Here is a 72,089-nt window from a genome sequence, read left to right as displayed (position 1 = left end):
AATAGTATCACAAATTTCTGTAGCGTGTATTACTTTCCAATAAAAGTAATAATTAAGTAAATATAGGCTACATATAGAATATATATAAAATCTATGAAAATACAATATCTATACATAAGTATGGATATATAAATATATAAAGCATCTAAATATGAAAAATAAAACAAAAGTAATAAAACTAAGGACCTGGATCTTGACTATGCACTTCATGGGCTGTTAAATAAATCAAGCTGATATCCCTTTCCTCCACTGGAAATAAATCCCAAATTCCATATGGCAGTAAAAATACAATCTGAAACAAAATTCTTGATTAGTTCATGCAATTTCAGGCAGGTTTGCAGCCAGACTGTGAGCACAGCAACATTAGTGTAAATCTGGCAATCTCCACTAGAGCTGACAGATTTCTCATTTTCACATCTCTAACAACTTGGTGGTTAATGTTCTTTGGATTTGGATTTGGGTTTGGGTTTTTTTTTTTTTTGCCCACAAAGCAGCAGCAGAGAGAAATGAATCCCCTTGGCTCTTCTTCTTTTGAAAACTACCTTTCAAAACAGTTGCATTATTCTCAGAATGCTGCACTGTTTTTCTGCCATGCCCAGCTCTTGCAGCTGCCTGACCCTGCCCATCCCTGGCTGCTGGTGAAATCCTCTCCCCATCCACTCTCTCTATACATCACCACCAGATTACATATTTACATATATCATGTAAAAAAATCAAACAGTGACACAGACAAACATTTCTGCTTCTAAGATTTGGTGGTTTCACTTAGCTCAATTGAGCAATAATTTGTAGTCTTATGGTTTATATTTTTGTTTCCGTTAACTTGAACTCATTTCAACTCCAAACCAAAGTGTCTGTATTTCCTTCTCTAATGTATCCTTTCTGATGAAGAAGCTTTAAGTCATTTCACAGTGCCTTGGGACAGCCCACTGAGTGTATATGCAATATTTGGCATAATTGGTAGCCACAGAGTGATAAATTTGTAAACAGCAAGTCCAGGAAATTCACAAGTGGGAAATTTATTTTGTCTTTCCCAATTATTGAATCTGCTTGAAAGTTCCTAAAATACATAATTATAAATTATATGGGTTTTGAACACTGCTTTAGGTTTTTCCTCAAAGTTACTTCAGCAACACCTGTAGATTGGGATGGAAGCTCTCACTGAGGCAGCATGAATTACACAGTGGCAAGAATCACCAGGATCTGCTCTCAGGGCAACCTCTTGTGATTTGATACTGGAATCCAATCAATCACAGATACAGTAAGCACAAATTTCTTCTGTTGGGTTGGGGGTTTGGGTTTTGGGGTGTTTTTTTGTGTATCTGTGTAATGTCACCATTTTGCACTGAGCTGCCCAGCTCTTGGCAAACATTTGCTCCAAAAAGCTTCTCCTGAAGGACAGGCTTTCAAATGTGGTTGACACTTTACTGTGGTTTACAAGAAAGTCTGCATAGACAAGTTCAGGACCCACTTAAAAAAAATTCAATGCCAAGTAATTACTGTGCTGCATAATCACTTCCATGCTATGTCCTCACTACAAAGAACTTGTGTTTTTCTATCAAGATATCAGTCCTGTTATAAAACACTACTGCAGACCCAATGTGACCATTTCCAGTGACCAGGTCCAGCTACATCAAGCATCTCTGGTGGCTTCCACCCCAAGACTGATATCTCTGGATGAACATACACCTTGTCTGAAAGACACAGCTGAAGGAAGGGCAGAGGTTGATCTGGTGCTGCTGCCAGGGGAACTCCATGACACAGTGTCATAGCAGAATACTCAGTACTGATCCACATATATCTCAGGTAGAATCCTTTCTATTAATCTCAGAGAACAATGCATTACTTGGTTAAAATAAACATACAAAACCTACAGCAATTTGACATGAAGACAATTTTCTCTTAGAGCAGATGGACACAAATATTTTTCTAAATATTTCTTTCTAAAGGAAACATCACAGACACCTATGGAGTCTTAAAAACAAAACTTCTGCATGAAACTTGCTTTTTACTGCTACTCCCTTGCCAACAAATTTTACAGGGACTTCAGCAAGCACCAGCTGCTCCCTTCAACCATGTTACAAATATACTCTCCAGCGGTGAATTAGCAGCGTCGTCATCCTGCATTCCAGAAACAGACCCATGGAATGACCCTGGTGAACACACCAACAGCAGGAAAAGTGCTTGCAATGCCTCACCAGGCTGAGTCTGCCTGCTGCCTGCTGCTTTGACAGGCCAGCTGCTGCCTGGAGAGCAGCAAAAGACCTCCCTCAGGGTTTAAAAGTACAAGAAATTACTTCTAAATGCCTGTGTAGGCATCGGTGAGACGCTAAAGCAAACTGCTGGTTAGTTTGTTAAATGATCCTCGTGTCTTGATTGAATAAGAGCTGTTTGGGTTTGCCATTAAAATAAAACAAAGTAGATGTAGATCTATCCAAAGAGCTTTCCTGGCCCTAGCAACTGTGATCCCAGGAGCTGTGTCCAAGGAGCCTGGTGGAGCAAGGACAGCTTCACCACCTGTCCATGCTGAGACAGACAGGAGACTCTGTCCCCTCCGTTCTCTGAGCTCGCTGGCTCCAGCCTTCATTCCATGGGGAATTCAGCCAAGCACACACAGGTGAAGTGGAGCATGATGGCTCACTGAGACACATAAGCAGATCAATTATTTAGTGATTCTCTCCTGGAAGGCTTCACTCAGCCTAAAACACCACGTTGCACTGGCAGGAAATCTGCCTCAATCTCTGTAAGGTTTGACTACATGAGCATGATGTGTCCATGCCTTTAATAACCAGCAAGTCAGAGAGAAGAAAATGTCAATGATGTGACACAACATGGAAATACTGATTGTAAATATGTATATTGTCAAATACAAAATAGGAACAGTACTCAAAACACTAGACATCTACTGGAAAACTAAATTAATATATACTTTTAATTACTAATAGTAACATCTTGTGCTACTATTAATGAGACTATTCACTATAATTGTTATTAATGTTAATGCCTTGTTACTACAGCACTAAAAGACAATTTTTAATCTTGAGATACTTAAAGTATGTGTCTAAATTCTTTAGGTTTTGCATTTTATTTTACTTAGCAATTAAAACTGATTTATTTTTGAATTTGGTCCACTCTTATTAAGGCAGTTTTATGATCTGAACTCAGTTGCAGAAACAGCAGCAGTGTCTGAGATGAAAGTTTGAATTTAAAAACACTTTTGCTAAAGCTGCACAAAAAAATGTCAAGGAAACATTCTTACTGTGCAGTCAGTGAATTTATTCTCCAACATAAATGCACCAGAATTATTAGCAAAATATATGGAAGGAAATACAGATTATTAACGCTAACTTACAAGAAGCAACCTAAGAAAACAGCATCACACACAACAGTGTGGAATCAGACTTTCTCCCTCTCAAGCCTGTAATTCCTCATCTTGTATGCACTTGACATTCCCTCCTTCTAACTTGCTATTTTCTGAAAGTTGAAAACTAGAGGGAGAGAGAGAGAATCATTGCTATTTTTGCTACATGCTTTAAGAAGGCAGAAGCATTTAATTTAGTTAGGTAGTTCATTTTAATATGTTTTTCAAAACAATACATGTGTTTCTTACTGCTCTACCATGCTTTAGCCCCTTGCTTGAGCTGTTAGGCCTTTCTTTTGGGCTGCAAGACATACTTTTACTTGCAATATGCATCCTGTATTAATAGATTCTACCTAATGAAGTTCAAAAAACCCCTTTGAAAGGATATTCCACATTTAATGCCAGATTTAATACAGTGATCTTCTGTGCACTATGATTATTATTTCGAATTGTTTCTCTTTGTCTTGGTTTAGCTCAGGTTGAGATGAGGGGGCTCTTGTCCCACAGCAGTCCCAGTGCAGAGATGTGGCTGTGGGGGACAGGGATGGGCAGCCAGGGCAGGGCTGCAAATTTTTATGGAGCTCTTAAGGCAGACAGGGTTGGAGCTGTGTAAATAAGTGCTGGGAGACAGCATTTTAGACAAACAAAATTATCTTCATTAAAGTAAGAAAACCATGAAGGCAGAAAACTTTATAGACAAGGTGAGAGCTGGGGATGCCATAAAGCTCAAGGGAGGGTGAGGAAGAATTAGGGAGGGCTCCCACTACTAGGCACAATGGCTCAAAACCACTACAAGAACTTTTCTTTCTACAGTGAACAAAGTTTCTTCTTTCTAATCCTTCAGGGCTCCCAGTCAGATGTGGTGACAGCTGCTCCTGCTATGATGCAGGGTCAAAAGAATTTTAAATATGACTTTTTTTTAACTCTGAAAAAAGCCCCTGCTCTTGAAGAGCTTTCCTTTCTGGACACCTGAAACGGTTGGTTGCTGCACAGTTTGCACAGCTGTGAAGGTCTCAATTTTAGACACATTTTAGAAAACTACTCACTCTGAGTAGGCAGAAATAGAGGAAGCAAGGAATTTTGAAGGAAACAAATAATGATAAACTTCAGCTTTTACTTTTCATGCCTTCTTACAGCAGTACTTTGGCTTAAATGCCACTAAAGCTGATAGGCATTAATGCTACCCTCATGTCAGAGCATGAGAAATATAAGAAGTAATTAGGCTCATTCTCTAGCAAACATCACATACAATGAGAAAACTCCTATTAACAAGACACTTCTGTTTGTCACATATTGCCTCAAACTGGCAGTTGCATGGAAGAGAAATACAGCCTATTAGGGAAGAAAGACATCCTTGACAGATCTTTCTCCAGAATCCAATCTCAGAGCTTTCAAGCAAACACTCAATCTTTCAGACTTAAAAAAAAAAGGGAAAGAAGCAGAGCACTGAATACAACCACATCTTGCCAGAATCAGAAATGCAAAAGCTACCAGCCTGCCCCGAGAAGGTCTGCAAGAAATACTCTTAGTTCCTCAGCCATCAGACTTTTCAGCCAGCATGTGATACACATCATGCAGTGTGCCAGAGGTTCTTGGAGAGCATATATGGGTGAAACCTGTCAACCTCTACACACTAAAACAAGCTCACGAGAATTATAATTAAAAAATCTGAGTTATCATTTACTACTGCAAAACAGTAATTCCCTCTTACACCTGAGTCCCAACTCTGAAGGCAGACTTACAAAACATTTAGGTTTAAATACGACTATAATATGAGTTAGAATTAAATAGTACAGAATAAATAGAGACATCAAGTTTATGCTCATTGCAATTCTCTCAGCATCTCATCCTCTGATGCCTTGTTCTGCAAATGCTTTTTCTTCATTTCAGTCTGTCAACTCTCCTGATACTGAAACTCTCTGGTAACACCACTTCTCCCACAAATGGACTAATTCATTAACATAATTACAGATTACTTTTTCTTTTGTTTGGTTACTTCAAAATGACTTGCAGATCTTCACTGGCTTTACAGTACAGTTCCATTCTGAGGGAACAGGCAATGCAGGGATGGGGTGAGGAATGAGTAGCTCTGGAAGGCAGAAAGACTCCTAGATCTGTTTTGCTGCTGTGACAGATATATCAGAAGCCTGGGAAAAATGGTTTCCAGTGTTATCTGCATCAGACTTGCTGAAATGCATGCAAACTGGAAAGCCTGACCACATTTTATATCAGCTGATCTAATCACACATATAGCTTGCCCTTAACAAACCTTCCTTCTTTTACCAGACTGACTATCAGAGTTACAGCACAAGTGGTATAAAAAAGTGAAAAATAAAAAGTACATTGCACAGGCACCAGAAAATAAATAGTAGGCTCCAGCAGTGTGGTGTCAGGGAGAAGAGAACATAAAGTTCCACCAGGCAGCTGCCTGCTGACACTCTATTCCTACCTTGTTCGGGGAAACAAGCTGATGGATGTTCTCAAATATTTGACCCCACACACACTCAATTACCAAGTGGAAGTCATACAAAAGACCCCAGCTGCTATTTAGTGCATACTGCAGAACACTGGGATATCCAAAAGGCAGCCATGGAATTCAGCCAACCTATTGAGGTGACTCAGTTCCTGCCCAGAAGCACCGACAGCCTCAGAGATGAGCCTTACAAATGGAAGCTTCTATATTTCAACTTCTGCTCCTATTTCTGCTGCTGTGCTCCCTCATGAAGGCCAGATCAAAACTGAATTCATCTGAATGCTGCCCATCTTCTCTTCTGTACTGGCACTGCTTCTTTTCAAAATTTTGGGGTCATTTTAAGTTTTCTGGAAACCACCTATGCTTTGATCTCTGACACACACTGAAAAAATGTATTTTATACAACAAGTAATGGAACAAGGCATCAGTGAGAGGTTTCTTTGACAACCACCACCTCTTCTGAAATGAAAAGCTAAAGATACTCTCCAGAGCATCACCAACAAAGGCCACATCGTGAGTAGGGTGACAGCTGGAATTCCTGTGACAGTTCTATTTTGAAAACGTCTGATGGGAATGCCTCTGCTGCTGCCAGCACAGACTGCTGCTGCCTAGGTTAGGCAAAACCCCCAATAAAATACAAGTAATTTTTCAGAAAAGCCGAACTTCAAAAACAGTTTTGATGATTTTCTGTTTTCAAGCACTGGAGACAGATGTCATTTTATTTTACTTCCTTTACTCTTATTTGCTGTTATTAAATATTTCTGCTTGGGTACAAAGATCAGAGTCAGGTCCCTACTGTGTAATAAGCCCCAAAAAATACATGCAATACACAATCCCTGTTGCACAAAATTAACTCTGTAAGATAAAAAGATCTGAAGAGAGTGACTGAGTATTTAAATCAAATAAGCATTATTCTCCTTACCAATCCAAACCATAAACAGTAGCTTCTTTCATTTGTCCTACATTATTGTTATTAATTATTTTCATACAAAGATGCATATTTTGGGGAGAGGGTTTTCATCTTGCTGATGAGCTGGGGAAGGGATCTTTGTGTATGTAGGCAAATACAAAACAAATGTGTATATATATAAATATATATATATACACGCCTCTATATCTCAATTTAAATGAAAAAAAGCAAGTGGGTGGGAAATGAAAGTATTATTGGTAAAATGAAGGTTATGGGTTAGGACAGGAGAAACTAACAGAGAGGAGCAGAACTCTGAAGGCATACAAGGTGACGACAAGAGGCTTAAACTTTTATGCTGAAATGAGAAAGAAACATAAAGAAGAAATGTGCCCAAAGTGACAAGCAAGGAGACAAGCTTAGAAACTATGCACCATGAGGACTGTGCAAGGGCTCCATCAGTCAGTGGAGGCTGAAGGTAAAGTTCAACAGCAGAGCTCTAGCTGAGCTCATAATCCTCAGTGCTGACAACACTCTTCCCGTTTTTCACATTCTCATTCGTTGCTGCTGCCCCTTGCTTTGCCTTGGCTCTGATGCTTTTTGGACCCCACAGTCAGAATATCCAACTCACTAAACAGGCAGAAAAACTAACCCAGCAGCTAGCAATAGAGAGCTTTCTGTCAGGCTGAGCCCAGGGTCTGGCAGGTGGCAGAATGGGTCAAGGGAAGGGAAGGAATCTGGCTGGGAGCAGGCAGGAGAAAAACTTTCTCATTTTGGTGCTGAAGAGACTTAAGTCTAGCTTAGCAGTCAGATGTAACTCCATCCTGTGGGGAGGGAGGCTACAGGATTTAAGACGGGGTGATCAGATAAAGATTTTGGTAGTTAGGGCACAAAGAAAATAAGGGAATCTGTACATATCCACCAAATTAATTGATACATGATTGGTGTACACCTTCAAGAGAGACAAGACAAAGATCACACCCAGTTTTAGACTCCTGAAACAAAGCTGATAGCAGCAGCTTAGTTTCTCAAATTTCAGTAATAAGAGATTATGAAAAGAAGCCAGAGGGAGAACTCGGGGTAACTGATAAAAAGATGATTAGTCAAAGTCATGATCAGCATAGGGAAAATGAAGACAATCATGAGACAGTCAGGAACAGGGTTTTCTAACTGCTTTTACATTGTCTGTCATTTCAGTACCTCAGCTGGAAATCAGAGGACTGGGTCATGAAACCACAATGAGCAAGATTCCTACAATACATCCGTGGGATGGAGCACCACACAGAAGTGGGTGGGTTTTAAAAACATGAACCTTGTATATATCAACTGAAGAAAATAAATTCCTATAATTGCAGAAAATCTGGAGCAAAGGAGGTGTGCACCTGGATATTTGTTATCTACTTGTTCTGAAGTGTGAGTGCACCAGTGTATCAGTGTATTTCCAAATTATTAACTATGTTACTGTTGATCAATCAGCCCAGGCTGGGATGAACTCAAACCCATATCCAGCTGCCACCTGCAACACCTTGCTGGCATTTTATCTCTTACTTCCAGCAGCACCAAGAACACAACACTGTGCGGCTCTTGGATTTAAAAAGAAGCCTCCAGCTACCAAATGTAGCTTCAAGACTCTCCCCCACAGCACTCCAGTTCCAAAAATCAGCTTCTCTTGACTTATACCCTGCATACAGCAACTGGTGCAGCACAGCTCTCAGTTACCCACACAGAGCAGATGTGGAAAAATATCAGACATGGAAAACATTACAGTCTAGAGATAGAATGATACAAATTATGTGAAAATAAATGATCTGGCTGACAACTGTGCTTACCTTCAAACTAATCACAGATCTTTACATTTGAGTATTTGGAGTAAGTCTTTGCAGGGTATCAAGATCATCAGGTGAGCTGAACTGCAGCTTCAGGGTCTCTGCTGAGGAATTCCGAATTATTTCGTGGAGCATGACTGCAGGGGTAGTGGGTGAATTACAGTACCCTCTGCTTTCCATTTATTTGATATAAGATCTTTTTGTGACTTCTGAGACTTCAGTGTTGCATAAGCAGGATGACATCAGCAGAGACAATTAAAAAACTAAATATTTTTGAGTAATCACTGAACCTGTACTGCCCAACTGCAGACAGGTTTCATGGTTTATTTGTTTGTTTGTGTGACTTTATCCAAAAGGTCTCATCTCCCAAGGGAGGGCTGCCCTATTACACTTTATCTACTGTAAGTTTTTCTTGTTTGCTTACTGTAGTGTTTTCAGGTGCTGGTTTTGTGTTCTTTTGTTTTTCAAACACAGAGAACATCTTGGTTTGCCTTTGAATACAGCTCACTTTCCTCTGCACAAAGTCAGACAACATGCATCACCTTTCCCAAAGAATGGAATATCAGACTCTGCTGATCTGAATTGCCTCTGAAGGGTCAGTCCCAAATGCTCCTGGTGCCACACTTGTGCTGGTGAGAAGTGTGTGCTTCCCTGTCAGTGAGCAGGATGCACTCTGGATAGAAATACATCTGGCAGCAAGATATGGATCGGGAAAACCCGAAGTCCCTCCACCAGATTGCATCACTTCAGCCTAGAGTAAAACCCCATAGCTCAGTGATAACCCTACTGAGATTTTAGGGGCCTGTTTAAGCAGGTTTGGGAGGTTTCTTAGGAATGTCCAACTCATGTTTTTTGGTTTCTTGGGTTTTTTAAAATTATTTGGACTAAGCATGAACCTCAGCCTGTGGCTGTGCAGCAAAACAAGAAAATAAGGCAAAAAGTAGCAGGTGGGTGGTGAGGAAGAATTAAAGCAATGGTTCAGTGGACCGAGCAATCTCCTTTCTTGGCCTTAAATCTGTTTTTGTTATGTCAACTTGTCTGATATAATTGTATGAAGAATAAAAAAGTCTGTGAGAAAGTAAGAGCTCTGCAGGGTAGGCACAGTTCTCACGAGGTGATTGATCCTGGCATCTGTTAAATCTCTGGGTAGCAAGTCCATGCTCTTTCCATGAGCCCCACAGTGGGGAAAAGAGTATGAGGTGAAGTCTATACTATACATGGCATCTACAACAGTCTCACTGATTGCTGCTTCAAAATCAGGAAAAACATCAGTCCAAAAACCATGAAGATTAATAGAAACTTTTTACCATATTGATTCAAACTGCTGTTGCAGGAGAATCCATTTGAAAAAAAAAGGGTAATTTTCTCACTCGTCTTCAAAATTTTGGAACAATTCTAATCCTTTCAGTAATACATTCAGCTGATTCTAAAACTATGCCTCATGTCTATTATTGACAGCCAAAAAGACAAGCCAGATCTTCTCAAAAGCTATTTTTAGGAATTTAGAATTAATTGGCCCAGTACTCACAAACTAAGTAATGTGCAAGAGCAAATAACACAAATGGGAGTTTTACACATAAAGATTTGAAGTTCAATCTGCATGAATGTCTCACCCTTCATCACCTGGGAGTTTGCATTCCTGCAGGGAGGACACTGGAGAAGCAGCAGGACTGGGAGCAGGCTCTTGCAACACACACCAGCACAGCACTGCAGGGACTAACCTCAATTTTCATCTTGGCTTTCTGCTGTCACACCAAAGGCATTTCACCCTGAAGATTAATCAGCTCACCCTACACATTCACTGCTAATTTTGGCATCTACTTCTGACCAGGCAGAAATTGTTCTCCACCAGGAAAAGGAGAAATAAACATTTGCTTTCCAGGATAGTAGGTTGGTCTTTACTTCTCCTTGCCTGACTTCCAGTCTGAGCAACAATGTAACACGACCTGTGGGGTGAGTGCTGAGGAGTGCCAGCAGGTTGTGACAACAGTTCAGTGCACACACTCTGCTGAAACCTTCCTTACACAGGAGGTGATTTTTCCAGGTATCGGGTACCACTGATATGTTATTACCTGCTGCACCAAGGACAGAAGCTCATTGCAACCTTTGAGGATAGCTTTTAACTCGACAAGTACAGGTTTGGTTTGGCTTCCTGTGGTTTATTGCTTTCTGACTCGGGTGTACTTGCACTGCCTATGCATTTATACAGCTCCCCTTACTGCTAAAATCAATACATTTCCCTTGCAACAGTATGAGCACCATCACTCCCACGAAAGAGGTGTTTTAAATCCCTGAAGATTTCACTGAGCAAAGCCCTCTGTGCATCCATGCCCATGGGAAGGGCTTCAAATCTGGACATTCAGAAACAGTTTCATTTTGAGATAATTGCCTGGGATTTTTCAATTGTATTTGCATAGCAACAATTACACACCATATTCCAAACTTTAAAAACAGGTCTTCCAACTCAGTTCTTCCCATTGTGACAACAGATTAATGATACTGATTTGACAGATTTTTCCTTCATCCTGGGCAGTGTGTTGTAGCCATGCTGCCAGCCCTCACTTTCCATGAATCTATGTCCATCTCTAAACTCTGCCACCCTGTTTTCCTCATGGAGATAGCAATAGGAGTCCCAGTAGGCAGGACAGAAAGCTGAAGGCTGTCAATGCACACATTGCTTTGTAACAATAGCGTAAACAGCTCTTTGTAGCTTATTTTGGAAAGCAAGATGAAAGTCTGACCTCAGCAAGTTAAATTTGCTTTTGCATCTTCCAAAGTACAAAAGCAGATCTCCCAGAAGTGTTTTGGCATGAATAAGTTGTTTTTTGTTTTTTTTAATGAGTTTTGTTCCCCTGAGATGAGTATCTCATTTTAAAAATAAATATAAGTAAAGCCAGCAAAACAAATCACTATTATAACATGACAGAAAAAGAAAACATGGTTCTATGCTATGAAGAACATGCAAAGTTTCTCTGTAAAAAGACTACTGACTTAAGGAAGATTAAATAATTTTCTGGAGGTGAGAGAACATTTAAGAGTGGTTGCACAAATCAGCACTAAAGTGCCTCTAACCCAGTATCTTCATTTCTTAAGCACTAGACCAGATCAGAGTTGTACTTCTGCCAATATTCTCCCTGTCTCCAGCCTTTTTCAGGGATTTCTTGGGCTAGATGTGGCTTCTTTGGTATTAGTAGCCCTTCACAGAGTTCCATGAACTTGTCTGGTCTCCTGCTGAGCCACAAGAACTTTCAGCAGTCACAACATCCTTTAGGCAAAGTGTCTAACCACTCAATTACCCATCTTATGAAAATCCACTTTACTATTTATTGCTTTTAGCCTGGATCCTGCTAGCTCCATTTGGTGTTCCACAGTTGTTTTTTTTTAAAGACACTGTGAACTTAAATCCTGTTAATCATTTCCACTCCATTCACAGCTAAGACTTTCATGAAATTCTCTGCCCCCACTTCTTCCCTGATTCCTGTCTACAGAGCTGTCCTTCCCACTCCAGAGCCATGGGCAGGTAGAACATGGTGTCTCTCCAACCCAGCAAGCCTTGGTCAGGCAGGTTCTGTACCTGGCACAGCAGGTGTCTCTTTTTCATTATCAACCAGTCCTTTAAAGGATAAGAGTTTAGGAGCAGTGCCTTGTCTTAATTGCATTATTCCATTAGCTCCAAGAACAGAGCTTTATCTCCCAGTAATGGAGGCAGCAGCAGCAGCCTGAGCTTCATGAAGGATTAGTGCCTTGAGCCCTGGGAGGAGCAGCCTACGTCTGTCAGCTCAGCATCCTCCTCTACATGTCCAACCCCCACAACCAAAGCCAATCACAATAAGCCCCTTCTTCTCATAGCATCCTGATAATTGATTTCCCACAGCTGCTCCTGGGTCTTGTTCCAACCCTGAACATTCCCAAATGTTCAGAGAAATTGCAAGGTCTTTTCCTGGCAAGTTTTGGGCCCAGCCTTGTTTTTGCCCTCATAGCATTCCTCACGGCCAAGCTTCTGGCACAGCATTCATCTACCTAAATGAAGGTGTCTATGTGAAACCTAACCATTCAATGCTCCTCTCACAGTGCTACAGATCCACTCAGTAGCATCTATGGAGCATTTCTTCTCTGAAAGGAGCCAGAATAGCTCAGAGGAAACCACAAAGTACCTACTTTTTCCTATTGACTGTACAAGAACAGAAGGTGAGTAGCTTAGGTGCAAACCTTTACGCTCTAGACTTCTAAAGTTATACATCTCCTGACATCAAAAAGGATTATACATGCTGCTAAAAGAATGGAATTTTTTTCTAGATAAAAGGATATATTAATTCAACAAAAATGAATTTTAACAATTCCTACTCATTGAGTTTCAAAGTTTGTTATTAAATGCAAACTACTTATGATTATAAACTGTTCACTCAATAAAACAAAACCTAAATAATTAAAGGAGAGGCTTTTGCTTTCAGTAGAGATTTAGAAAATAATTGAGTACTCTAAAACAACTGCAACTACTCTGCAGCCCATTTGGAAAGACACAAACAAGGGTAATTTTACATTTAATTATTCTTGCATTTAATATCTGCAAAGGACAAAGAATAAAGCTTCTCAGAGCTCTGCAGATGTTCTCCCATAGCATCTCAGTCAAAATATATTAGAAATGGTAGAGGTCTATTTCACTGAACTCTGCCAAATGCCTCTCTTGAGTTGTATTCTTACTGTTTATTACATTCTAGTTTAAAGCATCCAAATGTTGGAATGCTATAGCATAGTTAGAAATTATGGTAAAAAAGGTTTTCCTCATATTCAGCTTGAAATTTCTTTAGGTTCACCCAACCATCCCTTATTTAGCTTTTATGTCTCCAGCTTCTTTATATGTTGTTTATCCCCCCCTTGTTTATATTTATCCTTCAAATATTTTTAAATCAAAGCATATCCCTTGAAACCCTGAGATGCTCAAAGAGGCTGTCTACCATCCTACAGCTCTTCTACCAAGTTGGTCAGGGCTCAGGTGCCAACCTCATGTTCTTGCAAGTGGCAGTGATGGCAGCAGAGCCACACTGAGGGTGGAACCCTTCCTGGCACAGCTGCACCAAAGGAGAAATCCTACACATCCTGGCTAAGCCAGGGAGAGAGCTTTGGCTCACGTTCATGGTATGTAACCAGTGGTTCCAAAACCAGCATGGGCTCAGGTACCACCATGGAGTCTTCATGCACAGTAAGGACTAACATACTCATTGCCTGGGGTTTTTTGCATGCTGGCAGCAGATCCAAGAGGCCAAGCCTGACTCAATTCCACCATCCCCAGCTGCCAGGGCAGCCACCACGGCTTCCCTCTGCTCATAGAAACATCCAGAGGAGTAAAGACACTTTGAGGTTGCCACCATGCTCCAAGCCACCAGCAGGCATGTGGCAGAGCAAGGTCATTCATTATTGCAGTACCTGGTAGATGTTTCTTATCAAATCTTTATGATTTGCCTAATAAGTTTCGGATTAAAGCCTGGAGGCCAAATTCTCTCCTCTACTTATGTGTTTCCTTTTGGGAAAGAAAATGCATACAATCCAACCTGGCCTGGCAAATTTAATGGTATTCATTCTGCCATTCAGCTTCATTCTCTCTATTTTCCCTTTAGCTCCTCTCACCCAGGATTTCATATTCTCATGCAATTTTATGCATGTTTATTTCATTATATTTCATCTTCTGAGTATAATCACTGGCCTCAGCCCCATAAACTAGATGCAATTTACACAAAATTAAAGTAATTCCTTACCTGTAAGGTTCTATACAGCACAGTGGAAAGTAGCATTAATGGGAATAGCCTGAAATATAAGCTATGCAGCCCCATCCCACCATGTGTTCTCAGACAGTTTCACACAACTTCAGTCTCCCACTGCATAACCTACTGTTACTAATGTTACCATTTTTGCTGAAAACCAGGTGCCTTTGAACAGCTGCTAAAGAAAGAAGTCAGAAAATAAGGTTGTACTCCTAAAGACTTTTAAATCTATTTCTAAAAGCTTGCAGTAGTGCTAGGTAGACTCTGGTGAAGATGCACATACTGTTGTCTCTTAGTAGTGCTAAAAGTGTGTGTGCACAGAAGGCCAGTGCAAGCAAGCAAGATGCCCGAGAGGGAATGCTGATCCCGTGGAATCCACAGCACAGACATGGGTGCAATTGTGGATGAAAAAGGCTATTTGGGTGGAAAGGCCAAGAAATTTGTCTCATGAGAGTTAGGAAGAAATGAGTATGAGGTTTCCTAATAATCTGAAGGGAGAAAAGAGAGTGCATGTGACTAGAGAGGGGTAGTGACAAGAGCTGTGAGGCAGCTAGGATCAGCCGTGGAAGGAGAAAGGGGCCAATGCACTCATGGCCAGCTCCTGCACAGAGACCTACAAGGAATCCCGAAATAGTTGCTTTTTACAGCTTCCATCTCATATCAAACAAAGCATCCAACTAGAACAGGCTGTTCTCTTGCCAGTTCCCTGTGGCACCCCAGTCTAAGACTGCTGGTTTCATGTGTGCGTGTTTTTGTTTTAATAATCATATAAGAAGATTTCAGATATTTTTCCCTTGGTGCTTTCACTCCATTTAGCATTGTGAAAATCTCCTCTGCTTTGTAGTTTAGCTCAGCCTAGGGTTTGTGTTTTGCACGCTCTGATTGAATGAGGGCACTAATCCAACAATGGGGTGGCCCGTGAAAATTTTTTCAACCTTTGCTGCATATTATAAAAGAAAAAAAATAAATCTCTGCTTCTCACAGAGACGGAGATTGACTTTATTAGGTCAAGGTTTATTCAAAATTAAAATATTGAGCCATATTATCAAGCTAAACCCAATAGTGACAAAAACTATGATCCTGAAATTTCACACACAGAGGCACCTTACTTTTTCTGATTTCCAGACATTCTGGATAGGTGATGTCTCACCTCTGTGCATGCCCAGAACTGCCTCAGTCTCAGCAGGGCTGAACAGCTCAGCATTGCAGCCTGAGCAGGCTCCAGAACCTCATGTCCCCTAAGGGGCTCTGTCTGAAGGGTGTTTTCAGAACACAAGATTAGGCTCCCCATGAAGGCACTGATGGCAGATACTTCCTCTTAAAATAGAGCCAAGGAAGCCAGCAACCTTCTCACCTATCCCTTCTACTTAATAGCCTGGGGATTAGAGTGCACACCCAGGAAGGAGAAGACCCAGGCTCAGTTCCCTACATCAAGCCCAAGGTAATCCAAAGCAGCCTCTTAGGGACACCTTGCTAAAGGTTTGTCTGCCTCTCCAATCCTGCTGCTGAAGCTGCTGAACACAGGGGAATTCAGGACCCCATCAGGCCAGACTGAAAGCACACTCCCATTCCTGGCTACCTGGGGCAAGTCTTGGCTTCTGCTCCGAGTCCCCACATTTCTTCAGATCCACAGCACCACCCATCACAGTGACAAATCTATGAAGACAAATATTCTGTAACATAAACAGTTAAAATATCTAAATCTTCTTACTGTCAGGTTGCCCTATATATTCCAGCCAGATTACTATATCCAGGCATCTAAAAATCCTTTTTTACTATTTGTTTCTGCCACAAAAAATAGGAAAAAAAACCCCAAACCCATAAAGACTTTGGGGGAAAAAAGTGAACAGCTTTTAGACAGAAATCTCAAAACAGTAAGAAGGCATTAAGTGGTGCAGCACCAGCCTTCAAATAACAGGATTTATTATACCCATTTTCTACTGTCACACCTCCCCCCCATCCCAATTAGCTGCAGCCTGTTTCAAATGGTAAGACAAGTATAGATTCTCTGGCTCTATTCCCAATTTGTTTCTCTGCTTCAGGGCTTCTCCCATTCTTTCCTGCTCACTTGGAATTCACAAAACAGCATTGCTAACCCATTTTAAAATGTTGGGAAAAAAAGTTTGGTATCTGCACCTGTAACTCTCATTGCTTTCCCTATTTCCAGCTTCTTCCTCAAGCCAAGTTTAGATCCCCCATTTAAATCACATCCATCCTCAGCTGAAGAGCCCTTTATTTTCAAAAAGGCTTCAAAAACTCACACCATCAGATACTCCACAGCAAACTCAAATAAAGAAGGTTTGGAACCGAGAAAGCAACTAACAGGTACACAAGTAATAAGGATTTTAAGAGAGGAGTAAATTATGGGGGATCAGACATGAAGTTTCTCATTGATTACTACTTGTGCTTGAAAACTGCCCAGCTGATGAATTGTAGGTTAAGCATTTTTCCTGCCTTAGACAAAATTGATGCACCACACATCAAAACACAGGACATATTCCTGCAGTTATCTCTGCATCTGCCTATTCCTCCATTTCATATACCCTTAGACCCCTAAACTCTATCTTTCCCTAGCTTACTAGAGCCCTTCGACTCTAATAGTGATTTGTCTGTGAACAGCTTCACACCCATCTTGTTTCTTAGCCCCTCTCTCTCCCTTTGTCACAGAAAGAGGACGATCAACACCTTTCAAAAACTGCAGTGCTCCCCAAGCCTCCTCTTCCTACAAGTTACTGCTACCCAGGATTCTAATGGAAAAGCAAAGTACATTTTTCTGCTAGATGTGTCGTCCTTGTGTAGAGAAGGCATTTGATTGAGATGCAAAATACTTTCCCCTTTTTCCCCTCCCACCCAAATTTGCTAAAAGGTTGCAGCTGTCTCAGCAGAAACGCATCACAGCAGGGTCCTAATGTTCATTACGAAGATTGAAATCACAGGATATCCTGAGCTGGAAGGGCCCCACAAAGATCATCGAACTCCAGCTCCTGGCCCTGCATAGGACAGTCCCAAGAATACCAACCCCACTCCCCAAAATCTTCAGAGCATGGCAGCAGTCAGACTCTGTCTCCCCAGCATGCGCGCCCAAATTTCATTCTGTTCATGTGCTGAGCTCTCCAAGCTCTGCTCGCTGGGTCCCGGACAGCTCAGCTCGCTGCAGCAACTGCTAAATTCTGACTTGATCAGGGAGAGCATTTCCTCTCCTAGAACACACTGTTGGGAAGAGCTGGCTGCTGCTGGGGAAAGCTGCCTCTGGGACACGGAGAATCGAGCGAGGCTCCCTCTGCCCAGCTCAGCTGCCGCAGCTACCTCTGCTGGCAGGAGGCTGCAGCAGGACCTCTGCTCCACGAACAGCCTCAGGCACCTCGAACCTCTCAATCTGATCAGGTAGAAGCACGACAATTCCATTTCTGCATATTTGTCTTCCTAATATTCGACCTTTTCTGTGGAATGTATGGTCACACTGCTCCCCCCGCCCTAGTCACCAGGGTTGGAAAGTCCCTAAACCAGCAGAGATTCTGCTGTAACACTTTGAAGAAAGCACCCACATTTCCCACAGCCACAACTAATTCTGCTGCTCTGAGCTAGCAGGGGAATCACCTTGCAATAGTGGCTCCAGGGAAGATGAGAACAGCCCCAAGCAGGTTTGATAGCTTTCTGCCACCTTCCCCAAATTTTCCCAATCAGCCAATGCTCTTGTTGAGTAAAGAAATTAACAATCACATTGTGCAAAACCAGAACAGTGGAAGGATCGCTTCCTTCCAAGCTGCAACTTCACCTACAAAAAGTGATTTTAGAGCAGTTGTTACTGAATGCAACTGCTCTAAAATTTCTCAAAGCTGTTGTAGCCTCCGACAGTCTGAATGCGGAGATGTTCTGTCACAGTTGTTTCCTCCATCACTGCAGGTGATGGCTTGAAAAGGATTTATGTTGCATTTATGTTGTCCACAGCTTAACTAGCATGTAATTAAGTGGAAGTTTTCACAAACATATTATACACTCAAGAATGAATATGTCCCTTAAAGGATTTCTAAGGACAACAAAAAGTTAATTGAAAATACTACTCTCTAGCACATGAAGCACTAATTGCTGGTTTTCAGTGCTCTGTAGGAGTGGTATCAAAACCCTAGTATGTATAAACAGGGTTTAAAGGGATTTTTAGTCTCATATTAAATTAGTTTCATATTTCAATTAAAAAAACAGACACAACCATAGCAAACTCCTGAAGAAAACCAGGTTTAAGCATCCAAGAGCTCACATGAGTAGGACAATACTAAAATCACATTCTGAGGCAGGATAGGCCAAACCACTTGCTACAGAAGCAGACAGAGAAGTAGAAACTTGTGACATACCTTTATAAGAACAGATTAAAAAAAAAAAGTGTTAAGGTGCTAAGTACAAGGTGCAGAGACTAGAAGGGTATGGCAAGAAAGGAGCTGGTCACAGTGAGATGGACACAGCAAGAACAGCCCCTGCTAAGAGAAACTACTTTCCTGTGTCTGGAGCTCAGCCAGCCAACCACTGCTGCAGATGTGCAACAGCACGATGGTTGTTTCAGACAGTGTGGAAGGAAACTCTGAAGGATGCAAAGCCCAGAGTGCACGTCAGCAGGAAATGTGAATAAATATTCCACAAAAAATCCCTTCCAAAATAAAACATCTTGAAGGTCTACTTTTCAAAAGCCTGTATTTTGTTTTACAAAAGGATTTATAAACCAACAACAACAAAAAAAAAAAAGGTAAAAAGCAAATCTGAGCATAAAGCAGCCATTTTACCTGTCATATTTTCATCTTTGTCATTGCAAATGACCCACATAACCTACAGTTTCCTGAGCCACCTCAGCTAATACAGGATTAAGAAATTGATCCCACGCTTCCTGGTGTTTTTATGCACAGTTTCTGATCTTTGTCCCTATATTAAAATTAAGTTCATGCAGATCACAGCCTCCTTTGGCACCTGCAAATCCCCCCAGCCGTGTCCCAGCCAGCCCTGCACCTTCCCCCAGCAGAAAAAGGGTGACGGTGCTACCGCTCCCTATGGACTGTTGGCAAAGCAAGGCTTGTCCCAACACGCGGCCTTACGCGCTCGGGAGCTGCACCAAGAAGGGAAGGAGCAGATATTCCAGCTCTGCCTGTCAAGTCTGCATTTCAAAGGTGGTGCCTGGGTGTGGGAAAGAATAAAGAGGGTCTGCCAGTCCACATGCAAAACTCCACATTCTGCTGCCCCAAGTGCCAGGCTGTTGCTCAGGACCATGGCATGGCCCCACCTGCCCTTGGCACTGAGTTAATACAGTTGTGCTCAGCAGCACAAGCTCCATTTCTCTCCCACCTTATCTGTCAAAGTACACACATCCTTTGAAATACACATTTTAAAAAATTGAATGTCCAGCGCTCTGAAAGTGCACCCAAAACTGGCAAGGCTACTGCCTTGAGGAAAGAGGGTTGAGAAGCAGCTAGTGCAGTTTCTCAATTATACCACTCAAAAATCATAGAATCATAGAATGGTTTGGGTTGGAAAGATCACTTAGTTCCAATCCCACTGCCATGGGCAGGTGTGGGGGTGCGGCGGCCCGATGCTGCGGATCCCGAGTCCCCGAGGCCGGCGGTCGGCGTAATCCACGGGGACGCTGCCGAGGATGCCATCGCCTGGGACTCGGAGGAGGCCGGGCCGTAAACCGCTCTCTCCCTCCCCTGGAAAGTTTTCCTAAGCTTATTGGTTTAAGGTTTGCTTCCCCGCCCCTATCACCGCCCCCGCTGCTTGCCCACACTAGAATGTTCTGCTGCCGGGCTTTCCCCATGAGTTGCTTGTAATCCCCTCCCTACTTATATTTCATTTGCTCCCCCGCTTGTCCCTCATGTTGTCCCGGAGCCCCGTTGGCTCCGCCCCTGCTGTTCCTCCCCGGGAAACCCCGCATTTCCCCCTAAAAACCCCTTCCCTTTGTTCTCTCGGTGTGGTGTGGCCGCGACCCCAGCCCCGCCGGGTTCTGCGCCCGGCAGCTGCGTGGACCGCCCCACCCGAGAGCCCCCAGCGTGCCTCCCCCGCGCCGCTTCTCCTGAATAAACTGCACACTGCGGACTCTCCACTCGTAGCACTCTCTTTATCACGGGAAGCGACCAGCGACTCCACGGCGTTCCTGCCCGGCAGGCCCCCGCCTCCGCCGCGTGGTCCCTGCCGCTCCAAAGGAGCGACCCTGGGAACACCGAGGCTGACCGCAGCCGCCTCTGGGACAGAGCTGAACAGCCGGGAGGGCTGAGAGCTTGGGCCAGGTGAGGCCCCCGAGGTCTCCCGAAGCCCCGGAAGCTCGTTGGGGCCAGGCGGCCGGACCCCGCCGGACCCCCTTTACAACTTCAGGCAGGGACACCTTCCACTAGACCAGTTTGCTCAAAGCCCCATCCAGTCTGGCCTTGAACACTTCCAAGATGGATGACAGGTATGCATTTGTGAGGTCTTCTCCATGGATAGAGGTTTTTTAATGCTAGAGCCTACTTTCACACAGATGGAAGGTTTCCTTAGCCCAAAATCAGACAACTGCTGTTTCCAAGAGGAATGTTACAGCTTCCCAAATCTCTTTCACCAGCTGCAATGGGCACATCTCTGATTCACAGCCATGACTCAGATTTTAAGCAGGGAATGTTTTATGGGTGCACATCTATTCTCTTCAATTTGTGGCTACAATAAGGCTTAGATACACCATTACCAGTACACTAAAACATGTGCCAGCAGACACCCACTTGGGGGAAGGGAGAATTTTGCTTGGAATCACCAAGACAAGGTTACATATGAGGTTCACATGACTCCTTTTCACGGCTTCAGATGGCACTCAGGCAGAGCATACAGGCAAACCCATAAGGGTAGTTTTGAAAGCCCAATTTCCAAGTCTTTTTGAGTCACCAGATGGTGAGATGACCCCTAAACTTAAATATTCAAATATTCATTACTGCTATCTAGATTACTAGCTATCACTTAAGTCTATTATGAACATCAACAAGTACAGAGGATGCAGATTGCATACAGAATTCTGGCCACTGCAGCTTTCCTTCTGCACAGAGAAGCAGATGGCTCTTCAGTTACCAACCCACTGATGGTAACATAAGTTACCACCACACCTCCAGCCCCAGCTCCCACAGGAATATCTTAATGACTAAATTACAGGTCCCTTGTCTAAATTATTGTTTTCTAATCCGTTGAATATTGCAATAAAAAATGCACAAAAAGCCTTGGGAAGCAGGTAAGAGCTCCCTCTTTTTGATTTACCTTCAAACCGATTTAAGTTTGTACACATCCAAGAGAGGTGACAGGCCTTGCTTGCCTTATTAAGACTGGAGTGCTCTTCTGGGCAAGGAAAGAATGAAGACAGACCCAAAAAGGTCAGGTCTCAGGTTTCTTGAGTGCCCACTGGCATCACGGCTTGCAGCCTCTCTTTAAAACAGAACAAACCCTGAAGAGAGCATGTGATGTGCTGGATTCTGTGCACTACATCAACTTCCAAAGGGTAGGGATCAGCAGATCGTTCATACCCCTCCACTGACAGCTTTCTCTTGATTCGCGCTATGCAGCACCTCACTCCATGTATCTCACCACTCTGAAGGAGCCAAATGCCTGGCATTGCTTAAAACAAATCCCATAAAACATCCTGAACTGGCTTCAAATATACAGATGAGTACACAGGATCATGAGTTTTGGACATTTTTTTTTTATTCTCTCAAAGTCAGGTTTTGATGATCATGAATTCTATTTAGCTGGTGACTGGAGAGAAGAAAGGAAAATGGACCCATGAGTAGAGTTTTTAAGAAAACAGACCAAGTACATCTCATGAAACTCAACTGAAACTGTTCAACATAATGTGAAAAACTACCAGAGAAGTACTGCACTTTTTACCATATACACCTAGTATGTTATAGATTATATAAGCAGTATTAAAAAAGACAGGCAACAGCAACCTGCCAAGTTTCAAGACTGCCCTCAAACCACTCCTCTTTATTAACTGTTGACAGCTACACTGCTACTGTTCTCAGCTGCTGGAAAAAGCCAGTTTGACACACATCAGAACCACCAGCATCCACCTAAAGGTGATAATTATAGTGTTTGCTATTCAGTGATTATGTCAAGAAAAAGGCCTCTTTCAGACGAGAACATACCTAACTCTCCATATGCATCCATTGCTCCTATAAACACTAACGTATTGAATGTTTGATTGGGTAAGAGACTGAAAGAACTGATGCCTTGGCTACACAGACATTGGCAAGTGTTTTGTCCTTCTGTAGTCCTAAAATACATGATCTTCTGTTCATGGTATACAACTACATCAAAGATTTGGAGAGCAAATTTTACAGAACACTAGTGTGTGATTTTATTTATCTCAGTGGAAGAGTGGAAGGAAGGACACACGAAGCTAGTAGAGTCCTCCTCTCTAAACTACCAGAGATTTCCAGCTAGTCCAGCAGCTCTAGAAAAGGGTTCACATACACCAAGTTCACCAGTGGTTCAAGTGCAGTTTGTACCTGATACTGTAACAGACTACTAATGCACGCATCCAGCACTTTTCCCAGCAGAGGAGGAAGAATTTATGATGGTGTCAATGCCAGCTGCTTGTTACTCCAGCCAAAACAACTAAACAAATGAGTATTTGAGTTTTGTTTAAATCACCCCTCAGTTTTCAGCCACAGGGGTCCTAAAAAGAGTGTAAATATGAATGGTGGAAGTCATTCTCCAAATTACTAAAACTGGTTTAGAAGTGACTAACAATACCTTTTGGCTTGCTTTGTATTTCTTCTGAGACTTAGTCCCTTACTTCCCAGATGCACATGCAAGGCTGGGCTTACTGGGGAGACTAAGGGAGCTTTCATGTCTTGTGCTGTGCTCCTGGGACAGTTGGTGGGAGCAGCACCAACACGACTGCCAGAGGCCAGCCAGCCAGCCTCTCATCTACCTCGCTGCTTCTGCTGCCTGTTATTTTCTTCCCTTACTGATGTAATTGTGAATTCCACAGAACAGAGACAATAAGAAACGCACATCCAAGCTATATGTATTTGGTTACTTTTACCAATGTACTTATTCACCCTCCTTCTTTAAAACTACACAAACACACACAACATGTGTTTATCAAAGTCTGCACTGTTTTAAAATTATGGTACTCAAACACTTTTTTGATTCTTACTCTTGTTTTACATGACAAAATTGAAAAATGCTGTTTTCTTATCAGCTCAGAAGCACAGTACAACTTACCACAAACAAGTAAAGATAAATTCAGATTTTAAGAGAAAATAATCAGCGCAAGAACATTTGCTTCGGGAGAATAAGTTTTCATACATTGTGATATCTTAGATTAACTCTAAGTACTCACCATATTTGTAAAGCATGGACAGTCCTAAAATATTTGTCCTAGGCTACAAAGAATTGATGCTCAATAATCAATTATACGGTGCAATACTTGTTTTTAAAATTAACTTTCTTTAAGGATAAGAAATGTCTTTGTAAGCATAGCTAGATATATCAGTTTATAAAATTTATTTCTCCACTGACCAATTTCTGTACTCTGCTTATTTGGAAAGGTGATGCACTCATTGAAAGTAATGATACTCTCTGCTTTGCAAACAGTTTCTTACGTTATGGTGATTAAATATTTTTCATAGCTCTGGCTGCTCTGTGTGTATGAACATGCTAAAATGCAGGGACACACTTTTCTTTCCTAGAACAAGACAATCAATCTCAAGGCAAAACTTCACAGAAATATCTTTTCAGTTAGTGTAAGAATGATCAGTAGAACTCTACACCAGAGGTAAAATGCATTTTGATATTAGGCATGTATAAGGTGTATGAAACCATTATGTTTCCAGACTCAGCTGTGTGGCTTCCTATATACTAGCAGGTCATACATGCCAGTAGACTTATGACAAACAAAAAAGCAGTAGTTATACCAGTTTCTTCTAGTAAAAAATTAAAACTGTACAGCATTTTCAGCTCTCTTCTCCTTTCACAATTCGCCCCTTCTGTTAATAGCCATTAGCACTTTGTATTTTGAACCTACACTTGCCAGAGGTATTGGTTGCCAGGCTGAAGCTTTACATTTTAAACTGCATCCCTGTGTGCTAGCAATGATTTCAGTGACATAACCCAGCTACAGGGGTCTGAATCTTTGCACTGCTTTTTTCCTGAGGGGGAAGGCTGATTTATAAAGTAGAATTCAAAATGTTTCCCAGCTATAGCCACATTTGCCAAGAGGCACGGAAAAGACTAAGTTTGTGTGCAATTATGAAATACATCATCTGGGGATGCCAACTGCACTGAAACAGATGAATGTTTTTAACTCACCAAACATGTCTCAACTCAGCAGCATGCTTATCTAAAACCCAAAATACTACTTTTGATGGTTTAGGTATGCAAAAATTCAGAGATAAGGTAACGCCAAAACCTTGCACGTTTGGGCTAGAGCAGTGAAGGTCTTGTGTTGTCTATGAAATGATTCTGAAAATAAATTGGTCAGGCCTTCTTCAAACTCAGCCTTAAAATTTTGCTACTGCAATCTATATTTAAAGAAAGCTTTTATTAACCCTTTTATCAACAAGTTTAAAATCTGTTGACTCAAATACAAGTTACAAGATAAAACATATTTGTTTCTAGAAACTTTGATGTCAGTGTTAGTTTGTTTTCTGGATAAAGGATCCAGATAATTCATCATTCAGGTGATATTTTTTTCCTTTTTTATTTTTGTATTATGTAATAGAATATTGGCCTTATTTTATGTCCTAAGATGTAATGAATTAAATTTTGTTATGAAGCACAGAAATGTTTCCCACTGAAATAACTTACAAGTCACTCTAGTCAAAATCTATGCTAATGTGTCTCCTGTTCACTACACCTGGTGACAGTATAAGCACCTGTGCTGCCTCCCAACACACAGAGACAACTCTAAACTAACACGTGAGACAACAACCTACTACATCATATTACAATCACCTAAAAACCCACACTTCTCTAAGACATAAATCCATGTAAAGAATGTAACCTTAGGATAGAACACCATAAATATGGAAGAAATGTTTCCTGCCCTTTATTGTTTATTGCCCTTTATTCATCCTTAGCAAAATCCACATCAGAAAAATATAACACCACTTCTTGATGTGTTTCCTATTTAACCACATAAAGTTTCCTATACCCTCTAGAGAGCATATGAATGCAATGCCACTTAAGAAATAAGAGACATTAAAAATCTGAGAGCTGGAGAGAAACCTTTCATATAGTGAAGAACTAGAAAAAGAAAAAAGGAATAAAAAGCACCCTCCAAAGGTCTTTTTTTTCTTTAAAATTGATTCTTATGTGTGGACTTTTAGTAGGTAATACCACACAATCTAAAAAAATATTGCAAATAGTATATATCTACATATGTATTTTTATATGCACACAAATAAATCTGGCAAAAATAGAACATTTAAACTAAACTTAATATCTATCCTGTCAATCACAATTGCAGGCACAGCCATGAGGAAGCTCTTTTCTGCAGCAGGCATTTAGTGTGTTCAAACTCTCAGAGCTCTTAAACTCCATTCACTTCCAGTGGTAGAGTGAGCAGCTTTTAAAATTATAGTTTGCTTGTGTGAGAGTGAACAGTCACCATGCCAACCCCGATGAACAGCACAGGACATTAAATAGCCTGTGGATTTCTTGTCTCACCCTAACAGCTGGAAATCTAATTGGGGCAGAGGAAAACAAAACATGATAAAAACAACCATAGGAGTCAGGAGGGAAAACAAGAAACAAGCAGTGTGAGTTTATGTGGAAACAAACATAGATACCCATCCATGTAGTGTTTCTAGCCAATACATAAGAGAAAAAACATTTTTAAGTTACCAGTCTGCTATATGCTTTCCCATTAAGAAGGTGGTTTCACAAGCCACTGAACTCTGTGTTTGATGTTCATGATAACTATTCCTAACTGTTGTCAACTGCACCAATTAAATCCCCTCAAACACCAGTTTATTTTCTCTTGTAACGTATTCCTACAGTGTGGGATTAACAGACACAGGGGAGGCCTTCAGGCACTGAGAATGTAAATTAGCCTAATCTCAAGAAAACAAGATGTGCACTTAACCATAAATATTTTTCTATAATCACATCAAACATGACATACCCGGTATTCAGTTTTATATAAATTAGTTGTTATGTCAGACCTACTTCTGAGGTTATCCAAAACCCAAACACGTAAAATTATTTCTTCTCTTCAGGTCTGAATAATATTTACAGACATTAATGCTATATCCAGCTCTACAATCATTCGAGACACATTATATAACTTTATTTTTTTATTTGACAAGCAGCAGTATCATGTTCGTCATTTTTTTTACATTTTAATGTAGATACAATTATTAGGTTATCTGTCATATTACAATATTTAGGTTTTTTGTGTGATTTTCTTTTTTACTTTGTCTTAAGATACATTAAAAAACATCAACTGCAAACGTGAAAGGGGAGGGGAAAAAAAAAAGCATGGTACCCAACCAATTCTCCACATTTCATCAATACTTCACTCATTCTTTTAGTAAAGTTTTAAGAAATGTCATAATGACATGAGCTTGAAATATCTATAGGCATTTTCATTGACGCTCATGACATGGCACTGGTGATGTTGTAAACAGCAGAAAAACAGGGGCTGCCAAGTGACCAATTATGGAGGCACAGGCCTGCCTCTTCCCACAGGAACACACCAAACAGTGACAGCAATGATCTCCTTACAATCATACCTGCAGGATAGCAACATCATGCTACATAACTGTATTCGTCTGCAGAGGCCTGGCTTCGCTCTATGTACTGTTTGTCTATCAGGACTTCAATACACTTCTTAATCATGCTGATACTTGGGTTAAACCTAGCTCTTGATTGGCTAATTACCTGCAAAAGAAAGACACAGATTTTGTGTTATTTTTATTTTTCACAGTTATAAATGTAATCTAAATATTTGCTAAAGGCAAATTTGCTTTAAGGCAAATTCAGAGTATTTCTCTTTTAAAGAAATTATTAAATAACCTTGGAATAGTTAATTTACAACAACCAAGAAAGCATCTCTATGCATTAGTGTCAGGACACTGAAACTGACTGCTCAGCTCACTGGTTACTTTGGCCACACGTTACCCAGATCTCTTCATTCCTCTTGCTTGCTTCATTTGTCACAGTACAAATGAAGACAAATACCCATGCCAAAAATTAATCTAATATTAACACATTTCTTCACTACTATCACAGTGGAGTTCCCCTACCACTAATCTCCTTTCCTATAGAATTGGAGACAATCAGGATGAACCTTTCTTTCTTCTGCCACTGAAGACAGACCTACAATTTAATGAGTTCCATCTGGTTATGGTGGAACTTTTTAATACCTGCAATAAAAAGTATTTATTGTAAAAGCAGACCTATATTTGCATTGTGGAAGAAATTGCCACTGCAGGCAAAACTTTAGATGTCTCTTAGTAGTTCTCAGTTTTGACCCTTTTGACCCCTACAAGAAGGGGAGGAAATTGTGTGAAGTGACGGAACGCGCAAATCTGTAAGATGGAAAATTTTTCAAACAAAAGATCTCACTACTCAAGAGTCACAATATATTTTGCCTGTAGTTTTTCATTTCTTCTGTAAAGAAAATAATTTTTATTTCAGCTGAATTTCCTGTTTTCTTTACAACTTTTCATAGCTGGCTTTGTCCCAGCTCTAGAGTTTGCTGGGCCACTCTGTGAGCCAACAGAACTCACCAGGTGGAACTCACCCAGCAAAGCAAACAAAAAGCTCCAAAGAGTGAGTTTTGTTGGGCTAACAGCCAAGGGTCTGGTATGTTCCACAGCAGTACAAGTAAGGAGAAACTGGGTGCTAACAAGCTAATAGATCTGCTCAGATTTCACCTAACTTAGCCCTCCACTGAAGCTGATTGTCATCACCACACTTCATGTATTTACTTAAGACAGAGAGAACAAAAGACAAAATTTTGTATTGGCAAGCAGTTTTTTGGTTGTTGTTGTTTTCGTTTTATCAAAGATAGTACAAGCAACAAGGATAGATGGAAATACCTGATGGTCAGCATAAAAATTTTCTGGGAATGACTGCTCTGATGTCTCCTGCCACTACTCCCCCAGACTTATTCATATTATGGGAAAAGCTACCTCATCCTGCAGGTGACTGCAACACTGAGCTAGAATTGAAATTATCAGGGCGTATCTAACACAATTAACAATTCCACAAAGACCACATGCTGCCCAAGGGCCTGGAGTATTTTCTTGGACACCTCACCCTGAATGAAATGTGTGGTGTTAAGTGTTAAAATCAGAGCTAGCTACATTAGTGTTAGGAGTCTCTCAAATATCTCTCTAACAGTACAGTCCTGCCATTATAGTTAAGAAAAAAATATTAATGAGGTGAGAAAATATTAACTATTCATAGGAAACAGACTCTTTTCAGAAAGATTCGTTCTTACACAAGAGGCCAGACAACGAGTTTAAATTGATATATTATATATAAACAGCATGATAAAAGTAACAATGGCACCAGAATTAGCAACAATATCACAACTTTACTCTCTACTCAGTTTTTAACTCAGTAACCATCAAAATATCCACCTTTCTTGCAAAGATGAAGAAAAGGTCCTAATGTTACTAATCTGCAAGAGCACTGCAAGAGCAAAACACAGCAGGGGCATATAAGAAAAATGGCCCTTCCATTACAAAAAGCAAGACGAAACCAGAAAGGATTTGTCTGCAAAACATTAAAAAATTTGTCATGTATTTCACTGTTATAAACTGGTGTCAAGCCAAATACATTTCAAGAAACTTTTCTGATAATTTGGTACTAGACAGAAAAAAGTTATTTTCAAGATGAAACAGGGCTTGCCTATCGTTTTCTAGTTTTAATTCCAAATTCTTACATGATTTAATCATAATTGCATGGATGATTTAAATAATGGGAAACCAAATAAACAAAGATTTTGAGAAGAATCAGGATCAATGCTGTCTCACATTTTAGATATTCTAAATCAGAATTCTTAAATTAAGCTTGCTTTCAGAGTATTTGGGTATTAACACTACTTCAATATCCAAAACCTTTAACAGGTCTCACATTGCATGTTCTGGGCTTACAAACTCCCTATTGGTGCTAAATTTTTTTTAAGAAATAAAGATTAAGTGGTGGGTGTGGTAAACTGTTTCCTTCACGACCACAAATTACTCAATCTCTCTCCACCTCTGTGCTCAAAATGCTTGAATAAAGCAGGAATCTTTATTCACCCTCCCATCAGTCTGCTCTGAGGCCATCCAGCAAGGCTCAGAGACACAAGAATGAATTTGACTGAAGAAAGAACACTTTGGAAGGTTGAGAAAACTAAAACTGGGAACTGCTTGGAAGTAGCATATGTTAGGCTGGAATGAGAAATACAATTAGGCAGGCAACCAGCAGATGGGAAAGGGGGAGAAAAACGAAAGAAATAGCACTTTCTTCCCAGCCAGTCTGTGACAGTTCACAGATCATTAATCTGGAATCTAAAAAATCTAGAGAACTGTACCACTTTGTGTAAAAGGGAGATTAAAAAGTGTGTGTCTCCATACTCAGACAACTTTTAAAATTTAAGCCATGAGTTATAATAAAATAATGATTAGAGCACAAAATTGGCTAAGTGCTTCTGTGGAAATTCCATACTAGAATATCCCTGTTCAGGTTTTCAATTGAACCCATAGCTCTGGCAATGATTTTTACAGGATACAACATCTCCTGGCATAGAACCGGCTAACAGGAAAGAGCAAGAACTTAATGCTTTAGTGCTAAGACACATTTAAAAGATTGAGGGATCCCAGCTAGTGCTCCAGTACTGCAGTTCAAAGTAGACCCCAGGGAAATTCTCACTAATTTCACTGGAGTACTGGTTTCAACATGGTTGAGTCTTGTAGTCTGATGTTTTACCCTACTACCCTGAAGATTTTCATGAAATCAAGTTCAAGAGAAGGACTTTCTCTTACCTCCTGAATAAGAGCATTATGTCGCAGCACTTTCCGTGCTTTCATGATACGGACTATAGCAGCTTGAAGATACATTTTTCTGTCTTCATCTACAGCACTTCTGGTCTGCTCCATCTCCTGTGAAACAGGAAGAACAGTAATGCTTAAAATATGGTAAGACCAATAAACACTGCATAAAAGTATCTTGAATCTATACTTTTTTACTCTACTAAAAGTGGTCAACTAATATAAAAATGGAGGTGAAGTTCAATTCCAGGCAAAGTACTTCCATAAATCAAGAACATCGGCTTTCATGGAAGTCAGTGGGAAGGTAGGAGAGAGGCATCTAAACCAACATTTCTGCTAGGGAGAAAAGCAAGCAGAACTGATCATAATGTATTGAGTTTGCCAGCACATACCTATCTTGTACAATGTCCTATGTCTTAGGAGATACACTGAGAACATGGATTAACAACACAGGAGTTGATTTTAGTTGCCAAAGGACACAAAACCACAGGAAAACAGTTGATTGGTTCTGCTGTTCTTGCAATAAGTTGCTTTTATAAACACCAGCAACAAAAAAAAGTCTCATGAGATAAACTAAACATCAACACCATTTGGTACATTTTGTTTATCTTTTCCTTCTACTGTCTTGTTCTGTATTTCTTGTTCCCTATTTCTTGTACATTTTGTTTATCTTTTCCTTCTCCTTCCTTGCTCCCTTCTCTTGCCTGTATTTTAAGCACAAAAAAATTATGTTGCTTGAGCTTTAAACTTACAAAATTTCTTTTGCACATCTTTCTTTTGTAAATCTTAGCAAATTTTATGTCTGCTTACACCAAACTAACACAGTAAATTCTATTTTCGAAAACCAAGCTTTCTAAGCTATACAGGCTAGAAACACCAAAGAATACTTGCCTGTGGCGTGTCTTTCTGCATTGATGTGGTAATTTTAAACTTTGTTCGTTTACTGCTGAAGCTCATATTTAATGAAAACGTAGACTCTGCCTCTATATCTTCCTGCAATAGAGGATTGTTTTAAAAAATCAGGAATGGAACCAGAAAATGGTAACAGTTTACTTTGAAGAGTCACAGTTAGGTTCTTACATACATATAAAAAATTCCAGATTTTGGAAATTCTAAAATGCCACTTGAACCAGGTCAATTTTTAAAGTCAGTTTAACTAACATAGAAATCAAGTTTATTTCAGAAAACACTATGAAGAATTTTGCCATACATGAATTTTGTTAACAATCAATTTCTCTTTTAATACTTCGATAGCTTATCTTAGTTGAAAACACTCTCCATTTAAAGTCACTTTCTCCCTGCAAAGAAAGTAGGATTTGCATTTATTTATGACAGGACCTCAAGGGGGAGCTGCTGCTTTCGCAATTTTTACAAAAGTTGTCTTTCAGAATTTAAGGAAAAACATCTAAGCAGTTTGTTATGTTATAGCAGAAACACCTGTCAAACTTCAACTTCTACAGTACACATCTATCTGTATATTTCTATTTTTTTCCTGTCAGAATCTCAATTCTTTTCCGCATATATATATATATATATATATATTTCCCTGCAGTAAAAACAGCTTTACATTAAACACAGCATGACTGGACTGATCTCTGCCATTTCCAGGCAAGAGTCTGTACAAGTACTACCAATTTCCAGCAGAATAAAGTTACTGGGATTCTGAGAACCTGGAATCTTGCCAAACTGTCTAAAGCACAAGTATTTTAATAAACACAGTAAATATTTATCTAAATATGCACTCAAATCAATACTCATTCTAATTTTATATCCTGCAACAAATAGTCTTTGCTACAATATACATAAAAACTGAGATACCAGGCATAGTATAGAAAATATAATGTGAAAGGGGAAAGACCAACAGCTTTAAAAATAATAAGGTAACAAAGATAGGCTAACATGAACTTTTAGCATTATTCTGCTTACATGGTTGAATACAAACAAACATAAATTGTGCATTGAGCATGAACCTGAAAAAGCATGACTCTAATGAACCAATGAAGATTTAGCCCAAAGCTTTTTGTGCTCTTTCCCCCACACCCCTTCAAAAAACCAACAAACAAGAAAAAGCAAACTGCAACATTTAACACTGTACTTTTCTATTTGGCTCAGATACAGGTAAGGAGAAGTTTGTGTATTGAATTCCACAGCTTAAGCCACTAAAGTTCACTTGTTTATTTAATAAGTAAGCTGATAGACTGTCTACGGATCTGCTATCACATTGCTGGATGGAGTGCAAAGAAAACAGAAACAGCAAAGATGCTTGACTACAGTAGTCTGGAAGGTAAAGAACTGGAAAATGCAGTGGTAAACATTAAAAAGTAAAAGGGTTGGAAAGCTGTATTATTCCTTCTTTTATGACATAAACTTTAAGAAACTGGGTGAACCTTAGACAACAGACATAAATAAATGTAAATCCTTTAAATAACAGGCATCTTTCTAAGATTATGAAAAGTTTCACTGTTTTCTATAATAGTTCCCAGTGTTTTATTTGACCCATGGTTTAACAGACATCTTCCCACCAATTGTTCCACCCTGAGCTCATTTCTAGACATTGAAAGCATGTCCCATGCTTCAGCTAAGCATCAGATCTTCCTTGTGATCTCACTTTCCATTTTCTAAAATTTTCCTGGTTAAAAACAAAGCAGCTATCAGAGCAGCTTTGGATTTCTTCTTGTAAACCAACTGAACAGCTTATCTCAGCTTCTGCTGTCTGATACTGTCTGAACAGTGGGCTTTCTGGGCTGGCTGGAAGCACATGCTAATGTCTGTATGGGATACACAGGCACTTCTGTATTGTTTCTACTTAACAGAGTAAAGTCTGTGCCCTTTGCCGTATGGGAAAGAACGTTTCACATAGGCCATAGAGAAGCATGAGACAGAGTCAGAAAGAGAAGTATCAACCATTGCCTTAATCACAAGCAAAGCCCAGATATTACTGGAATTCCATGAAACTTATGGAATGATAAGTCTGGCAAATCGCAGCAGAAATCTGGTCACAGAAGTCCTCCTTGCTCTCTTTCCTCCTCCTGTAATCTGTCAGCAAGGAATAATATTTTGCTGTTGCTTTCAGTCTCTTAATCCCACAAATATTTTTTTTAGGATCACTGTAAGACTGGTTTACTACTCGGGCTCCTTCCTGTGATTCAGTACAACTTTGAAAGCAAAGAGCCTTTCCCAGTGAGACAGTGAGTCTAAAGCCACATGGATGAAATGCAACAGAAACAACAAACAATCCCTGCATTATTACCTTTTCTGCAGACCATGCTTTAGGCATAGAAAGCCTGTATGACAGGCACTCTACTTCCTCCTGTCTCTTTCCTTATAAACAGAGATTTAAAATTTTTCACAGGGGTCAAAAATAAAACTTAAAAAAATAAAAGTAAACAATGGATATTAAAAAAGTCCTCAATGAATATCAGAACGACAAGACTGAAAACATGAAACTTTTTAATATCATTCTGGTGTACCTTGTCTGAGTCATGGTTGATCATTTTGACATCAAGCAAAGATTTGATGGTTTTTGTCAGTTCCTTCTCATTCATTTGTGTACTGTCCTGAAGCTCCTTGTAACTGACAGTCTCACTGTTGTTGAAGGCAAGCAACACTGCCATTTGGTATGTTGTGACCATGGCTACATAAGGTTTGCACAAATAATTCATTTTTACTTCACCTGTAATGATATAAATAGTAATTTATTAACTGATGAAAGGTGCTGAGAAGTCATCTGTAGCCCAAGTACTAGAGCTCCTCATACATTTCCAGACATTCAACCCAAGTCTGTATTTAACACTTGAAATGGGACAATGACAACTGATGTCATGAATTTACACATATATAATGTGGCCTACAACAACCCCCCCATCCTGATTAACTATGAATACTAGACAAATATAATTTATAATAATAAAAAAAGAGAAATTCCAAGTAGCCTCAACACATTGCAATGCATAAACTTCAATTAATAGCTTACAGAGAATCTCAGTGATTAACAGGAAAGTTGTTTAAAGGAAAGATTTAAAAATAACCTATGATTTTACATATATTTTCTAAGGTGTTTTTTAACATATATTCCTACACAGCAAATATAAATATGTATTTATGTAGATACTCACATACCTGAGTAAAATAGTAATAGTAAAATAGTATAATATGCATTCCTGAAACTATTTAGTATTTATGTAAAGGACATCTGTACTACAGAGGCAATTCCAGGGCAACTGTCATTAATTCAGCAGTTCTGCAGTGCTTTTTTGCCGTTAGAAACATATAACTTTAGTTTTACTTAGATCTAATAAATCACAGGTATGCAAGTTTACAAAACACAGATTTTGGAAATTCTAAGTAGTAAATATTACATCGATTTATAACACAAAATATGACCGTTGACTTTATATACAAGATAGTGTTTCAACTCTCCTGTCTTTTGCCATTTGAAAAGTACTTTTAGCAAGTAACTGTCAGATCATAAGTTTAGCAAAACACTTATTTTTACCTGTACAAAGATAATGTAACCAAGTAAGCTTCCTTCCACTAAAATGCTGACTGTAAAATAATTCAAACTGCAAAACAAAGCGAACTTCAATTAGTCATACATATACATAAACTTAAAATAGTTTACATTCACCCTACAACCCTTATGTAGAAATACTGGTTTTATGTCCATCACACTGGATGCAAACATTGCAGATCAATTCATGACAGAATTTTCCTTTAGAAGATGAGTGATGACTAAATCCTAATTCCAGGTCTACCTCTGGTAATGAGAAAAACTGAAGCAGATTCAAAGAACCTTTCTCTAAAATGGGGTCAAACTCCCTAAACCCCACAATGCCAACTCTGTGTACATACATCAGTTTGGCTTATTCTGATTTGGTCTGGCAACTCTAACACTGAAGGAAAACATAAAACCAGGGACTTTCGACCTCTTTCAGAATTAGGTGTTTCTCCACCCACAAGCTTGCACAGTATGGAAACCAGTATTTGTACACCACTCAAATAGACATTTACCGGAAGCTCCAGCAGCCTCAGAAAAAGCTGCTAAACAGGTTGCCCAGTTACAAGAGGCACTCACATACTTTGGAGTGCAATTTCAAAACTTTTTTTTTTTTTTCTCTCTAAATCCTGGCCAAAATCCCAAGAGAACTCTCTGTGGGTCAAATTATCAAATTTGACAGCAAATAAAGAGATTGTCAGACAATTTTCAAAGACTCCCCCCTCAAGGTCATGTTCTGTTTCTTTAAAGAATTCTGATTTGGAGCACTGACTCTAGCTAGGTGACACATGAATAAGTTTGCTCCTTCAGACTGGGAAAACAGTGAAATTAGGCAAGCAACCCAGACTCTGAGCTGCTTCTGATACACAACTCTGTACCAATTTTCCAACTGAGCCACAACTGACAATACTCCTATTTTAAACCCACAAACACAGCAAAATCTCATCAATCACCTGGTAATCCCATAGTCTGGGATGGAAACCATTATATTATTAAAACCAAGTGTCATTTAATATAGTGGAAATTAAAGCAGAGTAAGTAGACCTAATACTTATAGTAATAAATGAAAAAGATCCTTCACCACAGAAAAAGTCATTTGCCATTATAACTTACAACAGGTAACAATTCAAGGTATAAAAACTGCTATAAAAATCTCTTATGTCCAATAATATGAAATTTGCATTGCCTAAATTGTACTTCACCATTAAATACACTTTAGCAAAGATCAACACACATATTCTGTATTTTAACAAACATTATACAGGTAACATTTAGAACACAATAATATAATCAAAAGCAACAAAATACTCCACCTCTACAAAGCAAAAATAATCATGTGAGAAGAAAATATTTGGCTAAAGTAAAATCTTTACTGCTTTGAGAAATCATAAAATTAGCTTTAGAGAAGTTTGCATAAAGCTTGACTTTGAACAGCTCCTATGAAACAGGGAACAAGAAACCTGTATTTGCATCTTAATCTGCTATTAAGACTGTTCAGATTTAGTATTAGAAACAGAATCTTCTTTAATCTAAATATTAAGAGTTGGTTGTGAAGCTACAAACCAACCTACTTCATTTGATTGTGTTTATTAGCATCTCTCTCAGCAATCACAAAGCGTAGAAGAGAGATGTGAAAAAGCTATGCAAATATATACATAAATTCAGTAAGGTATTTGGGTGACCCTTCCACATTTCATATGGACTGGAAACATGACAGTCACAATTTACAATCAAAACAAAGAAGCTCAAGTTTTTCTCTGTTAGACTGATGATCTTTCATTTGAGTTAATGTATATTTTCCACATGTTTACAAGAAGCCACCTACTAACCTACCATCTGTACACTTTTTTCCAGTTCCTGAGGAATTGCAAATGTAGAAGAAGGAGCCTGAGTTAGAGGCCATGCACCAGCCTAAAAGAATAGGGAAAAATAAAAGCATTAACATTTTTATACAACATATACATTAAGAAAAAAATAACACTCTTAAATGGATGTATAGTGTACTACACTATGTCATAAGACAATCAACTGACTCCAGAAATTTTACTGATTATTTTTTACTGCGCCTTCTGCACAACCCACTGAGGTATTAATTGAGGCTGAATTTTTATATCACTATTGTTTAGGGACCTAGTGGGTTAATTTTAAAAAGAAACACTAGGAAAGTAAGTAATTCCACAATGATCAAAAGGCATCAGTTTCCATATAAAGAAATATTCATAATTAGAAAAATTGTACACTTATTATCAAAACATAAAAAATAAGTACAAATAACTCAGCAGTAATAAACATACATTAGTACCTGTAGAACATATATCTGAAAACTAATTCCCAAATCAATGATCGTGTCCTGGTTTTTGATAAAGTTGTTGAATTTGTTGTTGAGATCAGCACTAACGCTCATGTCTGTATACATTCGATGGAGCTTGCTGGTAAATTCATAACCACAGGCTTGCTGTGAAGAAATATTGTAACAGGTCTCAAAGTGAAAACAGTACTCGTATAAATTATGCTCCCTCAGTAATACAATATGAAAATCTAGTCAGCAGAATTGTTATATTTACAGAAAACACTGGTTACAATAGAAAACAAACACTGTAAAATAAAATGATCACATTTTATCACTGTAAAATAAAATTATCACTCATTTATCTTAGTCTCACTTTATATACATTGATCTATATGAACAATATTGGTTTTTAAAATTGATAGACGTTTATGAAAGTTCTTGGTACTTTTAAAATGTTAATATGAATCATTTGAACACAGCTAATAAAACTATTCAAAACATCATAAAAATCTCAAATGCCTACATGATACTCAGCCTTTTAGCTTTTTTTTAGACTACCAAAAAACCAGTTTTTCTTTTCAGCAACAGACTTACTGATTGCTAAGTTACCTCTGGCACCCTCTGCTGCTCCCTCTCATCACTACATACTCCTACATTTGTTTGCTCTGTGTTAGAATATTACTTTACCTTTAGTTTATTTATCATCGCTTCTTCAGAATCCATAGACATAGACAAACCATGAATTAATCTTTTTGCCAACATTCTGGCATAGAACTGCATTAAAAAAGAAATAAAATCAGAAATGAGGATTTTAAGAAGCATAACCACATCCTTCAAGGATGCTTTAAATCTAGTGTTTTAATCTTTATTGAATATAAAAAGTTACCTTTTGGAATACGTCTTTGTCATCAATGTATTTGAAAACAGTAATGAAACTTGTAAGCTTGTCTTCTACTTCATTCTCTGTCATTCCTTTTGCTGATTTCTTTAACAAGTTGTCACAGTATTTGGCCAGCTCAAATTAAAAAACGAAAAATCAAACCCAAATCTACTTATCAAGCTTGAGAACAAATGTTTCCCAAGGTATTTCAAAACTTCTGCAGTAGTTCAAGCACAAAATAAGTCACAGTCTACAGTCTCACATTCTATACAAGGGCTGTATTCATGGGCAAACTATACATTCTACATCCACAGAAAATACATTCTATATCAAAAATTAGAACCATAGCAATTTGTACACTCACAAAAGGTGTGTGCAGGTTAAGCTGTTACTACTGAAATACACACCTGAGCGTGACCCAGTGTGACATGCATGTGATGGACCCCATGGAATTCATTTGATGTCTATATACAAGAATTACTACTCTCTGTGTGTATCACTTACCAACTCAGGTGCTTTGCAGATCGACTTGGGCTCCCGATAGTTAACTACTGATGTCAAAGCCTACATAGGAACATGGAGCAAAGAGAGAAATTGTCAATGACTTTAACCTGTTTCTTTAATGAAATTTGAAGAAATAAAAAAAATGCTCAGGGCCACAACCATCTGAGATCCTATAAAACTGAACTACAGAAAAGAGGACAAAATGAGAAATAATTATCTAATGAGTTTCAATTACTGCTTTGTGTGAAATTGATTGTTAAACATTTTTAAGTTGAGAGTTAAGTAAAAGTGGAAGGAGTAGAGGAAGAGAAAATAATAACACAATACATGAGAACAGATTAAGTTCTGATCAAAAACTTCACAAAAGTATGAAGATTTTGGTATACAGCAATATAATTGTCCAAAAGAATGGATGGAAAGAAACTTGAGAATAAGTGCATACAAAGTAGATTTGAGCAGCAGCACATCAACAGCGTGTATTTTGAGCTGAAAAGCATATATGGTGTACTCAACAGTAAGCAATGAAAGCACTTTTGGTTGTTGGATATTTTTATACACTCAAGAGGGGAAAAATAGATTGTTGAAAGTGGAAATTCAGAGCAGTAGAGTACAAACAACATGGTGGCTGAAGAAAACCTGAGCACAATGAAAAAGGAAAGAGATATTGGCAGTTTAGCAATGAAAAAAAGACTATCAGAATAATCAATCCACCAAACTACGTCACAGATAAATTAATGTTGTAAACTAATAGTGGACCAAAAATGCTGCATGACCATAGTTCCTAGGAATTACAGTTCCTCTGTAGAAGGAAAATATTGTTGCTATTATTACAAAGACAAACTCTTTGTTTGTCAAAAAGGACCTCCTCTGTACAATACCTCAACAATACATAATTTGCTAATAGGTTCCTACAGTCCCTGTGAGAAAAAAATGCACGACTTGACAAGAAATAGGAAACTCTTTAGAGCTTGGAGCACGCTTTTGCCATACTGGTGGCAGCAATAACAGGTTTGATATCCACCACAAAAAATTAACAGCAGATTAATATTTTAAGTATTTTTTGTAAGAAAGATCACCTAAGTGAAGAACTGACGTATTTAAGAAAAAGTACATTGCCTATGTGCCAGCAAATGAAGCTGTCAGTCTCGTGTTACTCCACCTTCTGGTACATGACATAAATTGCAATGGAGAGAGAAATGTATTTCATATTGAAATAGGTATTTGTTTTAAAATGCTAAATAATTATTATATCAATATCACAAGTACAGATGGGTAACTACAATTGATACTATCACTGGTACCTTCTCCATTATGCCTTTTCAGGTTAACCTTGGCTGAAAATCATCAAAGCTTAGACTCTGACCCTAATTACAAACTGCAACTACTGTAAACACCACAAAAGAGCAATGAACTGTATGCATGCATCCTATGACAGGAAATTATAGGAAGGAATGATATTTATTAGTTATAATTAATAATAATTATTATTAACATTTAAAATAGTTAGAACTGTTATCTTTAATTCCTGCATGGCTATGCATTTCAAATACAAAAGCAGCAAGCCTCTTCCCCTTTATTTATTACTCAACTTCAAGTACAGGTCCCTCCTAGAAAAAGTTACCTATTGTGGCAGTAACTGAAATAATACAAGATTCCAGATATTCTTCGCAGTCATCTTGAAAAATCTAAGCAAAGATTCTATGGAAGTAATACTAAGAGCATTCAGAGATAAATATTATCTCAGGAAGCAAATTCAAGTTCAAATGCATGTAAGAATTACCAAACCTCCCAAACCCCACCAGCTGTCTATTTATTATCTGCATTTACACATACACTAAACGGATCAGAACCATTTTCATGTTTTGAAACACGATGAAAAGAAAGGTCTTTCTTTCAGAAAAAGCTCAAGCATTTAACTGGTTTCCTTTGCAGATATCTTTTCCCCTAGCACTGGATTGTCTTTTGTTCTATTGCATTTTTAAATTAGAAAAACTGCATACGAACTATCTTTGAACATGTGTTGATGTCTTGAAGAATTTTGGTGAGCCTGAAACAGGTTCCTGGATTTTGTTTTCCACTGCTCTGTTTACTTAAGTAAAAATTACCTTGTCAAGGGCACTCATAAAGTGTTGATCACCATTCAGAACAGTGTTGATGAGTTGAACAAATTTACTATGTACTTCCAAAACTGACTCCACAAACTGAGTTGGCATCTAAAGAAGGTAGATAAAACAGAAAGCAAGTTAGTGAGAAACGCAGTAGTATCTAACACAAACATATCTACATTAGTTGTAGATTTCTTTTCTAATTATTCTTTTCTATGAAAGTTATTATTACAGTGTTTTTTGAGAGGATGGATTCTGCGTCATTGTAGTCTCACACTATGGTGCTAGAGCATGTTTTGGAAATAAAAAATCTAGCCTACATTTATAGTCCTCCTATTCAACCTAGATTTGAGTGTATACTGCTATCATGCCATCTAATTTTTTCTATCATACCCTAAAATCCTTTACTAGCCCTTTCAAAAATCATTAATGCTAACATAAATACAGCAATCAAGCAATGGATACAATAAATTGCTGCTTCTCCTCCACAGTGACTTCAGAGACAGAAAATCTGGGATGATCCCTTTGCATTTTCCTACACAGGACAGTTACCAATTGGATTTCATGCCCTATGTTCCAGCATCACATTCTGTATAGAAATGACTGACACAAACTGGAGAAGTCCCTGCACAGGCAAGCTTGCAGGCACAAGTGCAACAGTGTGCAAGGCACTAGCTCTGTGGCATGAGTCCCCAAATGCATTCTCAGGTCACACATTAAAAATGCTTCAAAGTACATAATTTACACAATGGAACAACTATTTCACACTTTCAAATTGTCAACATAGGTTGCGAATTGTCATCACCCTCAGGGGTGTCCCTGTGTAGACACTATTAGTTTGAAAGAATAAGTTCAATAAACCTACAGATAATTTGAAAGCAAGCTATACTACTAAAGACTTTAGTCCCTGTTCAGTATGCACACAGGAGTCACAGAATAGTAAGCATTCCTGTGCAGTCAGTAACAGAGTGAATTTACAACAGCTTGTGTTTATGTATTCTTACAGACAGAAACACTGGATGGCTAAAGTCACCATCCTAAAGTGAGCACAGATCTAGACAGCAAGATGTACACATGCACAAATATAATGTCAAATGAAAGCTTGTTGTTTGTCTTTGAACAGCAATGCTGGAGAAACAAAAATGAATTTGAGTAACTCAAATAGACATGAATGGGAAAAAAATTTAACACATTTTAGTAAAATTCATAAGATACGGTATTTTTGGAAATTACATGACAATATGAGACTACAAAGCTTTTAAGAAAACTGCCACATTGAAATCAGGACAGGATGTCAAGTCTTAAAAAATAACATATAATTAAACTAAATTGGATCACTGGTTCCTAATATACCAGAACAGCAAATGCCACTGACTTAAGAGAAATTTAGGAAAAAATACATACGTGGAACAAAAGGACCTAGTTGCCCTGACTGTATTAAGCAAACAACGAGAAATATCTAGCTGCAGCTGTTTCTGGTTAGATGGCAACAATTATAACAATCAACTCTCAGGATAGCTGTGACACAGCTAACTATGCTGATGAGAAGTTACAATTTATCTATTATGTTCCAAACCAATTTTATACAGGCAGAATGAAAAACAAAAAAAAAAAGACAAACAGGAAAAGGGCAAACACTTAATCAAGAATGTTAATAAAACAGTCATTTAAACTGCCGGAGGAAACTTACATTTTCCTGAGAAAGATTGCTGGTTGCTCTAAGGCCCTCATCATGGATATGGTTTTGTAGTTCCTGAATCATATGAGGTAAACCACTTGACACAGAACGAAGCAGAGTATACATATTTGCCATGTCTGTAACAGAGATACATTTTTATAGAGTACGCTTAGAAACCCTAAAAATTAACACTTAATATATGATGATAATTTCACACAGAACTTTTTAAAGATTGAAATAAGACCAACTGTTTTGAGAGCAAAAATTAACATACACTGGATCACTGACAAAAGAAAAAAAGGAAAGAGTAGACCTATTATCAGTATTTATTGAGTCCTGCCATTGTGCCTACCTCACATTTCCAATACTGCTTCTTTAGGAGAGCTCCAAGAAGAGAGGTGGGCTAGTGTAGAGGAGTACCAGTTTATTTTAAACCTTGGCCTCCCTAAATCTCCCTTAGCAGCAGCTGACTAAAATCAGTATAGATATCTTCTTGACTTTTTGTTTGCCTCCAGTGGTAGCTTGAAATTTTTCTTAGATTAGAAAAGTTCTAAATAAACAACTGCTACTTTTTATTCTATTTCATCCCACTGCCTGCCCGCCCCCCCCCACAGAAAACAAAACAAAAAAACAAAACAAAAAACAAACAAAAAAAAACCCCAAAACAAAAAAAACAAACCAAAACAAAACAAAAAAAAACCAAAAAAAAAAACCCAAACCAGATCTAAGCTCTGATCAAACTTGGAAAATTCCCTGGGAACTGAACACACTATTATAAGATACAATTTGAGTTTGACTGTGAAAAATAATTTGTTTCACATAAGAGATACCATCTTCCATGCAAGAATAACCATTCTTTCCAGGGTAAGAGGCACGTAGTCATCAGGAAGCATGTTTTTTTAAGTCAGACAGAGAATGTAACTATAAGAGTACCTCCTTCTGTTAAAAGGATTTGGGATGAGAGGTCACAAAAGACTCAGGACAATAAAAAGTGGCTATGAAAAGAAGCCAAAATATTTTAAAAGCCTGACCTGTTAAGTGATGATGAAGAAATCTGTAAAGACTTAGCCATTGGCTTACAAATGAAAACACAAGCATAAAATATGATCAATTCTACAGGACACAGGACTTCAGTGTGTTTTTAAGCTGACTAAGATGAGGAAAGAGAAAGAGAATTAGCAGAAAAAAGGGTTGTTAACAGTGAAAAGAAGGTTTTGACTTTATACTTGGGAGAATAAAAATGAATTGCATGATAAAAGAAAAATGTCATTCAGGATTTAATGGAGATTTCTAGACAAGTTACATTAGTTGAAAATGCTTATGTGCACAGCAGGTCATTGAAAAAAGATAGGATATTGCAACGGTAAATGAATAAACCAAAATCCATTTCACTCTCTTTGTGACTCGTGACACCTACCACTTCTTTTCTCTTGTCTGATAATATTGTGACATTCTGCATGTAGAAACTGCAAGTGATCAGCTACCATCCTCTGTTGGCATTCATGAATCACTTTGACATATGAGCTGGGATGCAAGTACTTCCGACATCGCATTTCTTCATCTTTTAATCTACCTAAAACCTGTAGACAAGAGTTTGAACTGACAGCTGAAGAAATACTGACAACCAATGCAGAACCAGAATATACAACAATATATGTATGTAGAATGAGACACAAGAATAAGTAATAAAGTTACAAAAGAACTTGTGCAGGATGCTGAAAAATTAAATTTATTCTTCTGAATCAGGTTATTTCTGAATGAATAGAATCTAGTCTGATTACTGGCTAGTCTTAGTCAGTACTAGATGTTGAACAGCATTCCATAGTTCACATCTCAAAATTTCTTTTTCCCTTTAATTTTGTGGCCAGCTTCTTCAATTTCTCTTACCATACTTTTTATTCCTTCTGAGAGAAGTTTTACTACAATACCTAATAAAAAGAGAACTCTGAGAATCACTTTACCATTCCAAATCTATCTGTTTGTACACAAACATCTGCTCCACAGGTACAGGAGTACATCTGAGCTATTAATAAAAACTCTTTTTATAATTCAATGAAGGAAATAGGCTTTATCATAAAGTAAGTCATATGAATACTGACATAAAAGCCCTTACATCCTGTGAATATGAGGGGAGCCTAGGGAGACTAGTGCAGCTGCAGACTGCTAATGACAGGCAAAATTTCTTTTGGTTCAGTTGAAGTCTTAGCCTGTCCCTGAATTTCACCACAGGTGTTTAACCATTAGCTTGAAAGCAATTTCACAGCCTTCTTCTCAACTCTTCTATCTTGGTACTGTGGACAGTATAGGACCAAGAACTAACTCCTAGTCCTGTATTAATCTTGGTTTTCTCAAGCAAGGCATAAGAATTCCAAATAATTTAACCACAACATAATTTCATACACCACAAAGGAAAATGAAAGAAAATCCACCTCAGAGTATGTAATTTTTAATAATGCTCTCTAACAACTTAGAATCTTCTCTAACCACATAATGCTAAAACTCTAAGGTAACTCTACTCCAAACTGAAAGAAAATAAGGAAGTGAGGAAGTAATACCGATCAACCTGATATGTTTTATTTTTAGTCTTTTTTTTTTTACTTTTCATGCTTTTGATTCATCATTTATTATGAAATATTTTGATACTGACTGTCCATCCATCAGTAAAATGACTTTAGTTATTGCATGTGTATCAAAGAATCTCTTACCTTCTCCATATACTGTGAGCAATTTGACTCTTGCAATAAGTTTGAAGCTTCTTGTTTATAATACTCCCCTGTTTCATTCAGAAAAGGACACTCAAAAATTTCCTGATAAAACTATAAGAGAGAATTTTATTTAAAGGATAAATAACACTCATACTAGTTTGACATTCAAAATTAAAAATACATAATCAAAAATGTCTATCTACCTTTAGGGGGAATTTTTTCTTATACTGTTCAACATGAACAAAGGAGTTAATAACCCCATGGATTACTTTCTGGTTTGGGTCTTCTCCACAGCGATCACTGAAATAGGCAAAGCAAACATTTATGAGAATACAGGTATCTGGTGTAATTCATCTATAGCCAAATAAAACAAAACTGGATGAAAACATTTTCCAGTAAACTCCTCTGCTTAAATTAGCAAAACTGAAGAAGACTGACCTTAGAATAAAAAATGCACTTTTTTTTCTCTCATACACATTTAAACTGTTGAGATAGTAATTCATAAACTGTTCAAAAGCATTTTAAAGGTCATGAAATTTCCAAGTGTTTGCTAAGGATGGAAATATTCCAAATTACATATACTAAGCAAGTAGTTTAAAAGCTACAGTAAGTTCCACCTCGTATTTGTGAATTTTATTATACAGACTACCTTCACACTCTTGTCCCTTCCAAAAAATCCACCATTTTTACCAGCATCACAACAAGAAGCAGGCTATTTTCTTTTCTGAGTATCTACTATTCAACACGTAGATTTCAAGGGGAACAAATAACACACCTGATCCATTGTCCTAGTATTTAATCATACATTAGAAAAGGAAAACCTTACATCTTCCAGTCAAGTTCTTTGCTTCAAATGAAGGAGTTGAAGATAATGTTATATTTAGTTCCATCCACTTGAAAATAGAAGTAATTAAAACCAGAGTTTTACATGCTAAAAACATTAGCATTCAGTCCTCTGCAAAGACTGGAAATAAGAGACCAACACTCGAAACAGCAAAGACCTCCTCTTAAGACATGAAAAGTTCTAAAAAATACCCCATTTTCATATGCACTTTATGACAAAGTTAAAAAATATTCCCTAACTCCTAAGGTGTTAAATAGGACTAAAATACGATTTACGAAAGCACATTTATGATTAAGCAGCAAACACAAACATTACCATATACCCATCTAGGCTGTGGTGAAATGGGAGAGAAGTAATTTTGCTGATGTAATTTATTTTGATTTGTAATCAGGAAAAACTCCAGAGGATGCCCATGAGCTGGGGAGGTTTATCAGGACAGGCACATCAGCAGTCATTGTATTATGTTTGCCAGACCATCTTCATGTATTCACAACACTGTTAATTATGGGTAGTGCTTTCAAACACTGTTTTCTCAGACCTGAAAACTTAAGCTCATGAGGGGGGTGTAAAGAATTAGCTCTCTAACAGATGATGAGCAGTCACTGTATGGTTTATGCAACTTTATTACCCATTACAAATGAATGACCTGATGGTTCCATCAGGGATGGTCTGATTTTTTTCACCCAGGGAACAGGAAGATTTCCTCTGGTTGTGGGAGCTGAACCAATGGACTAAACCTGGGTTTGGGTACATGTAATCACAGCCCCTGCATCTGTGCCAACATCCCTCTGCAGGGTCTGGTTTATGATGGCAGTGGGAGCACAGAATCATAGAAAGGAAAAGTGAAACATCTGCCCTAGGCCTGGATGCAACTTCACCCCGGAGGGGCCCAGGAGCATGGACACCTGCAGAATGAATGCAGCCTGTGAACACAGGGCTGTGCCATGGAGTGTAGGAAGCCACAGATCTAGGACTTGAGCATATTACAAAGCAGGGCTCTGGCAAGAGACAGCCAGGGCAGGATATGCAGGGCTCTGGACCAGGAAAGGAGCCTGGACCAGGCATACAAACACAAGCAGCATTTCTGGAGGAACAGCTCAAGTCCCCGTTTCCCTCTGCTCAGTTCACAGGCCATTTCAGACCTTAGCCCATAGCCACGTGGGAGGGGAGGGGGCAGCTATGGCCAGACCCAGGGAACTCAAAGGACTACAGACATTAGGAAAAAGCTGTGTAAGTACAGGAGACATGCTCCACGGATGAGCTAGAAGGATGGAAACACGCTTTTGAAGCAGAGGTCAGATGGCACAAAGGTCATAAATTAAAACAAACCCAGCACAGAACAGGCCGTGCCTGCACGGCAGCCACTTCAGGTCTTTTTTTACACCACTGGCACTCTGCTCCCAGGAATCTGTAGTGCAAATGACTACTTTCAACAAAATTTGACAGAAGTTTTAAGGACAACTTTCACATAAGTTGTAGTAGTAAGAGCAACTGCCACACTAAAATGGAACTGGTGAGCCTGCAAAGGTAGAAAAATGTTTATTTTCCTCCTTGGCAGCAGTCAGCAAGCAACACAGGCACACAAAGTTACAAAGCAACTGCAACACAGGTTGAAGCAGGGATGCCACAGGATATCTTGGGCATAAGAGTATGATGATGTTTGGAAAGGAATCTGGATAAAACGATAAGGTGCTAGAAACACAAGTTCCACTAATTCACCTGGTGACAGGCTTTTTTTTCAAAAGAAATGGAGAAAACTACAAAACACATGTGTAAGAAAGTTGTGCTGGTTTGATTAGCTCCATCTTGTTCCTGCCTTAAGGCTGAGGCTAACGGTGGATGTTCAACATGTGCTGTACAGTGTATTACTACAGCCCAAAGAAGAACATTTTTAAAATTTAAGGTATAATAATTAAATATCAGATTCATTAAAAGAAGATTCCATCACTCAAAAGAAGTGCTCTGCCGTGTCAGACCAAGGGTCTTTCAAGGCCAATCACCTACAGAATTCACTGTGAACTAGATGAGCCTGTTCTGAACATTTTTTAAAAATTTAACTTCCAATAGCTTTGTTTTCAAACAAGTGGTACAGATAATGTATCAGCTTAGACAGGAATAGGTTCAGTTAGTTAGGAAGTGTTAGTTATCTTTAGTAGAGAAGCCTCTCTCGGTTAGTCTGTACTAATCACACTGTCATTTGAGATAGCACCTGAGTAATTTCCAAATTATTTCTGTTTAAGAATTTCATAGATTAATTTTCTCACAATTCAAGATCTTGTCGGCTTCCTGTTGTGTTGAAACAAAAATGCTTAAGTTGATATTCAGCTTGCCTTGTAGGAGGAGTGCTTGGGCTAGAGGGAGGGGGAAGAAAGTGTTATACTCAGAACACTTTATTAAGGAGTGCAGTCAGACAAGACAGGCTTAAGTGATTTAGGAGTTCTCTGCTGTTCAAGGGGGCTAATCCTGCTCCCTTTTGCTCAGTAACAGGCCTCCATCTCTCTTGCATTGCTTTGGCACTCAGTTAATGCTTTGCTGAATTGACTCATTGTGCCAGGCTGGAGCAACACTAGCCAAGATGGTTTTCTGTCATATTAGCAGTTGAGCTGGGTCACTAAGGGACTAGGTGAGCACCAAATTCAGCACATGAAAGGTAGTAGAGCAGAGCCTGATCCTTTTTGGTGTCAGTAAACTCTTAGATCAGTTTAGCCATCTTGTTCAGCTGAGCCACAAGCCACTACTTGTATTTCTTTATTTTTATGTACCAAAATAAGTTTATTGTCAATTTTAATGTCGAATGTAATGCACAAGCTTATAGCGTCTAAAAAGTTGGTGTGCTCAAGACTTTAGTCAGAAGTCTTTTTAAAAATACAATTAAATACAATGATAAAGTAGCATCTGAAAGAAGAATTTCTGGCTCTGCTTCCCTATCTTTTCCAGTACAGTAAGAAATCTAGTTTTAAACACAACCAGTCGACTACAGTGCTGGTTGTATCAACTCCACTTATTGTACACTACACAAACCTCCTGCCTAGAAGTAGTTCAACTGTCCAATCTACATAAATTGAATTTTTTTAAAGCGTTGTAATAAAATGAACCATCCACGAACAAGTACTATGAAGAAGGTATAGAACAGAGGAGTTTTTAAACATATATATGTATTAGTAATTTTATTAAAATTTTTAGGTTATATTATTCCCATGCATATTCTTGCACATCTGACAGATTTAACTTATGGACATCCATTTTTTCAAAGATGTTGTTTAATCCCTGAATTGCTGAAGTCAATGTTAAAAGACATTTAATAGTCGCTTGCAGCAGTGTCTTTAAAACTGCCTCTTCAAAGCTGTATTGACCACTGAAATTACAGCAAAGAACAGCAACAAGCCTGTTGTTACATGCAAAGGCCATCTTCAGAATCCTCACAGGAAGCCTGACATTTCATGATGGCAGGAAAAAAAGAGCTACAAGAAGCAGTTCTCTCTTATGTAATTCATTAAATTATACGCAGATCACAAAGTGGCTAGAAGAAACTTACTCTGAATTGTTGGATGTATATTTTGAGATGCAGGATTGAATTAACTTCTCTGAGATCACACAAAAAACTTTAATGAAGATCACACAAAAAACTTTAATGAAGAAGGGGGGAAAAAAATCTAGATCCAGCCATTAGGGACAATGACTGAAGTTTTCATTCAAAGTTTCCAAATAGTTTAGTAACAAATAATGTCAACTTGTTACAGTCTCAAGATCTAATGCCTCCGGAAGCCAAGGACAGCCTTGATCTCAACGCCCTTGAGAAGCCTGCAGTCAGCCTCAAACTGAATACATATCATCACTTTTAAGGGGCATCAGATGTCTGTTGAAAAAGGTTTTCACACACATTTCCACTCCCACCCACCAGTGAAATATACACATTAGCTAAGACAAGTCTTCAGCATCACTATGGTTGATGGAGCAAAGGAGAATTTTCTTCACCATGAATTACGGAATCTTCATTTAGTAAAAATCATTTGTTAGATTAAAACTGAATAAAGCAGAATTAGTTCTCATTACAAAGGAACCATGATTCAACAACCAGAAGCAAATAAATACTTCCTGGCTTCAGAAATGCCATCCAAAAGAGACATCATATCTGTTACTTTGTTGTCAAATATTTAATCCAGGAATGAAAAATACAAATAAAATATTAAAATTAGATTTTCAATGCCTTACAAATTTTTTTTCTGTGCATGTTCACGGAATCTCAATCTGCCAGATTACCTCACTCCCTCAGTTTACCTACACCAGTCTGGTCACCTGAGCAATCACTTAAAAAACCCAAAATCCAGTCATTAGGCAACTCCAGAGTTATCCTATTTAGTGGTAGAAGTGTAGAAACTGATGAAATGTACAACTGCACACAAGGTCTGCAGTAGATCTCAAAACTTCTGTTTATTCATAAATAAGGAGATCCTTTAGAAGTTAAATAAAAATTTTAAATCAAAACTTTAGAAATCCCAAGCTTGCTTTAGAAGTAAAAAAAAGGTATTCAGAAATAAAATAATAACTGTCCCTCAACCTGCAAAAAATAATCATCTTCATTTCATTCACATAAAACACCAAAAATGTTAAGTGAAAGTACTCATCTGAAAAACAGAAACCCAGAAGCTTAATCTTCCTGGCAGATAAGCAAGAACTGTTCTGGCTTGCATGCGAAGCAACACAGCTTCTCTGGCTTTGGCAAATCTTTGCCCAAGGCCTGGTTTACTGACAGCACAGAAGCTAAAAGTAGTCAGCAGCAGGTGGTGAAAAAGGCAAATGGCATGCTATAGGACCATGACAATTATTCTAACTGCTCCCCAATCCCACTGATAAAAAGGATTGCTGAAACAGAGAAGAGCAGTACTCTGAGGTTAGAGAGAATTCACTGTCTTTTTCTACGCATGAAAGCCACAAACACATAGTTACAATGAGAAAAGCTGATAGATCATCATCATCATCAGTTAAGTTACCTTAAAAAACCAAACATAAAAGAATTCTGTCAAAGTCCACAGATTTTCAAAGTAAAAAAAAAAAAAAGTGCAATATCCCTACTCCTCCACATTATGTTAAAGCAAGAAACAATCAAGCACTCACTTTTTTATTTCTCGGAGGAGCATCCGAATAAGGATGGCCTGCAGTGGCTCAATCATTAATTTTCTCCACATATCAAGAGCTAGCTGTCAGGACACAACACAAGTTTACATCAATAAAAAGTACATTAAAAAACCCCTGAAAACCACCACACCAAACCCAGAACAATACCAAAGATGACACAATTTCCCATTCAGGATTTTAAAAATTCAGTTGTTATATAACCTCTCCTTTTTCTAGTCAGGCAGTGTCTGAATGCAGGCTTCCCAGCCTGCACTCTTCCTACACATCCAAGAGAACTGATTCATTCCTTGGTTCCACTCCATCACATATTCTCAAATGCATATAAGGACTCTAATCTTGGTTAAAAGGGCAGATTTTGAGTTCACATAGACAAAACATCTGCACAGTAATAGGTAAGTAACATACCTTCCTACCCAAAGTGTCTGAATGTGCACAAACACCAGTATTTCTAACAATGATTGCAAAACAAGCCTCAGCTGAAAAAAGGGAATTTCTCTTGGCCAATTTGTCAGAGGTCAAAGATACAGAATCCTTTCATCCAACACACAAAGAACATCTCCAAACTAAGAGGCGTACAGCTTAAGCAAAGTCACTGGCAAGCTAATGTTTGGCTTCAAATGGAAATCAAATAAATTCACATTAGTGATAGGCTGTCCCATTCCTAATATATCATTAGAGGAATTAGTGGACTCAAATATTTCAAATTCTTATGGGTGAAGTAGTTGCTCCCAACATACACCATTTTTAAAAATGCAACTGCAATAGTTCAAATGAGCTTTTACATTTGAGTCAAAGTCAGATTTAAAACCCAAAAGGGATAATGTGATCTCTTATATCCAGGGAATAACCACACATAGGAGACCTCCAGAAACACCTGCCAGGAAGTAGTAGACTGGGAAGAAATGAAACTGCAAAGTTCAGGAAGGACAGAGGGAATATTGCTTCTAAAAACCTTTGACACAACTGAAGTTTGTTTGACGAACAGGTCACAAACAAAGTTTGTTTGACAAACAGGTCATTAGCTTTAAAAATAAAGTATTGATCAGGTATGTCTTAACTGAAAGCAGGCACATAGCTATCAACTGCCAATATGACCCTCTCTCTGAAATAAATTTCCATTTTAAAGAGCAGACAAATGGACTTGCTCTACCTGTCACAGCTATTCAGCACCCATGCTGCAATACAGGGTTCAGAAGGTAAACCTACACAACTGCATCATAAGCAGGTTAAAGGAGAGATAAAGGTTTGCTTATAAATCCAAAGACAGATCATGTTTTGAAATCGAAGTTGTCTTAGGAGTGATTTTCCCTGTCTCACCTTGTGAAGAGTAGTCAGAGAACAGTTAAGTTTCTGTAAGACAACAGGAATATACCCAGTACAGAATGAAAGAAGCCAGCTGAAAGAAGCCAGCTCTGGAGAGAGAGAAGAAAGGGAGGGGGGAAAAAAAAGGGAAAGAACTGACACATTTTGTGACTATGAGGTGAAGAGGAACAACCTCAGGTAGATCTGTTCTGCAAAATGGTCCTTCTCACTTATGAGTCACCAGTGGGAAGCAGATTCAAGTTGCCTATTGCAATTTCCTTGTCAAATAAATTATAGACAGATCAACCCAGCAACTTGATGTATTAGTTCAAGACAGTTTCTCCCCCTTGAGGATAAGGATGAATCTTACTTTTCCAACTAGACTTGCAATAATACTGAACGTGACAGTTTTCACCATTTTCCAGAATCTATTTCTGGGGGGGGGGAAACCCAAAGGCACATCTTAAATACCTTCTAGTTCAGGTTCCCATAGAGCCATTGAAAACTCAGGAGTTTGAAATCAGTGACAGGAGCTCAACTCAGAAAAGCAGTCTCCTTCACCATGCATTCATAACACAGAGAGGGGAAAAAAGTAATCTCTTGCAAGCACTGGCAGACTATTTTCATTAACTGATCTCATCCTGTATGTTTCCTAGTATAACAATTACTGAATGTCTGGAACACTTGTGGGGATGAAGAACTGTTTGAAGCTGTGCCTGCACACCTCACACACACACCCCTCTGGTCTCAAGTATAGACATTGTTACACAGCTCAGAAGAACTAAGCAAGAATATACTTGTTTAAGATTACTGAAAAGCTCCCAAAGTTTCATTACCACACAAAAGTGATGTTGAGACAGAAACTTCAGCACAGAGAGTAAAGTTCTGCTTCTAAAAATACTGGGCATTACTTCTGTAACTTCATGCTCAGACTGAAGAAAACTATATATAAAATAAACGTGCTTGCCCTTGGGTAGATAAAGGCCAGATCATCTCAGTCATCTAAAAAAGCATAAACAATAATTCCTCCCATTCTAAACCGATGAACAACTGAAATACTTTTACTTCTGCCAAAGCCCCTTGTGCAATCCAAAGAATAAAAGACAGAATCCTACAGAAACCATAATGAAAGAGAAAATGCTTTCAAAACAAAGATTTGAACTTGCCGAGTGCCTTGCAGGTCAAGAAATGCGAACAGGAGCAATGAAGTTACCAAAACCAAAACAGAGCTCCAATGCAATACATGAGTGTAGGACTCAAGTCTCCATTACTTTCCAGAACAAAGGAGTGACTGCCATAAACCTAATCCTACACCAATCGTGAACAGATTAACTTTACTGCCTCAAGATTCCCAAAGCTTTTACACTTAGTCACATCAAGAAATAGAAGACTAAAAAATAATGTTTCAAGGGCTTCCAAAACCAAAAGTATACTGCTTCTTCAACATGGTTTCTAGATAGCAGTACCACTTAAGAACCTGAGGCTTGTTTGCAAAGTGGTTCTGTTATCACATTTTAAACTCAAGTTCTCCAGTAGTTTCCATATTCGCTTTTTTTTCCCTGCTGGGTCACTCTATTTTTCTACACCAAAACTGTAATCTCATTTTACAAAGGGGACATCTTCAACATCTTCTTACAATATTTCAGCCTGCATCTTCTACAATATTTCTGTGACATAAAAAAGTGACAATTTCAAAGGACAAAGCTGAACTTGTAGCACTTCTGAATACAGTTTATATCCAATCTCACTTTCAGAGATACCTACCTCTCCAATTTCCATCAATGGTTCATTCATATCTACCCCTCCATAACCATACTGAAGATCAGCTTCAGTCAATTTGTTCTTCTTAATAAACTGTGTGTTGAGGTACCTATAGAGATACAGATATTCTAATCAAAACAGGTAAAAACTTCAGGCTTTTTAAAATAAATTCAGAAATGTGGAATGTCTTCCGCATCACAAAATATAGTCTCCTTTAACCAATGCTATTGCCATTTCTAGAAAAATCTTACAATGCAAATGACCAGTTTGAAAGACCTTACATCATATTAAAGCAGTAAAAGTCTTAGTAATTGAGAGATCAAACAGAAGCCTGAACTATCACTGTCAGCATTTTCTTGGTGAGCAATATACTTGTGTAAGAATCCAGCCTTTCAACACGCACTGCTATGTTACTCATACATACGTGTGAAATAACTGCTAAATTTACAGATTAGTATTCGTGTGATAGTAGTTTATTTTAATGATAGAAAAACACTCCTACTGTCATATATTTTAAGTTTAAAATATTTTCTTCTACCTGGACTGTTTATTCTTTTGTGTTTCTCTCAAACTGAAACACAGAAGTACTGCTAATTTTAACAGGGCAAACTTTTGTCAGTTATGACCCCTTACTCAGGTCATGGTAACTAGCTAATAGCCAGGTTACAAATTTTAGAGAGAAGAATTTGCAGAAATTATTTTAATTAACAGTTATAAAGAATAAATGCCAAAAAAGCAAATTTTTAATTCAGTATTTACTACAGCATGCATAGTTTTTATAAAGAACACAAAACATATTCTGTGCAAAACCTGCTAAAACATCCTTCTTGATTCTCAGTATTTTCATAAAACAAATATTGTAACATTTTAAAACTGAATCATTCTCCTTTTCTTTGCCAGAAAACTGGGGGGAAAAAATTCTAATACACTTCATAAATACACTTATAATATTTCTTATATTAGAAATGCTTAAATGAGGCAACTGAGAATGTTTTTTAACTTCTGATCCAACCTGAAGTTTTGAGATGTCCAGTTGCAGACATTGAAAAGAGCCAGATTACTGAAGCACTTTAAGAGATTCAGGCCTCAGAGACTGCACCAGAGATGTCTGAACACTCTCAGCATGAAGGCAAAAGTCAAGCAAAGGAGAACAGGAAGAACACACTGTGAAATCCTGTGAACTTGAAAGAATCTAGGACACCACAGAGTCCAAAGAAGGAAGACTTGTCATAGTGCAGTGATGACAAACTGGAGTACAGTGGCCTGAGCTACTTTCAGACTCTTACAGAGCACTTTAAACCCCTCTGTTACCATTGGTAACAACCATGACTGTAAATGCAGGCCTCTCTAGAAGGCTACAGGCTCTTCATGTCATCTATAACCTGTGAGGACATCAGAAACAGCTGGAACACTAGCCTTAGGCAGCCATGCTCCTTGGTGCCATTTTCCCATCTTTCCCCATGTAAACAAAGCCAACAGCTGCTAATCTGATTTATCTTGTTAAACTTGGTAAAAAGAAAAGCCCTACACTCCCTTTACTCACCACCCCTCTCTTCCATCAGTACATACAGAAAGAGAGCTAAGAGTGGCATGTCAAACTAAAAACTGCTATACCTTGATATGCTGGTATTATTACAAGTGTTTTAAAGACAAACTGGAACAAAGCAAAAGCTGCACCATGTGTGTTTAGTTTTCGAGATTTTATTATGAGCAATTTAAATACTTTCTTCTTTTCTTCTTTAAATGACTTAATTTCAATTTGCTGGATAAGAAAACCCTCCAATTACTCGATAAAAAAGTACATAGACCAGACTCTTTACAAGTACCTATGAAATCAGTTACATCACCAAGACACTAGTAAGACCTAATGCCCAGCATTGCTTTTATCTACTATTTTTAGCACCAGAACTAACAAAAACAATTGAAAAAGTTTCATTCAGTGTTCCTTATTCCAGCAGTTTTATCATCTTGGTTTAGTCAAGCACTTGTGGGATATTACCTTTCAAACTGAATCCAGATTTGTTTTCCTAGCAAAATGCATGGAGGAGGATGGATGAAAAAAGAAATAGACCAAAATCAACACTAAAGAAAGAAAAGATTTGACTAATTTGCCAATTACGTGACTGATCTCGCATTTAATGAATTTTGCTCAAAAGTGTCTCACATTTTAGTAGTGTTCTAGATATTGCCTATCAGGTTAGAAGCAGAGATGTAAGCCCAATTAAATTTTAAGGGAATCTATTTTAAAATAATGTAAAGATTAGTAGCTGTAGACATTAATCAGTTTTCATTGCTGGAAGAATTATACAAGTTAGAACCTGGGATACAACAGAGTCAACTAAATTATGGTACTTTCTGAGAGCAGGCATACAAATACGAACTCCAACTGCTTTATGAAGGGCAGAATATCTTCCTATGGTCTTCAGAAGTACTTTCATCCAAAATATTCTCTCAAAAAACAAAACAGTGACATAACTTAATGACATTCAGTTAATGATTGCTTCCAATGCATGAAAAGTCATTATGATTCTACCACTCAAGCACTGAGTTATTTCTTGTCTTCATGTGGGATCTTCTAGTTCCCATTACAATTTATGCTTTATTATTGAACAGAAAAATCATTCTTTCACAAAGTCACACCCTTTAGAAACTTTTAAAAGATAGTGTATGACAAAATTCAGAATTTCAAAACAAAGAAACAACTTTGAGGTGAAAATACTTTTAAAAGAACACCCTAACATAGTACATTTTCTGGACCAAAATATGATATGCAAAGCAGGAGGAAGAGTTAGGATGGGCAAGTTGGCATGATATATGAGCTTATATAAATGTACAGGTTGGCTTGTGTACATAATATTGGCCTGGGAAAAAAATGCCCCAGCTTGTTTCAAAATAAAACACAAAATCAAGTTCCACAATGGGAGAAGTATTTTAATTTGCTTGTTTATGACCAGAGGCATGCAAACTCTCAGCTAAAGCATCACACAAAGCAGAATCAGTGAGATGCATACACATTAAACAGTTGTGTTTTTTTCTCTATCAATGCTCCAGTTAAGTCAGTGACATATTATGGAACTAAAGTTTGTAAGCTCAGCATAGACTCCATCACATCTGTTCCCAGTCTGCTAGGGATAATAATAGAGTCTACAAGATCACACATGCATCTCCTAACTTCATAGTAAAGGTCCCAAAATCCTGTGTAAATCTGCACATCATACCATTAATTAAGTACAATTATAAGTGTCTCTTAAATTATTTTTACCTGCCGGGTATTACATGCATAATAGACACCAGAATGCTCAACCCACAGTCCCAGTGTAATTAAACCCTAGTAAATCCAAAGCCATTTCAATACAGTTATAATTCTGGCAACTCAGAAATGGGTGCATTTTCTATGCTTAAGTTATCATTATTAGCAATGAAATACATCCACAACTTAGGAAAGAGTAGAACTACAAAAATAAAAGGGGTTAGTTGTGGTTTTATTTCTAGATTTGGCTGTAATCTACTGGGAAGAAAAAAAAGAGTAAAATTGATTGTCTGTATACAATCTATTAGTTTCTTAAGTTATTAAAAAAGGAATAAGGAGAAGTATTCTCTCCCTCTCCAATCCCTGCATTCCACCTGAAAAGAAAGGAGCACATCACTTTGTCTGAAAGGCCCCTCTAGAACAGAGAACTGTGGTTTTGCCAAGATACATGGCAAAGCTCTGAATCAAACCATGCTGGTTCAGCTGCATACTGCAGTACAGTGCCATCCTTTTATCAGAACTCCTAGGATTATGAGTTTATACACTGCAGAGTTGATTAGCACCAACACATTTGACACTGCAACTTCAAGTAGAATATATTAGTAATATATATGTATAGAAAGAACATTAGGAACCATCTTGGATACTTACCTCTTGAGGCGTTATTCCTTTTTTCTCACGTTCTACTACCATAACTATATTCTCTCCAAAACTGACCTGAGGCATATTCACCTACTGCTCTCTTTAATCAACACTGTTCAACTTAACCTGCAGATCATTTTAATAATTCCAGAGGTTTAATAACTCTTTTGCCAAGCTTACCTGTATAAGCAGTCCATATAGTCTGCCCCTTTGCTATACTCTTCCCAGTATCTGTGATACATAACCAGTACTTGCTCTTCAGCTTCCAGAACTCTCTGTGAAGGCACACACCCCCCACAGTAAAATTAGTATAAAAATAGCACACAAACTTAGAAAGTTATCATGGCTTTATCATTTTTAGAATACCATCTGCATATTCAGAATTGTGGTAATGACCAAAAAGCTAACACATCTTAACACTACCAAGTTTTGGTAAGGCAGCTACAACACCTGGACTTGCTACACTTTGCTTTTAAAAATAGTAATCTCTCTAATGTATTATTTTCTATTTTTCTTCTCAGAAGTACCTGCTTGAATAAGCCTGGTTCATATTCTCACATCATATTGGTGGGATAACTCACAGAACTGTTCCCTCACTCACACAGATCAGTTTTAGATTCACACAGCCACATGCACTGCACATAGGAGGAACTGATCAACTATAACCATTTAAAACCACTATGCCTTGCTGGATAGACAAGTCTTTATACTTATCAAGAATCACAGAATAAAACAATTTTAACAAAGCACAGATACATATAAATGTAGAATACATTTGAAGTTTCACAAATCTAGGCCCAAGTCTTTTGAAATTTAAACAAATCATCATCTAAAAAGCTACTGAACTTCTCAAAATATATTCATACTTCAGAGAAGTAAGTTCAACAATTTAACCTAATTAGTATGATTTGTGAGGGGGGATGAGATTCTAGGAATCCAATTTTAATTCTCTCTAGAGTTTGTAGTTTTAAAATCTGGCTCAAGTAGCAAAGAAGCCTATGCAAAATATGCAAAAAAAGGTAAAAAACATATGAAAGAGGAAAGCTGGTAGACAAACAGAATGGAGAACCACTTCCCTCTGCAGTATGCATTTTGCAAAGGTTTTCCAATGCTATTTCAGAGACAAGTGGTGATAGCCAATTTAAAAAATGGATGTGTGCTTTCTGCTACTTCCCACAGCTTCTACTGTGCTGCCACCTGCCTGATTATCCTCAGTGAGCTCATTCAGCTCACTAAATAAATGAAGAAGAACTTATTTGGCAGAGCTCTCTACTGGTTTAGTGAACTGATTTAGTCTATCAGAGTGTCAGAATTATCCTCTCTGTAACCAGTGGAACTACCCATTAAGACACCCAGCCTATCTTGTCAAATACTCAGGTACCTAAGCATGAAGCCATTTAGCAGCACTATCCAGAATTTGCAGTGCTTTACCCCCTATAGACACGAAACACAGGCAGGCATGTTATTTAAATCTTCTTCTCTTTTTACTGATATAAAAGGAGGCACTGTTCATCTATCCTCTCTACTAAACACGATGAATCATGATTTTGATGAAGTTCACTGTCTTAGCTGATGAAACAGAAGTTAACTCACGGCTGTATAAATACACAAATATTGACTTTTGTCATAATAAATAATTTGCCTTTATTTTCTCTCCTCCCAAGCATTTATGTTATTTCCCACATATTTCAGAAGGGTTTTGTTTGTATTTTTAACAGAGTATATACAATCAGTTTCCAAAACACTGGAGTAGATACTTTTCTGTTGAAACAGAAGGATAATGACGAACTACAGTACATTTGCAAAATGAAGATATTTCTCTAACTTGTTTGATTACAAGCATTCAACAGAAAAGAAAGAACTTGTTTTTCAAGCAAATATATTGTATAAACCGTAACTGTCGGCCTAGAAAGAAAATTATTTATTTTGCATTGCATATCAGCAGGTATCCATAATATCAGCCTACATTGTTGTGTGATGTTGTATTTTATATATATAAGTATTATGTCTTTCCAATGCTCTCATCTGCAATTTAGTCTCATAGAATCATACAAACAAAACCCCTTCCTAAAGTCAAAAAAGGGCAAAGAACACCTACATGGACATCATACATATCATAACTGTATAGGTTACCTTGTGCAAATGGCGTACGTGATTCTCCAAAAAAATTTTAGTCTCAGTATAAAGTCTCTCTCCAAGAGGTTCAGGATACGCCACACACAAAGCATAAATGTCTCTGGGCTCAAAGTCAAGGTCTGTAGTAAAGTGTGAAAACATCAACAAAATTTAAGATTTATAGAACCTTTTTTTCCCCACACATGCAGCTTAGGTTTTGGTGGTTTTTTACATTCAAGCAAAAGAGATAAAATGAATAATTTTCTGAAATTAGCGTAAGTATTGGCTTGTGCAGAATCCAAGTTTACAGCACCAATATTAACTTTTAAATAGTGGATGCTGAGGGGAATGTAAGAGATAAGATCCTGAAACTTCTGATAGCCCCATACTGATGTGGCTTCTACCACTTATTTGCCATTTATGAATAATATACAATAATCTCGATGTGAAAAAGCAGCTTTCATGCACAATTCTTCCTCTGTATTTGCAGCCAACATGAACTGAAAGTCTTGTCATAAAAAGGAAAGAAGCACTAATTAGGTTAAGAAAGTGATTAGCCAAGTACAGAGCAAAGCAAACATGAGGTGACGCTGACTCCAAGTTTTCCTCCCTGGAGTCCAAAACAACTTACTGTCCCTGCATTTAACCCTCAACTCCACAGGTAAAACAATTTCAGGCAACACTGAAAATTAAATAATCACAATGGTGGGGTGGATTAAAAAAAAGTTCGTATTCTTTTTAACCATTTCTCTATAATTTCAGTAATACTGTTTACATCACAGCCACACAAATCATTTGTACTTGCTAACTTAAATGGGCAGCAGCAAACTGTTAAATCCCTTAAGGTGGTTTTGTCCCTAAACTACCTTACAGAGCTACACCTTTGATTTGTATAATTTTAAGAGTTACTTGATACTTTATCAGGAAGAGAAGTTACAATTGGGAAAACTTTGCTTTCAGAAAAGTCAAGCAAGGATTAGGTCAAGCTTCAGATGAACAACTGTGGGAAAGAAACTAGTTCTGCAAAAATTACTTTAAAACATTATGCTTAACCACTAAGCCTAGGCACTTTATAAAGCCAGACATGCTAGACATCATTATTTAGTTTATCACTTTAAGTGAAAACATAAGATCTGCTTTCCTCTAGTCAACCCTAAAAAAGCACATGCTTGTGTAAAAGGAGGTAAAAGACACAGACAGTTGAAGAGTCTGTTAACCTACTGAAAAGTGTCAAGCTCTCACCACACAGCTTTGTCCAAATGCATGTTTTATTTTTTTATATGGAATTACTACTCAAAACAAAGAAGACTCTGATGCAGGAGAACTAATTAGGAAAAAATCCTTTATCTGGCAATTAGAATCTCAGAGAGCCCAATCAGAATCTAATCTCAAGTAGTTATTTCATTCATACAGATCACCTTTATTAGAAGTCTCCCCAGAACGCAAGAAGCATTAAATGGAAACACCAAGAAACAAAACAGGCAACATTCACTGCTTTGCAACAGTAGCTACCATTGCACTACACCAGCTTGTAAAGTTATGACCAATAAAATATGCAAAAAATTAAATTAATAGTGAAGAATGAAAGATTCTACAAAAGAGGTTGTAAAGAATAACTGGTTTTAACACTTTACCCTCCCCAACAAATGTTCTCAGTCTAAGGATGACGAGTAGTCAAATGCATCCTCAATATAATTCAATCCACAAGCCTCTTCACAATACAAATATATTTTTGAGAAATTAAACTCCAGAATTAGAAAACTTCATAAGCTACTCACAAGCAAAGGGGACATTATTTTTTTCTCTTTAGATCCACTACACTATCTGAATCACCAAAACTATTACAGATCTCTACCACAACAACAACTTATCACAAATTTAGAGGAAAGAGGCAGTATTCACCACAGCATCACAAGAAAACAGCAACGGCACTTTATTTGATGAAAGTAGCAAACAAATATCTCTGAATTTGTCTTGTAAACAAGTTTCTTAGTTTTAATAATCCTGTTTGAGAATGAAAATGGTATCTCTACTCCTTCATGAAAATGCACATTTTCCAAATATGCCTTCGCTTATTCTAGAGAACAAATTTTCTTACAAATTAAGAAAGATTAATCTAGTATTCTTCCTTGACATATGACATTGTGTTCAATTTCAGCAGGTACACAAACTAAGAGCTTAATCAAGATGCATTTGAACAGGCGCCTCATCGTCCTGTATCAACCAAATACTACTTGCTGGATACCAAGGTTCTCTGGAATTCTACAAAAGAAAAGCTATCATGAGACTGAAATACACCTGACTGTAGCAAAAGTGCTTTCTTGCTCAATTTGTACTTGTTTCCTTATCCATGTTATCTTTGAGTCCAGAATCCAAATTTAAGTGTCATTTTCAAAATGTTGTGACTCTCCTAAAAAAAAAAAATCTCTGAGGGGAAGTGAATCAGTAATCATCACTGGTATTTTACTTCATAAACTTAAAGCACATTTTTCCTGAGCTGCTGTCCCTTAGAAGAATAGGAAGAAACCTTTACTGTTCAATGATTTATCTTTAATGGTGAAAGCCATCTGTGCTTCCAGTTCAGCATGCAGTTATGCAGGGTGAGAAAGGCCAAAGGAAGCTGCAGTGAAACTGCTGCCTAGGGGCCTTCACTCTGTATTGGGAACATCAAAAGCCTTGTGTGATTTAAGTGCTTTGATAGTAGCTATTTGAGGGGCATTACCCAGCAATGGGAAACTGAAGCTCTTCCAAACTAAGAAGGAACAACAACTAAATTACTATCAACCAGAAAATACTATATCCAAGGCTATAAAAGCTCACAAATATTGTCCTCGGGGTTAAAAAAAGCATCTAATTAAAACTTCTCTAGGAGACCAATGCAGAGCTTTGGGAAAATTTCTATTCATCAATCTTCTGCAACTGAACCAAAATTTGTAGAGGATTTGAGGACTCAGTCAGAAAGAATCATGATCATATGAACTTTATTTGCTCTTCCATCTCTTTGGGCCAGTTGTTCTTAAAGACACATGTTTAAGTTTCTGGCTCATCCTAGGGTCCTTGTAAAATAGCTCATTAGAGGAGGGAGAACAAACATGCAGAAAAAAGGGGAAAAAAGCAGGTGGCCGTACTGCATACTTTTAAAATAATTCTGTTTGAAGTACAGCTACCCCTGGGTACTATTCATCTTATTTGTAACTTCTTGCATTGAAAACCCAAGACAACAACAGGAAGAGCCTGATGTTCTACCTGTTCAAAAAAGTTCTAGGTAAAAGGCAGTTAGCAAAGTACAGATGAACTACCTACCACTCTCTAACCAAGCCTTAACTTAAGAAGCTCTCCCACATCTACTGAATAGCAAATGTTAACAGCAAAGTCTCGAAAGTGATACAACATATTCACAGTAACACCTCAAATAGAGACGTAACTGTAACTCCTTCACCAGACAATCAAACAAGTCCATATCAATTTCTCTCTGCAGGGAATCTTAAAAGGAGGTCTGAAGGTCAAAGGTGGCTCAGGATGACTCACAGTTTAAACAAAGTAACATAAGGTCTCTTAAGTGGTCTTTTCCAGAAGACTTCAACACTTACACTGTTGAGGTTCCCAGCTCATTGCCATTCTAGCATTTCATGCATGAGACAAAAGGTTTATTTAAAGATAAGACATGTTTAACAATAAAATTACTGTAAGTTACAAGGGAAACACTATATTCAAGACAAGCAAGTCCTGGTGAACTCGTGGGGCAAAAATTAGTTCCAGAAGTGGAATATGCTCAGTACAAGCCTCTCATCCTTAATATTAGCCTCCATACTCCACTGGATCTCAGCTGTCTCAAACAGCACAAGGGAAAGCTGCAGATTAAAACTGTAATTCTTTGCTGTATCTCATCCTTTGCTTCCACATCACTGTTTGGACTATACAGTACAAAGATCAACTGGTATTATAATCAATGAAATAACCTGTAGGAGTTTTATTGAAACTGTTCAAATAATGTTCCACCTTTCTATTGTGCTGATTAAGCAATAAGAAAAACAGTTAATAAAAATTTCCTTTAAAATTCCTGTAGATGCTTAGAAACATTACTCCAATTACACTGAATTTAAGAGAGGATAAAAAGTTAACAAAGAACAAGATGATATATTTTTAAATACCAAATCTTTAAAAGTATCATTAATACTTTACTATTCTTTATACTTAGAACCTGGAAATAGCATTTATACCAGCTGTATAGAACTACCAGTTCCACCAAATTGTTGAATACTCATGGAGCAGTTTGTGTTAAAACAGAGTTTGGTTACAGGAAGCAGAAGTACTAAATAACCAATATTCAAGCTGGAAGTTACAAGTCACACAAGCTCCTTGGGCCATTCAGCCACAGACAATAAGCCAAAAGGCTCATGCCTGTGCCAAATCAGGTACTAATAGTGCCACTTTTCAAGGAACATAATTAAGAGATAATAGTAAGTAAGGTCTTAAGAATTACATGCCAAATGATTATTCCAAGACTGATTCCTGAGTCTGCTGTTCATAAGCAATCCTTTTCTGATTTCAATCAACTGGAGTAAATCCCAAAAGAGGATCAACAGCAGACTTGTGTGCAAGGTCTCCACATAAGAATTTCTAAGTGAAACACTGTGACAAGCGGAATCAATACATCTCATGCAACAGCTATTATTTTATATTTAAACCTACTTTAGATGCCCTTGTTTAAATACTTAGTTTTAAGCTACAGAATTTAACCACTTGTTGAAGACTGAACTATGTAATCCTCAAAAACTGGTTAGAAAGAATGACTGCAGCACAACTCCTCAGTATGTAAGCCCCTACCTAATTAATTCAAAGAGTCCAGGATGAAAATTCTGGAGTCACTTGAACTTGACTTCAATACGAGGTAGTGAGTCCTGCCCCCAGAAATTAATTTCAAAATTTTAAAATTAAAGAGCTCTTAAAGATTATTACACCACAATAAGGCTCCACAGGAACTATGAACTATGTACATATACACATGCACACGCCCAAAACACAGGCACAAGGGAAAGCAATTCTGAGAAATGGGAATTATTTCAGAACGAGATGAGACTTTAGAGTCAAGCTCCTACACACAGAATAAGCTTATGTTGTAAAAACCTATATATAAGAATCTTCTCAGAAGCTTCTTTTCTCACCCACAAGAATTAACAAATTAATAAATAAGTCCAAATTATTCTTCCCTCTCATATTTACACCAAACTGTGTCCAATTCCTGCAAAACAGGTGCAAAGCCGTCTAAAATTCTCCAATTATTCACCACAATGTAAAGGCTAATGAATACATAGACACAGGCCACAGTATAACTGGTTAGAACAGTTGTACTTTTTAAATAAGAATATCATTGAAACTTAAATCTTGTGAAATATTACAAATCCATTTTACATGTAAAACACAAACCTTTCCCTACAATTATATATGTACAGCTGTGACTTGAACAGCAAGACCATATGATTGCAGAAAGAGCAAGTATTTTTAAACATAGCTGAGCTGTCAGGAATAGCAAGGCAGTAACACTGGAGGGAAAGGAAGAAGGTTTTTTAATAAAACCTTGATGTAGAAATGCTCAGTATGGTAGTTACCAGTACAGTTAGAAATGTAAAGAAGAGGAACAAATCTTTACACAGAATAACCTCACCATCCCCCACATCCCAAATTTAAAGATGTGCACTCTGTCTTAGGTGTCTTCCCTGCCACATGCACACTTAAACATACAAGAAAATCTAATTGTCAGAATAAGGAACACTCAATGCCTGTAAGAACAGCTTTAGCATAAACTAAGTATTAGAGCTCCAAAAGTGACTGAGACCAGTTTATGTTTTATCAGGATGGTGGTTTTCATATAGAACACTTCCCAAATATGCAGAATTTCCCATCCCTTTCAACTTATTCACAGTCTTAATAACAGGTACAGTCTAACAACAAGCTGCTCAAGATCACTGGAATTGTTATGTAACACAGGTTTACTCTGTGCTAAGCACATCTCACAAACACTTTAAGTCAGATTTTTCATTTAAAGGATACGAGAAGCGATCATTCCACGTTGCTCTTTCAACATAATCCAACATAACAACAGCTTTAATTGTTGTTAGAAGTTTGTTCCATGTTTCATCAAAGTCAACTACTCGTGGTTTCAAGGACATCGTGGGGCTTTAGTGTTAATCTGGAGAAGAATTAAGCACGTCAGGCAACATTACACAATCATTAAAAAAATACACATTTCCTTTGATTTTTCAATTCAAACTTTGTACACTGTTGCACCTCTAGGACAGAGCAACACAAAGAACACCCACTCGCTCCAAAATAAAGCTCACAATCCCTCATTTTTAATGCTATGGAAGGGAACATTAATGTTGCATGAGTAGCCTATAACGTAACACCAAATAATCTAACAACATCATGCTTTATGAAGTTCATTATCTCACTAAGCTGTTCATTTAACAGTGTCATAAGAAGAAAACAACTTTCCTGTAAATTTTGATTTGTTTGCATTTATTCAAAGACTCTTACAACTGTATCTAAGAAAATTTTGGGTAAGAACACGCTAAACTAGCACCAGAATATGTGAAATTGCTACTGTCAGTTTGTAGCCTATGTTCACCTCCGGCTTTCATGAGACATTTTTGGTGTTACATTTGAAAAGCCAGAAAACCCAAAAGCTTTGATCAGGATGTAAAAAAGAAAACACACAGCAATATACAGAGCTTGTGCAGCTTACTGCTGGTGCAATGGGACAAATAGTGAAATCTTTCATGTAAGACATGGCTTGAAAATACAGAGGCTGTATTAGTTAGTAATTTCATATCTGGAAGAGATTTAGTTGGACAAAACCCTCAACACCAAATTATCAAAATAAAACCAGGGAAAAAATAAGGTGATTTTAAAAAACAGACAACTATGAAGGCCTCTTCTTTGTTTCCACTGGTCTCTGTCATATGCACCTAATCTAGAAAGGACCTGATGTGTGACATTCCATGCACAAAGCAAGTCTAGTTCCTGCTCAGAAACACGACATTGTAAGACTACAATAAAAAGTGGAAAGAATACTTCTATTTTCATTTCAAATGGATGGACAAGTGACTCTTGTCTTTCGAAATTTTCAAGGTCAAAAGGGAAAGCAGAAGGCTAGCAACAGACTTTGAGCACAAGAGGCGGGCCTCTGTGAAGGAAAAATCAAATATCATGCTCAAAAACTATTTAGCAACCAGTTTACTACCTTAACCATTACTGCCTCTTACAGGACATGTTACTTCTAAGTTTAAGAAAAAAGCAATAAAATCAGATGCAACTTTTAGCATGCATACATGTAAACTGCCCCCTGACTAACTAACCAAGCTCCTCAACTGCTCTAAATGTCTTATTTGTAACATGGTTATTAATTCAATCCATATATGTTGCTAGCAGCTTACACAGAAAAATCAGTGGAGAACTAACAAAACAAATATCCAGCAAAGAAAGTAAGTTGAAAAACACATTGATGTATGCGTCAACAAAATATGAACCTCAGTAGAAGCAGAAAACAGCTCACTTCCAGGAGGGGAGGAGGGAAGTGGTAGTTTTCAAGAAGCTTGTATATCACTCTTCTGGAAAACACAAGAGTATTTCCAGCCAACCCCAAGAAAAAATAATCACGTCCACAAAAGACATAAAGAACCATAATAAGTGCTTGTGGCAATGCAGTTGTACTTGTGTTATATTATAGGTCACTGTCTTGGAAACACACGTGGTGCATCCAAGGTAAAAGAACCCTTTCTTCAAAGACAAGTAAAATCAAGGGGAAGAAGGAAGGATAGAGAAAAGGTCCTCGCAACAGTAGATCCCACTGTGATGAATCAGTAACATTGTGTTCAGTATGATTAAAACTTAATAATATGTAACACATCCACTGGTCATCCAAGTATTTTAGAGTTAAATAGTTTAAGGCAGAGATAACTGTTACTTGGCATTCTCTTACAGCTTGCATGTCAATATGAATTTAAATGTGTTTCACAGACATTTTTACAATTATGGTGTAACTTTTACTCTAAGACACTGGGCTTTTTGGCGTATACTGTGCTCCAGTATCAGCAATGCACAAGATCACTAACTTGGAGTACTAAATGTCTTGTACTGATCACGGTGAGAACTGTAGCAGGGCAGAATGTCTACCCCAGGGTTTAGACTATTTGGGGGGTGGGAAACCATATCTGTTTGACAAGCCCTAAGGTAAACAGATGTTATTGAAACATATTTACGTATGAGGATAATGAAAGGATGCTGCTTCCATCGCCTCATTCTTTAAAACATACCGCTGTCGTACCGCATATATTTAAATGTTCACACAAACAAACAGAGCGTTCTGTCCAGCATCAAAGAACTCCCCGGTATTTCCAGCCTATTTAACCATCTCGCTAAGCAGCATTACAAGCCCGTGGAGGGTGCACAGCCACGGCAGGAGCACTCGCGGCAGCCAGGTGACCAGCGCTGCTCGCCCCCGCCCCGCTCCCCACCTTCTCCCTCCCCCAAAACAAAAGCGAAACTGGCTGAGGGCGCAGCCAGCGGAAAACGAGCGGCCCCGCCGGAGAGGCCGCACCGCGCCCTTCCCGCGGGGCAAGGGCAGGACCCGGGGCGGGAGGCGGCGGGTGGCTGCCGCCGCGCAGACACCGCCGGGGAACGGGGGCCCGGGCCGGCGGGGGGCGGCGGGGCCGGGGCCGGACGGGAGGCAGGGCCCGATCGCCCCCGCGCACACCGCCGGGGTCGGGACCGCCACCTCCCCCCGAGCGCGGCGCCCCCTCCCCTCAGCGCGGCGGCCGGGCCGGGCCGGGCGAGGGCGTTACCTGGCGGCCCGGGGCCCGAGTCAGGGACCCCCGCCCGGCCTCCCTCGCTCCTGCCCTCGGCCGCGGTCGCTGCCCCGCTCCGTCCTCACAGCGCTGCCATTACCCAAAGCCTCTCGCGCCCCGCCCCTCCTCCGGCGCCGCCACCGCCGGGGCCGCGCCGAGGCGCCGAGGTCCCGCTCGGTGCTGCCGCCGCCGCGCCCCCGCCTCACCCGCGGCGCCGCCGCGCCCGGGTTCTCCCCGCCGGGCTCTCCCCGCCGGCCGCAGGCTGGGCCGGGGCCGACAGGTCCCGGTGCTCCGTCACTTTCCGATCGCGCCCACCCCCGCCCGGCAGCGGGACTTGGTACGGCCCGCACTGTACGGCGAGCGCGGGCGGCCGCACTTCCCAGCGGCGGGGCGGGCCCCGCGCACGCGCCGCTCCGCCGCCATGGGGCACCGCTCCCGTCCCGCGCCTTCCCGACGTGGAGGCGGCGGGACGGCTCCGGAACGGGCCTCTCCCCCGGGCAAGGCGCTCCCGGGGTCCGTGTGAGGAGGTCGCCGTTACCTCAGAAGGTGGCAGCGTCCCCGTCCCGCCGCCGGCCCCCAGCGGGGAATTTCCTCAGCTTCCAGCACCCCGCTCCGGTGCGAGAAGCCCCGTGCGGCGCCCCGGCCCCGGCTGCCTCGGCAGAGCCCCCGCCGTGCCCTCGGGGGCCTCGGCGGAAAGGGGCAACAAAGTTGTTCGCTGGAAGTAACAAAGTAGAGTCGCTGTGGAGACGAAGTAGCGCAGCGTGCTGGCGCGCGGCGGGCGCACGTGCGCTGCGGGAGCCGCGGGCTGGACGGTGCTGCTGGAGCTGCTGGGGAGCGCCGCGGCTCCGAGCGGGAGCTGCCTGCGGAAAAGCTGAAAAAACAAACAAGGAGTCATTTAGGGCATATAGTGCAGCTCTCTGGAGGAGACAAGAGTTTTGTGGAAAACGGATATTTGTTTCTGAAAATTCTCTGTTGTTCAAATTACTCAAAACTCATGTCAAAATAATTGCTTTCCCTGTTTTCAAATCAAGCCCTTGCCCGTTTAATTTCCAGTGCTTGCAGCTTTATCAGTAAGCCTTAATGTTTTCCTTTGTGTTTCGTTTTCAAGATATTTTACTAGCTCGTTCTAGACGTTTTAAACACCATTTCAACTTTTTCTATTTTCACCCTAAACTCTTTTATTTTTCTTTTTTGCTGTTTAACTCCTTCTATACGCTGAGGGGAGGGAGATTGTAATTTTAAGCTTTTGTTTTCTGCAAGTGTTGAATTGTATCTGCAGCATTTTCTCCTTTTTGTAGGACTGAAGACCCTTTTTCAGTGGTAGCTTTAGGCACAAGCTTGTGAATTAACTCTTAGAAGTTAAGATATATGCTATTTAACCTGTGCTTTTAATTTAATACATGCTATTCACGCTGTGTGAATGTATTAATCGTACAAGATCAGATATCACAAGTTAGACGGCCGTTAATAAAAAACATTCTTATCTATACACTACCCAAATATTACACAGTGCATGTTTTCTAAATTTCTGTTACATGAGGAAGTTTAGTCCTGAGCTAACTGTTATAAACTGCAAACATAGATACAGGAAGGGAGGTATTTTCAAAACTAATAATACGAGGTGTTCAGCATGGGAGAATCATGTCATAATTTTCTGAAATTATGAATATTCACAATTAGCACTGTCTTTATTTAGGTACCAAAAACTCAACTATTCTGCACACTCTGTTCCAGAAGGTTGCAGCACAGAAAGCACAATCAGGGAGTCACTTAATTGTTCTTCCTCAATTAAGAGGAAGAACACCAACATTTGTTCCTGCTTTTTATGTAAGGTATGTAAAAATTGTTCTTGGATTTAAATCTATTTAGGAAATAACAATTCCTAGGTCACAGAACTTTAAAATCTAGATATTCTTTTCATCGAGTTTCTTTGTCAACGGTGGCCAGAAAATGACCACCTGAAAGAAAATACGGAACGGGGTATCGCAGGAGTCTGAGATGAGCAGGCTGTGAGCATTACTCCCTACATTGCTAAGGTCATCCCGTCACTCCCACTGTGCTGCCTGCATTTCTAAAAGAACAGAGGTTCTCACACAGTCCATTAAGGTATAAGTCTAATTCGCCCAAGGGCAAGACTAGAACTTGTTGTATGCAACAATGCTTTATGTGAGTGGATACATGATTTATGTATCAGTGAGTTTAGTTCAGTGTTAGCTCTGTGGTGGGGCTGCTCCTACCTGCTGAAGCTCAGATATTCTTCGTGTAAATTAACCTGCTGTGAAGAGATGCCCAAGGCAACCAGTGAAGAAAGCGTGACCAACTGATGGAGTCTTCAGCTACCTTAGTCAGGTCTTGATGCATTTCTTGATGACAGCAGATGTGCAGACCTATTTTAAATCCTGCTTGACCAAGGCTCAGTGTTGTCTTTCAGCAGCTGTAGATAGTGGAGACACAGATGAGGGATATTGGAAATTCTGGACATTTTTGTAGGATGGTCCTATGGAGAAGTCAACTTCTTCCCAGTTGTCGGAGGTTGGGGAGCATTGGAATTTTTTCTCCATCTCCATTCTCCATCGCCATCACCAAGCAACAAATACCTGGGTGATTAGAGCCACCAACTCTTTTGTAAGAGACAAAAGGGTGTGCTTGGGCAGGGCAGGGTAAGGCAGGAGCAGGCTGTTGGAACTGGCACTCGTTCTGTAGGACACCGGGAGGAGAGACTGCTCTTTGCTTCTGGTTGCAACCACAGGAAATCCAACTGTGCCCTGTCTTCTCCTGGCTGGGTGACCTTTGATTCAACCTCTTTCCCACTGGGAAGTGCACGCTTCCCCAGCTGCGTTTTCTCGCAGTAGCTGCCAGGGAGTCCAGCTGCCTCTGCCACCCGCCCCCCTTTGCCGCACGAGGCCGCAGCATCTGCTGTGGCTGCAGAATCTCTGCTACCTCGCTGGCTAGCCGGGGAGAGCCAGCTCCTGCCCCTGCCGCTCCGCTCGCCGCTCCGAGCTGCCTGGCTGCCTGTTTCTCAGCCTGGCCACCATTACCAGCTGCCTGAGGCTGACCTGACCCTGCGCCACAGCGCCACCTGCAGCCGCTCGGCAGTCATCGCACCTGCCCTGCCCGGCCGGCAGCTCAACAGCGCCCCTGCTGCTTGCAACCGTGATTACACCGCACAGGAAAGTCATCTGCTATCGGTTTCTGGTTCTAGTTGTGGTTGCTGTTATTGTTAT

General features: G+C 39.0%; 1 protein-coding gene and 1 long non-coding RNA gene across 5 annotated transcripts in view; one reads left to right on the top strand and one right to left on the bottom strand.

The window, feature by feature from the left end:
* The window catches only part of LOC146440823 (uncharacterized), a 21,436-nt gene extending 13,325 nt beyond the window's left edge, over window positions 1–8,111 (top strand). Inside the window, exon 3 of the long non-coding RNA XR_014849679.1 lies at window positions 7,939–8,111. This is a non-coding gene — a long non-coding RNA (uncharacterized LOC146440823). The remainder of the gene's footprint in view (window positions 1–7,938) is intronic.
* Window positions 8,112–26,604: 18,493 nt separating this feature from the next.
* Window positions 26,605–69,544, bottom strand: CUL2 (cullin 2). Of its 4 annotated transcripts, none has more exons than XM_085050352.1 (21): window positions 69,404–69,544; window positions 66,071–66,209; window positions 60,038–60,140; window positions 58,085–58,179; window positions 54,016–54,121; window positions 50,929–51,011; window positions 45,173–45,269; window positions 44,970–45,080; window positions 43,682–43,844; window positions 42,277–42,401; window positions 40,587–40,694; window positions 38,482–38,541; window positions 37,984–38,112; window positions 37,785–37,871; window positions 37,110–37,262; window positions 36,641–36,718; window positions 34,808–34,874; window positions 33,783–33,985; window positions 31,204–31,305; window positions 30,307–30,423; window positions 26,605–27,208 (listed from the first exon to the last, which is right to left on the bottom strand). In XM_085050352.1, the coding sequence occupies exons 2-21, from the start codon at window positions 66,187–66,189 to the stop codon at window positions 27,077–27,079; spliced, it is 2,238 nt and encodes a 745-aa protein (XP_084906478.1). In that variant the 5' UTR covers window positions 66,190–66,209; window positions 69,404–69,544; the 3' UTR covers window positions 26,605–27,076. The 4 variants fall into 4 exon arrangements, with proteins under 4 accessions (XP_084906478.1, XP_084906477.1, XP_084906476.1 ...); XM_085050351.1 differs by lacking the exon at window positions 69,404–69,544 and adding an exon at window positions 69,072–69,210; XM_085050350.1 differs by lacking the exon at window positions 69,404–69,544 and adding an exon at window positions 68,863–68,992.
* Between the last annotated feature and the right edge of the window lie 2,545 nt (window positions 69,545–72,089).

Source organism: Lichenostomus cassidix, chromosome 2, assembly GCF_008360975.1.
Source record: "Lichenostomus cassidix isolate B80296 chromosome 2, HeHo_3.0, whole genome shotgun sequence".
Taxonomy (NCBI): domain Eukaryota; kingdom Metazoa; phylum Chordata; class Aves; order Passeriformes; family Meliphagidae; genus Lichenostomus; species Lichenostomus cassidix.
This window is presented reverse-complemented; position numbering and strand designations above follow the sequence as displayed.

Coding starts and splice junctions, on each gene's coding strand:
- CUL2 (XM_085050352.1), bottom strand. CDS start 66,189: ATGTCCTTGAAACCACGAGTAGTTGACTTTGATGAAACATGGAACAAA. Junction 37,872..37,983: donor ACAAAGACGTATTCCAAAAG/GTAACTTTTTAT, acceptor TTTTTAATGCAG/TTCTATGCCAGAATGTTGGC. Junction 31,306..33,782: donor TCAACCATGACTCAGACAAG/GTACACCAGAAT, acceptor CCTCTATTGCAG/GAAGATATAGAGGCAGAGTC.